The sequence below is a fragment of the Pteronotus mesoamericanus genome, unplaced genomic scaffold, assembly GCF_021234165.1.
Source record: "Pteronotus mesoamericanus isolate MK-2021 breed Mesoamerican mustached bat unplaced genomic scaffold, CSHL_Meso_final scaffold_21, whole genome shotgun sequence".
In the NCBI taxonomy this organism is placed as follows: Eukaryota; Metazoa; Chordata; class Mammalia; order Chiroptera; family Mormoopidae; genus Pteronotus; species Pteronotus mesoamericanus.
Window position 1 is genome coordinate 28,442,746 of NW_026555310.1, and position 60,948 is coordinate 28,503,693.

Consider the following 60,948-nt stretch of genomic DNA (forward strand, 5'->3'; position numbering starts at 1 on the left):
CTCTGTGGCCACATGAGGACAGAATGGAATTCGCCCACAGAGCATTTGTGAAGCAGGAACGTAGCTGTCCTGCTGCGCTGTTTAAACAGCACAGGAGGGCAGCACGAGGCCAGAACTGTCAGCCCTAATCCTGCAATATTCCAAACTGCAAACATATTTATAATCTACTTTTCTAAATGCATATGCAAGAGGTTTAATCCCCACCAAATGTAATGGAATTCCAAATTTGCCTAGATTCTACCTATTAAACATTTCAGGTCATTTCCATACATTACTCACATAATAATCTGAATGTAACATTTGTTTTATCATAGCAGAGTGTTTTTTAACAATGATGTAGTCAAGAAACTGAGGAAGTATAAACAGAGATAGAAGTTGACTTGTCTATGGTCATTCACAAGTAGATGCAAATTCAAGATAACAACCTAAATCTGATCCTTTTCTACTAAACCTAGCTCTTTCAGAAAGATACCCTCCCACACACAAACACACATATTTGCCTTGACTTCAGATATAATCTACAGTCTTTTAACATTTTTTATATCTTCTGATGAGGCCGATTTTAATCCGCTAAACAAAACAAATGCAAACTAGGTAGTGACCATTAAATATTGGCAAATACATACATTCCAGTGAAAATCAGAGAGATAGCTGCTACTGCATTCTTTTGGGTTGGCCAGAAAATTCATTTGGTTTTTTTCCATAAGATGGCTCTAGTAGCGCTTAGTTGTCTTTAATTTCATTTGAAACAATTTTGTTAGATTGTATTGTGACAGGTGTCATCAGCATGCATTTTTTTAAATTTATCAAAATTGGTGAATTTTTGTGTAGCTATTTTAATATTGAAGATGAAAGAAAATATGCAACATTTTGGCATGTTACTCTATATTATTTCAAGAAAAGTAAAAAATGCAACTGAAACACACACACAAAGATTTGTGTAATGTATGGAGAAGGTGCTGTGACTGATCGAATGTGTCAAAAGTGATTTGTGAAGATTCATGCTGGAGTTTTTTCGCTGGGCAATGCTCCACAGTCAGGTAGACCAGTTGAAGTTGATAGTGATCAAATCGAGACATTAACTGAGAAAAATCAATGTTATACCATGCAGGAGGTAGCTGACATACTCAAAATAACCAAATCAATAAAGTTATTGCTGAAAATGAAAAAGGTATCTTTTATTTTTATGGGGAAACACCCAAATGGAATTCTTGGCCAACCCAATATTAGGGGTCTTAGATATGACAGTCACGGAACCCATTAAGTCTATAGCCCCTTTCAAGAGAAAGCAAGTGCCACACCTCCTTACCACAATACATGACATAAGCTCTTGACCAAGAGCTGTGATTTCTGAGGGGCCTGGTACAGAAAGCTCTCCCCAAAAGAAGGAAGATGGTTATTAGCTAATCCAATCTTACAGTCTCACTCAAGAATTAGAACTGGGAAGTACAATAAGAACCAGGGGGTCAGAGTGAAAAGAGGAGAGACAGTGCAGAGAAAAGACAGGTAGGGACCAGCAGAATCACTGTGTGCTGGAATGATAGGTGATGGACTTTCAGGCAAAGGTGTCTAGAACTCCCAACATGAACTTTTGATTCCTATTTATATGTGACCCTTTTAAGGTCCCATAGTTTGGCTTTCCATGGTTTAAGGACTTGGCAGTATGGCTAAGATTCCTGTCACACAGGTGAACACACATATACACACATTTCACACCTTACTAAATTTTACTATCATATTGAACATAATAAGAAAAATCTAGAGGCTATTTTTTTTTTTTAGAAGAAGGCTCTTTGTGAATGATGCTGGAAGCATCCAGAGTCTTCGAAATTTGGCCCCATCTTACATGTCAATACATTTTCTCTACTTAATGTCACACTCCCTAAATCTCACCTTCTGTTACAAATTAAAATCTTCAAATTCATCATTTAAAAACCTGACAAATAGAAACCAACAAAATTGACTAATTGTTAACATCTATGTTTTTATTTAACTCTAAGGAAAAGATCCAGGCTTGGCCAAATCTACCAGTTATTTAAGGTTCTTTTTGAGCACATTTAAATGCATCACTAGAAATTTTTCCATAAAGATACTTTTTAAAAATCAGTTTATCTGCCTTGTTTTCAAATGCATCCACTCATATCTGTAACACAAAGATAAGTTTCAACCTATCTTATCTGAAACTATCTTTGAAGGGAACTTAAAGACGTTTTTAAAAATGTGTTTATTGGCTTGTGCTTTTTCTAGCTATTGCTTCTAGAGTCATCTCTCTTTTTAGTTTCAAAATTTGCATGGCTGCCCTTTTTTTTTTTTTTTTTTTTTTTAACCTGGCTTCAAGAACCAGTCTTAATCAGGCAGGTATTTGCTCAAGGTTGGCTTCAGATTTAGACGTATTTGCATCTTTACCAAAAGAGTCTACGTTTTACCTAAGTCCCTAATTACTGACTCCGCTTTGGGGTTTACTGCTGCTGCTTTTCACGTCTTAGTTATGGTTAGAGTGGTACCATCCTCTTCGTCAAGTTCGTTAGAAAGATCTTGTACGAAAAGGTCTGACATGTCAACAGTTACTGTGTGTTCAGAGTTTTCACAATCGTTCCTATTATCACTGGCTTCAGACTTACATGGAAACAGTCCTGATCTTAACCTCCTGAATGAAAACATGATTTTCACGATGAGTTAAACATCAAAACCGTAAACGCCGGAGCTCGGAAAGCCGGACCGCTCTCCCGAGTTAGTAAACAAACTTCTGCGCAGGCGCGATGGCAGCGGGAGGTTAAACTACTTGGCTGGTAGCCAACCAAGCGGGGATTTTTTTTTTGTAGTGAAAAATACAAAAACAAAATTTTTTGCCCTAAGGTGATAACCTGATTGGCTTTTAATTTTTTTTTAAACATATTTCTGGCTTTTGTCTTCGAAGAACTTGTGCGGCCTCGGGGGCCTCGCAGAGAAGCCCTTCGTAGAATTCCTCGGCCCCAAGAACTGCCGCTAGCGGGTTGGCTCGTTAGAGAAGCTTCATTTGTTCTCGCCGCCGACTCCAGAGCTTTATTTTATTTGACTGCAACACTACCCCATCCCGCGCTCTATTTAAAAACAAAACAACTCTCATAACCCCACAAAAAACATTTCTACTCTCCGGGTCCCCCAAACAACGCGATATCTGTCTACGCGAAAAGCGGATCTCCACCCCTGCCCCGCCCCGCGCCCGCCCGGGCCCGTGTACGTTTGCGCCTGCGCCACACCAATCGTTTTAGCGCGAAAAAATTTCAAAACTTTGTGCTAGGTTATAGCCAACCAAATTTGGCCCTCGAACAAGGTCGGTCACGTTGATCCGATGGATGCAAGTACACAACACTACGTTCCCCGAGATTTGCAGCCGCCGCTCCACAGGGCTGCATGGTCGTCCCTTCTTTCCGTTTTTGTGTATTGGCCATGCACCCTGGATGAGAGCAGGCAGTTACAGCCAATCAAGAAGCGAAGCAGTGGGTTTGGTAGAGCCGATCAAAGTTTTAAAATAAGGATAATGAGTTCTGTGAGTGTTTGGAAAGATAACTGGAAGCGACAAAGGAATAAATTTGAGGAGTCAAGTTTTTTTTTTTTAATTTTATTATTTTACTGGAGGCCAAGAGAGGATGTGAGTGTGAACAAAGGTGTTGCAGTGGGAAGGAGATGGGAAATTGTGAGAGGTAAATTAAGGCAGTAACTATACAGCACAACCAAGAGGTGAGCCTAAGAAGATAAAACTGTTGGCCATAGAGGAAGTTTCCTTAAAACATTGTAAACCTGTGCATGTTTGTAAACAGAAAGGCAGAAATCATTTAGTCTATGATGTGTAAGGTGAAAACTGGGAACTCCCTAACTGTGGAACAAAGGAGCATTCTACAAGCCATTGTCCTCAGCAAACTCTGCGGTTGGGATTAGGAAGAACAGTTACAGTAATTGGAGTCAGAAACTTGGGAACTGTTTTAAGAGAACTAACTAATCTGACCTCTTTCTCAGGATATGTGGGACACCTGTACAAGTGTTGGATTTTGTCCTTCAGCATCTTACAGGTACCACCCAACACCTGAAGCGTTCTCTCCCAATGAAGCCCTTGGTCCCTACCAACTTCCACAAACCCCATACCTCAGCCAGAATCACATGTGGATTTTATGGAATGAAATAGTTGGAATTTAGCTACCACGTTACCTAGATGTATCACTGGCACATTACAAAAATACATACTTCTAGTCTCTAGCCTTCCAGGTCACTAACTAGTAGAGTCCATCTTGATATTGGCAGCATTCTTAGGCAGCTTAGACAGTGTATTTTGATTATTCGTGTACTGTCTGAAGTACAGGGCAGAGAATACTGATGGGGTACATAATTTTACTAGACCAGCAAAGGAACAGCTTGTAAGCAAGCAATAAAACCACAGAATTTCAGCTAGCAGATGCAGAAGGGAAGTGTTATACTTCAATAAAGACCTAGACATGATAGTCCCTTTCCAAGAAATTCTCCCTAGAGCACTTCACTTGATTTTGACAGCCTAAAGTTTACTCTAGCATCGGGGCTATGTGTGTGAAGTACATGGGAAAATGTTGCAGGAAAAAATCTATGGATACAATAGGATGGATTTCAGAATTGAAGCCTGGGTTTCTTGTTTTAGGGAGTGAGATCATCCAGCTGTAAGAAGCATGAAATCTCAATAGGGTGTCACAGAAGGTGTGTGGAATTGAGAATTAGATCTGGGGTTTGACCCTTGCATCTGCCAATCACTCTGTGTGACATCTCTGAAGTCTCAGCTTTTGTCTTTGTATAATAAGGATAACTGTGCCTACCTCACAGGATGAAATGAGGTACTATTGAAAAGACAACATGAGTTAATAGCATAGAACTTCGTATGCAGTATATGATCAACAAATGAAAATGGCATTTATGCATGCCACCTACCCATCAAATTGAATGCTCTGTGTAGCATAGGTCCATCTGTATTTGGAGAGGCTTAAGAGAGGTTCTCTACCTTGCCTGCATATTAGAATTACCTGGAGAGCTTTAAAAAAGTCTAATGCCCAGGCTTCATCCAAGACCAGTTAAAACATAATTTCTGGGAATGGAGCCCAGAATATCAGTATTTTTTTAAAGCTCTTCATTTTGCTATTAAGGTTGAGAACCACTGCTTTAAAAGAAGGAGGAAAAAAATGACACCTGTGGTATGAGACCACCAGATCTGGAGGGCTATAGATCTGAAAAATTTCTGGAGGAACAAAAGCTAGACCGTGATATAGGCAGATGAGTGGCACATAGTGAGCTATATTCAGAAGATAGACTGCTATAGGAGGACTTCTAGTCAAGATGGCATTGTAGGCATACATGGCTCACCTTTTTGCACAACCACATCAAAATTACAACTAACATATAGAACAACCATTACTCAGAACCATCAGAAATCGAGTCAAAAGGAAGTCTGACAACTACAGAATTAAAGAAACCACATCCACCCTGACTGGTAGGAGGGGCACAAATACAGAACAGTCTGGTCCCACATTCACTGTGTCATCGATAAAAATTCAGAAGGGATATCTCAGGAGCAAGGAGTCCTAGCCTCACACTAGGCCCCCCAGCCCAAGATCCCAGTGTCGGGAAGAAGGTCCCCACAACTTCTGTCTGCAAAAACCAGTAGGGATTGAGTCAGCGGAGGAAACTTCTGGAGCTCCAAGCAGTTCCTCTTAAAGAACCTACACATGGACTCACCTACTCAGACTCACTCCCTCTGAGCTCTGGCACCAGGGTAGCAGCCTGAAAGTTACCAGTGGCATAAAGGGAGAAACTGAAGTGTCTGGAATGAAGACAAGCAGAAGCCATTGCCCTTTTTCTGAGTTCTTCACCCACAGAGCCACTGAGCTGGCAAGCTGGTGCCATGTCTTAGACTCCATCACCTGGCTAACACTGACCCATCTTGGAGATATCCAGAGACTCTGCCCCACCCAATTTACAGGCCCATCCAAGCTGCTTTTCCATATGAATGACTGGTCTTGGCTTATGCTGCACAACTCCCTAAATACTCTCAAACAAGCAACAGCTGGCCTCAGTGAATCCCAGGTCCAGCACTAGCAGCAGTCAGCCTAGATTCACAGCGTGGCTTTGCTCGGGAATCTCCAAGCTCAGCACAAGTAGCAGTCATCTCAGATTGCTTTATAGCTCAAGCAGGGTGGCCCCATGCAAAGCATAGGTGAGTACTGACCTTGGCCCGTATCACCTGAGAAACCAGGGCAAGCACACCCAGTGGACAACTACAGACCACATCAGAGAACCACCATCCTGTCCCTACACAGCTGATCCTCCACGGATGGTGGAGGTTGGTGTAAGTGGTAACAACCAATTCTTACAGCTGACTGGCCAGGGTAAATCCTTCTCATTCATTTGCCAACAGCAACCAAAGCTCAACTACAAGAGGAGGGTGTACTCAACTCACATGAAGAGCATACCTCGAGTACCTAGCTTGGATGATAGGGAAGGCTGTGCCACTGGACCCTATAGGACTCCTACTACATTAGGCCATACTATGAATACATGGAGTCAAAGCTCTACCTAATATATGGAAACAAACACAGGGAGGCTGCCAAAATGAGGTGACAAAGAAACATGGCTCAAATGAAAGAACAGATCAAAACTCCAGAAAAAGAACTAAACAAAATGGAGATAAGGAAACTATCAGATGCAGAGCTCAAACCACTGATTATAAGGATGCTCAAGGAACTTAGTGAGGACATCAGTGGCATAAAACAGATCCAGCCAGAAATGAAGGATACACTTCATTGAAATTGAAATGAACAATTTACAGGGAAACAAGAGTAGAATTGATGAAGCCAAGAATCAAGTCAATGATTTGGAACATAAAGAAGTGAAAAACAACCAATCAGAACAAGAAGAAGAAAAAAGAACCCAAAAGAATGAGGAAAGTATAAGCAGCCTCTGGACAACTTCAAGAGGTCCAACATTCACTTCATAGGGATGCCAGAAGGAGAAGAGAAAAAGCAAGATATTGGAAATCTAGCTGAAAAAATAATGAAAGAAAACTTGCCTAATTTGGTGAAGGAAATAGACATGCAAGTCCAGGAAGCACAGAGAGTCCCAAGCAACATGGATGCAAAGACATCCATCCAAGACACATCATAATTAAAATGCTAAAGGTTAAAGATAAAGAGGGTCTTAAAAGCAGCAAGATAAAAGCACTTAGTTACCCACAGGGGAGTTCCCATAAGACTGTCAGCTGATTTCTCAAAAGAAACTTTGCAAACTACAAGGGATTGGCAAAGCAGGGACCTACAGCCAAGACTGCTTTACCCAGAAAAAGCTATCATTTGGTATCAAAGGGAAAATAGCTTCCCAAACAAGAAAAAAAGTGAGGGAGTTCATCATCACCAAACCATTATTATATGAAATGTTAAAGAGACTTACTTAAGAAAAAGATCAAAACTATGAACAATTAAATGGCAAAAATAGATATCTATCAAGAGTTCAATCTAAAAAACAAACTAATCAAACAAGAAGAACACAGACAGAATCATGGATATGGAGAACCTCATGATGGTTGCCTGACGGGAGGGGGAAGTAGGGAAGTGGGTGAGTAGGTGAGGTGATTAAGAGGTACAAATATATAGTTACACAGTAGCCATGAGTATGTAAAGTATGGTGAAGGGAATGGAGTAGCCAAGGGACTTATATGCATGACCCATGGACATAAACAATGGTAGGGGTATTGTCTAAGGGGTGCTGGGTGGAAGGGAGCTAAAGGGGAAAATTGGGACAACTGTAATAGCACAATCAATAAAATATAAGTTTTTAAAAAGAAGATACGCAAATATAATAAGAATGTGGTAAGTACCCAGATTTCGGACAGGTTAGTGACAAAGTCATTAATGTAGGTTCCAGGAATATATAGGATTTGCTGTAGAAATGAGGAATTTGAGCCTCTCAGGCTGATCCTTTGATCTAGCACAGGCAACAAAATGATGGTGTCTTTATTGCTTTACCACATTGTGACTCTTGGGCTATTGGCAGGCCTAAAGGTAGTAGAGGGGTGGGGTGAACTTCTGCAACGTGCTCCATTGGTTGGGGAGGAGCATCAAGGCATCACTGAAGTGTATGCATGTGGATATTCTTCTCCAGTGGGATAGTGTCCATGGGAAAGCATGTGCAGCAGGCCATTGATGATGAAGCCTCTTCTCATAACCAGTCAGGGTTGATGTAGCTGCTCCAACTACCCAAGTGACGTTTTGGTACTAGTAGATGAGAAAGGTGAAGTTAAAGCCTGTTTTTGTAGGCTTTCACTTGGAATAGGAGGGATGGCATGGAACCTGAGCTTCTAAGGAAAAGGTTCTTTCTGGTAGGTCAACTCTGGTTTCTAGGAATGTAAGTAATTCAGAAGTTGAAATCACTTCAGCCATTGGATGTCAAGACCCGAATGAGGTGGTAATGGCCAGGAAATCTTCTGCCACATAGGGTAACCTGTCTTTAATGGGGTCCCTTCTCTTGAGAAGCACATTAGTTTGTTTGCAAGTGAATTGGTGAAATAATTAAACATTGTCTCCTGGGTAAGGAGACAAGGGATTTAGAGACTATGCAGAGATCAATAATTAGAAGTTATGAAGTCAGTGAATGGCAGATTATGCAGAAATACAGAGTGGAGTTGGGTAGAAGGATAAGAGACTCGGGGTGAGGAGGGAAAAATGTTACGAGTTAGAAATAGAAAAATCCCAAGTGGTGATGTTTTAGTTAAGCTGTTTAAAAGCATGTTAAAATAGGAGTGCTGCCTGAGATCCTATGACAAGAAATATCAGAGACAGACCACTCTGTAGGACTTGTGCAAAAGGTAAGAGAGTGAGAACTGACTAGACTACTCTTAAACTCTCACGCATATCAAAGGCATAAAAGGTCAAGATGATGACTAGGAAAGGGGTTTTGAAGAGGATATGTGAATGGAGTTACTGCAGGTTAAACAAACAAGTCAGGGGAAGAGAGGAGTGATCACATTCTTTCCCTAAATTAAGCTTTCTATCTACAACAGGCACAGATTGGGAAGAGGGAGAAAAACCTTATCTTTAAATCAGCTGGCAGATTTTGACTACTCTATAGGACCAAATATTTTAGTTACTAACATCTTTTAACTTAAAGTGGCCAGAAACAGGAATGGGACTGCCCACATTTTCATTCAGGATCAGGAGTAGAACAAACCCCTGGAGAGGGCGTTCACAGGGACAGTGGAAAATAAAAATTCAGTTGTTTTAAGTTGGTCCCAAGGCATGTGTGTTCAAGGTGCTGGAATAGTATTGTTGAGCACCTACTTTGTTTTTTAGATCTTAGAGGTATAAAGGTGAATTGGATGACATTCCTCCCTACAAGAATCTATGAACACATACAATATGATATTTTCAGTAACAGAAGTCATATGTGAGAAAATTAAAGAAGCGCTACAATAAAAGAGATGTAACTTATTTTGGAGAGAGTAGGGGTAAGGGACACAGAACTGTAGAGTAGGCGAAACCCAGGCGGCTTTGAGAGAGGAACAGATGTTCCCAAGGTGGACGAGGCAGAAGAAACTGTGTGTCAAATCTAAGCTGTGGAGGCATGAAACAGCACAGTGAATATGTGGGAAAACTACAGTGGAAAGGGCCTGCATATTCAGGTGGGTGATTAAAATGGAGGTGAAATGGAGGCCACAGGTATTGTGGGGGTTCCTGTGGGTCTTTTGGCAGTCTCATCGGGGGAGAGTTAATGGAATTTTAAACGCACGGACACCCCCCCGCCAAGATACCAATCATTTCCTCTATCAACCATTTCTTTCCACTCCCCGCCCTTCCCCTTTGTAAAATTTGCCAGTTTGTTAGGGAGTGTTGAGAGGGTAGTACATGAATTCTTTTCCAACTCAGTGCCCACGGCTTATTGGATCCAGCTCTGTATCTGACTGAAGCCGAGTCAAACAGACTGCCTCCTAAGAATTTAGATCAGAACATTGAGAGACTGGGTCATATTTTCTCCCCATCTTTATTGAAGAATGATTGACAAACAAAAATTGTATATATTTAAGATGTACAAAGTTATGTTTTAATATACATATACATTGTGAAATTATTACCATAATTAACTAATTAACATGCCCATATCACATAGTTATAATTTTCCTGTGTGTTGTGGTGAGAACACTTAAAATCTACTTTCTTAGCAAACTCAAATATACAACGCGTTGTTATTAACTATAGTCACTTTGTTGTACATTAGGTCTCCAGAACTTATTCAATCTATAACTGAAAGTTTGTGTCCTTTGACTAGTATCTCCCAATTTCTCCTAAGCCCCCAGCCCCTGAACCTCCATTCTACTTGCTGTTACTATGGACTTGACTTTTACAGATTGCACACATACGTGATATTGTGCAGTATTTGTTTTCCTGCGTCTATTTTACTTCACTTAGTATAATGCCCTTCAGGTTCATCCATGTTGTCACAAATGGAAGGATTTCCTTCTTTTTCAAGGCTGAATAATATTCCATTGTGTGTGCGCATCACATTTTCTTTATCCCTCTATCTGTCGACAGATATGTTTCCATATCTTGCTACTGTGAATGATGCTGCAACGAACATGGGAATGAAACATCTCTTTGAGATAGATTTCAATTCCTTTGGATATAGACCCAGAAGTGGGATTGTTGGGTCATATGGTAGTTCTATATTGAATCGAGACTGGCTCATTTAGATAGGAGTGTGGAACTTACAAGATCATACAAATTTCAGAGCCAAAGTTGCCATGTGAGGGCATCTATTTGGGAGCCAGTAATGCAATGTAAAGCAGAACAACCTAGTCTCTAAGAGAAGCAGATGAATGCAGTCAATGAAGAGAAAGAGAGAATAGAAGACCATAGGCCTTGAAATCCCAAAGAGAAAGAGAGGGAGTCAGCGGCTGCCTTGGCTCTGACTGCTTTGCGATCCCTTATTTCAGCCCAGTATTAGGTCTAGTTACCACTTCTGTTCTTGAGTTCCCGGCAGTTCTTCTGAGTCTTTATAATAAATCCACATCTACCTAAGTGGCTTTCTTTCTTTCTTTGTCCTTGACAGCACTGTAATGTGCCTAATTCTGTTCTCTCCTTCCTAATATTCTCAGCCTAACAAAACCACGTGCCTTCCACATCAGGAACACACGCATGTGTAGCAGAGATGCTTATTTAACACACTACAGAAATAGACCCAGAAAAAGTAGGTTTCTTATTTTTTTTAGAGTTTCACCTGTGTATTAGCTATCTTTACTGCATAACAAAATACCCCAAAATGTAATCACTTAAAACAATAATAAAAGTTATCTCCTAATTTCTGTGGGTCAAGAATTTGGGAGCAGCTGAGCAGGGTAGTTCTAGGTCCCTAGTCAGTCACTGGACTGGGTCTGGAAGATCTGCTGTCTAGGTCACATTGCTTCACATTAGGCATAAAATTTCAGCTCATCCTACTATTAGTGATGTTAAATTTTGTCAATTGGTTAACACCCACACCCCAGACTCACCATTGAAAAAAGGTGAATTTCCCCTTTGTAAATAACCTACAAACAACCTGTTCCCAACAACTCGTGATCTGATGGTTTGAACACCCTTGTAGTCTTTGCCTGAATTATTTATTTCACTGTGGGCTGCAAAAATGGCATTCTAATTATTCTATTCTGCATTTATTAGCTGACACACATCTGTAAAGGAGAACTTTCTTCTAAAAAAACAATTTTAATGAATCTTTCAGTGAACCATTGGGCAGTGGTTTGCTTCTAGTTTTGTTTAATTCAATTGGAAAGATCCTGACTTCTTAAAGGATTTGTTACCAATTATTGGAGCTATTCACCAGTATCTCAATAGCATCCCCAATATTTTCAGTTGTTTCTTTGCTTGGTTCCCAGGAGCTTTTTAAATCCAGGTAACGCACCATTGTAGGATTTGAGGTAAGGGTGGGCTAGAGGTTCACCATTGTATGGCAGAATGGAAGAAAAAGTACTAGGTGGAAATCAAGAAGCAGCACAACACCTTGACCACACCAGTCCTCAGGAAGATCAGTTTTGGAAAGCATCCTTGTGGAAGTTGAGGATCGAGAAATTAGTTCCCATAAAACTTGCCTGTGTGCTCTGGGACCCCTTAGAAAGTTTTGTCTACCCAGTCTGAAGACCTGCTGTGCAGGACCAAACACACTGAACAACCTTTGGTTAATGACAAGGGAGGCAGAAATAAGAGAATGTCAAGAATGGCTTTCAAAACATAACCTGAATTTGAAGCTTTGTTGTCTTGATGCACACTCTTATTTTGAATTTCAGAAGCTGGATAGATACTCTTTCTTTCCCTTCCTTTTGTAAGTGTTAAATGGTACCATACTTCCTATCCCTAGGGCAAATTCATTCTGTAGGCAAGAAATTCATTCTTATTAATCATTTTCAAAATATTTCTCTAGCTACACAAGTATTGCAGGGTTTTATGGGTTTGAATGGAAGACAACTGTCTCTTTGTCTTCTCCCAAATGGTTAGGGATAAGTTTTGTGATTACAAACTTAGTATTTTTTTAAACAGGATTAGTACTTATATAACATGCTTTATAGCAATTCTTACATTCTGATTCCTTGTGAAGTTATTTTATCACTAAGGCCATGATGTACACATGCAATCCTCCTAAAAGGAATGACTAATTTGGCCTTTTTTTGGGTCTCAATAATTTAAAGCAATTTTTTTCAATTTCTTCTGTAAAAGCACCATAGCAATGAATCAAATCACATTAAATTGGAAAGTTATTTTAGCCTAGTTGATGATTCATGATAGAATAGTATAGTATAGTGTGCCTACCCTGGAGTCAAGATTAGTTGCAAATCCTAGCTCTCACACAAACTAGCTGTGCAGTTTGGGGCATATTACTTACCTCTCGAAGCCTTAGTGTACTCATCTGCAAAACAGGTATGTTAATAATACCACCTGCCTTGTGGTTTGATAGAAGGATTGAATGATATCATGTACTAAAAACCTGGCACATGATAAATGTGAGCTGTTTTGTCTTTGGTGTTGTTATTGACTAAGAGGAGAGATGATAGATATCATCTATCTATCTATCACCAGCCTTCTGGTTTTCTGACAGTTTCTTCAAACACATATCAGCTTTCCTGACAAAGGAATTTTCTGTAAGTGGCAAGTATTGGAATTAACAGAGTTGCATTTCTCTGTGAGTCTTATATAGAGAAACTAGAACTAACGTGACTCTTCTCCTAAAATAAAAGGAATAATATGTCTTAAGCTGTGGATGTTGAGCCAGGAAGGAACTTCAATTTCTGGAAACATTCCAGCTCCCCTGCTACCTCTTTTCTTATGGTTTACATTTCTGCACATTGCAAGTGTGAATTTCTCCCCTGAAACATAAATATTCAAAATTGCCGTAGTTAGGATTCTGAGTTAAAAAGCATTACTTATATACCAGTCTTATGAGACAAATTTATACCTGGTTTAAATTTCATTTGGCATAGTCCAAATGTTATCCAAGGAATTAACCTTATTAATCAAATTTATTTTATTGAAAATTATTTTGTAATTCACATTAAAAAATATTTTTCCTTTATCCTGTAAAAGTGTAAAACATTTAAAAATTGTTCTTAGTGTCACTATCAGGTGTGGATCTAAAACATTTCCCAGTGAAGGCTGTAGGGCTTTGATGAATAGCTTCACAAAAGTCAGAAGTCCCAGCCTGAGCAGACATCCGTTTCTCGCGTTCTTCCCACTGCTCCGTGAAGGAACTCCACAGACATTCTATGAAGCTGTCATTTTCATTCAGTTGCACCTAAACAGACTCTTAAGAAGCTGTGGAGGATGGAGGGAGTTACCATCGCAGTATCCATACTAATTCCTAGAATCCTTTCAAGACTTAGGGTCGGCCACAATTCAGTAAGGAAAGGGCCCGTTAAGTCAATTTGGCTCTGAAAATGCTAATTCAAAGTCCTCCTCAGCAATTCAGCCCTTTTCCCTCTGCCTTTCTGTAGCCAGCTGGGTCCCATGGTGACCGGTTCTGAAAGAAATCATCCCCTTCAGCAGTTACCTAGCACCATGGCAACCGAGACGTCAGCAAAGCAGGATGGACCCCGGAACAAAACAGCTCCTACCAGGCTCCCTCCCGGCCACTCTATTGCTACCCTGCCTGAGGCCTAGGGATGGGGCTAAAGACGTGCAGACATACACACGCTAGAAATCCTGTGTGTTCCCATGGTTCTTCCCCTGAGCACAGATACATGGGCATATAATAAGTTATGTTATGAGAAACACAGCATATTTAAAGAGTGGGGATGGGTGCTGGGGTGAGGACAGGGAGGTAGGTACAGGATGGCGTTTGGGTTTAATGATATATAAAAATTACATTTGTATTTAGAAGGTAACAAACAATAAATTGACAGAGAGGGAAACTGGGCCCCTAAATATATGGCTGGCCTGATTTCTATTTAGACAGAAGACCTTAGGGAAATATTTTTATCTACCTGAGAGTTAAATTGACCAAGGGGGAATAAAAGGCTTTAGTGAACACGAAGTGGGTGTAATGCTGTCCGTGGTGCTGAACACTCTGTGAGTCCGCGGTGCCCGGGGGGCTTCGGAGGCTGGTTAGCGAACACCTTGCCAAGTGAGTGCACTGATAAGAAAGAAAGGGGCTGAGGATAAAGAGTCCTTTCTCTCCCTACTAAGCAACTCTGAATGCCCAGGGTAAAGCGTGCAGATGAAAAATAAAACAGCAGATAGAGCGGATAAGGCTGGAGGTTTCGATGGTTGAATCTTCCCTTTTCATGCGGAGATTTTTGGTCAGAGCCAATCGGATCTGAGATTTCTGCTGCTTTGCTCCTGAAAGGAACAGTGGGGGAAGGGAGAGAGAAAATGGCCACATTCTCCCCTGGAGCCACATGATCCATTCCCCATGTGACACATTCCAGAGCCTTGGAAAGGAGAAGGGAGGGGCACCAAGAGAGTGGGGCTGGGGGTGGGAAGATGGTTTAACAGTCTACCCTGCACAGCGTCATCTTGTCTCCTTACCAGGAAGCGGGCTGTGAGCCAAGGGAAAGGCAGAAGACAGATATGACTGTGTTCCCAAGATTTCCTGGTGGTTTATGGCATTCTCCAAACTCCTATGCAAGGGCTATTCCTGACCAAGAAGACCCAAGGAGACTGGCTCTAAAATCAAGTCCTGATGGAGGTATGTGCTAGTGGCCCCGCAGTATTGTGGTTGAAATTTGTCTCAGAGGACACAATACCTTCTTTTTTTCCAGGCAACTTGCAGATTTTTGTCTTGGTTTATTTGCTGCTTAGGGACTTTAGATTTGTGATAGGTCCAGAAAAGATGCATAGGTAGTTCTGCAAAATGAATAATTCACCAGAGGAAGTGCCAGTTGAAGAAAAATTAAATGGAAATTCTGTATAGTGATAATTAATAAAACAATTAATTGATGAAAATGATTTTTTTTCTTTGAGTCCTGGAAAGAGGAAAAAATATTACTGAAACCAACTAGATTTCATTGTCACTTCAATAAAACCCTGTTTCATCCCTTTTCAGCTGCTTATTCTGTGCTCCTGTTCCCAGAGGTTATTGGCAGTGGCTTAGGGAGCGGGAGTGGGCAGGCGTGCTGTTTCTTTGTGCTGTGCCATCGTCTTCATTCTGATGTTCCTGATACCAGGAGTGCTTGTGATTGTTTCCAGCTCTGGTTTTGGACAGTAGGCAGCCACCAGATTTCAAATCTTATAGAATAGCTACCAAGAGGGCCCCCAGCAAGTTCTCAAAGGACTCTTCCAAAGTTACAGGCTAAAATAATCTGCCATGCCCTCAAATCTTGGAATCTTCACCCATTCCTACCCAGCATAGAGGAAGAAGCTAGCAAATTTAAATTTTTTGCCTTTATTTTACAATACTTAAACAAAGTTCTTGCTCCACAGGGTCCAGCAGAAGTAAGGCCTGCTTGAGTGCAGTTGGCAGGGTAATAATATGGATGTAATAATTTATAGTTTTAATTTGAACATTTCACCTAACATGTCCCATGGTATGTGTGAGTGTGATATTGTTATGTTACAGAATTCCATGCTTATGATCTTGTAATAAAAAAGGGGCATTATTTGTGCCAGACCCTGTATGTAAGGCATGTGTAAGCACAAATAATCAGTCATTTAATCCTTATAATAACCCTCTGAAGGAGGTGCTATGAGTGCCCACATTTTGGTAATGAAGATACTAAGGCACAGAGAGGTTAGGGACCTCTCCCAAGGTCACAGAGATAGTAAATATTAGAAACAGGATTTGGATCCAAGAAACTTGACCCTAGAGTTCATGATCTTAACCACTGAACTATGCTGCTTCTCCATTTGTGTTATTTCAAATGATTTCAGCAGTTCATTTCATTACAAATTTTGTTCAGCTGATGCTACTACAAGATTGAGTGAGCTTGCCTGGCTAAAACAGAACCCCAGTGAAATCTATATTTAATCTTGAATTATCCCAGTAGTCACATTCTGTACCCCCAAATAATCCAGTAAGTACTTGCCTGTTCTATTCCTCTTATACTGTATAGATATGTAGTAGTAAGACACTGTGTTACTATGGTGACCAAATGGTGTCTAAAGGAAAAAGAGAAATCTACAATTACATCATGCTTGATTTTTTAATAATCAAACCTAGAAATTCTTTCAGCCTTAAAACCTAGTAATAAGACCAGTCTACACATGTTCTCTTTAAAAGCACGTCCCTATTTTATCTTTAAAATAAAAGAAATAGATTAAAAACTTCTAAAATTTTTTATATAAACTATGATAGCAAAATTACTATATTTATTGCTTTAAAATATTATTATCATACTTTAAAACAAGGGAATGGATCTCTTTGCAAATTATTTTAGGTTTTTAATGGAGAAAGAGGAAGTCTTTTTTAAACTTCTGGAAATTCCTGAGACATAAAGATTGTCTTCCATTGGTCTGTGTGGTTTCCCTTCTGGCCCTAGACAACACAAGCTGACTGATCTCATTCTTACATGCTGTAGGAAAACTAAGAATTTACTAGGTCAAAGATACAAAGAGGAAGATTAAGGATAGGCATCTAAAATTTGTGAAATTTTTCACTAAATGAGGTGAAGAATTTCACTTCAGTGAATCCCTTCAGGGTTTCATTGAAGGACACTTTGAAGAGTAATCATGCCCCTTGCAGTATTGAGCTTTAGTTAGTCCTTCAGATTGAGCCTTTCATCCCTGCTGAAATCTACATTTCCCTGGGGCAAGTAATATTTTCACACTAATATAATCATCTGAAGGGAGCTTCTGGTACCCTCCCATCTTCAGATTGCTAGCTCTTAGCTCCAGGCCTGGTTTATGGTAAGCTCTCAGTAAATACTGGCAGATGAAGAATGGGAAGACTCAGGACTGACAGCATTCTGCTGGAGGCAGTTTGGGGGTCCACACCTGTTTTGTGTTGCATGTGTTTATAGGGAGGAGAGTGAGGGATAAATGTGCAGCAGGATAAAACTTGGCAACAGTCAAATTTATGCCTAAATTATATGTATACTAGTCAGACTGACCCTGGAACATGGCAAGAGGTAGCCATAAATTCTTGCCTGGGGATTGCCAATATCCCTGGCATTTTATTTATATTTAGAATGAAGGTCTTTTGACATTTTATTTTTGAAATTAAATCTATTGGGGTGACATTGGTTAATAAGATTATATAGGTTTCAAGTGTAGCTTTCTATGACACGTGATTTGTATATTGCATTGTGTGCCTGCCACCCAGTCAGATCATCTGTCACCAGACACTTGGCCCCCTTCGCCCTTTACTACTCCCCAGTGCCCTTTCCCTCTGGTAACCACCAAGCTGTTGCCTGTGTCTATGTCTTTTGATATTTTTGTTTACATCTAGATGGAGGCACGACTAGCAATCTCATTTTGCTCTGATGTTTTGTCTGGCACCATTTCCCAACATTGAAATAGTTAACTTTGGGTTGAAAAGTAATGTCTTGAGAAGGTCAATTTCTTCCCCAGGCCTTCCTCTCCTAACTGTGGACCCCAGTGCCCAGAACATTGCACCAAGAGCTCACAGAACTTCAGGATTTCTCCCAAGAGAACCCTGGGATTTTCAGTGTCAGAGTGGGTTAGAGCCAGACTGCCTATCCCAAACTGTTTGCAGCTAGGACCTGAGCCTAAACCATTGTCTCCATGCATTTGAAAGGTTGCTTAGGATTTGAATTCAAGTTAACAGACTAATTAGAGTTAAAAAAGTCACACTTCTTGATAATGTATGCACATATAATTTTTTCTATTATTTCTCTATCTAATTAAGTTGTTAAGGAAAGAAAGAGTGGGGCTTGTGAATAAGGTACATGTCCTTGAATCCTATTCACTTATCCCCCCTACCTCCAGCATTTGTTACCTGCAGAGTGAGCTGTGCAAAAGCAACAGCCCCGCTGGAAGCACTGGAGCTGCAGGCCCACTGCACCGAGGCAGGACTTCCCAGATAAGCAGGTAGGCTCGTGCTCACAAGAGGCGTCCATCTGGAAGCCTAGCTGGGCTTCATAGTCATCCCTCTCAAATTTAAAAAGGGCCATCTACTCAACCAGCTGAACAAGAGAAGACAGGAGAGAGAGAGAAAAAGTGGAGAGGCCACCCTTGAGGGGAGGCTTTGCCAAGTAGGCTTTCAATTTGGAGGCAGCAAGTGAAAAAGGAAATAAGAAGAGGGACAATGCACATGGGTAAAGGGTATGAGAAGATCATGCCTCTGTCCTGCCTTGTGGTCACAGTAACCTGCCCACTGCTAGTAAATCTGCCAAATGAATCATGCCCCGCCTGCAGAATTATCAAATTATTTCCTAGGATATATACATAGGGAGGAGGAAGGACCAGAGTGGATGCAATTTCCCCTCTATGAACCAAAGCAAAAAAATGAGAAGTGATGAGAGGTGGCCAATCCAAGAGGACAGTTTAAAAAGCAAAGGGGATTTACCATCATGAATATATTTCCCTGTTTGAGGAGTCACTTTTCCTTGGCTAAACTTTTAAAGCATTCATCAGCATACCTTCTTAGGCCCTGGGTGTCTGTCATGTTTAATCCTGATGGAAACTTTATGATATGCATTATGAGCCCCAATTTCTGACCAGGAAACTTAAGCTCAGAAAGATTAGCTAGTCTAAAAATATATGGCACAAAAATATATATGTATTAACCATGCTAAACATATGCAAATATACATTTAATCATATTTTCAGTGATATATATATATATATAGGTGCATAATTTGTCTATAAAAATATACATTAATGCAAATTCAGATCTAACTTTTGCTCCATGAACTTGAAGGTCGCTTTCTTGGAAAACCCTGATGTGGACCATGGTGCAGATCAAAATTTGCCCGGAGTTGATGTGAATTTGATGTGAATTTGATGTGATGCAAATGTAAATGCTTCTGAAAAAGAAGAGTTCTTAGTAACTCCCCAGCCAGTGCTTATACTTGGTTCTTAACGAGTCTTTCACCTTTTTGAATAGTTTTAAATCGCATTTCTTATACAGCTCTTTGCTTTGAGTGTAAGGAGTCTGCTCTTTGCCTCCTTACCTCTTTCCTACTTAAGTCACACTACTAGAGATGTTGATACTGAAACCAGAGCTTGGAAATGAAACCGAACATTTACCTCCAAAACAACTGTTTTCCTCTAACTCTGTGAGCACACAGCAGGTAGTCAAAAAAATTTTTGTTGTAATGAGTTAAATTGAGTGTGGCAAGGTATAAATTCCTTGGCCTGACAGTTTTCTTCAGAATTCAGAGAACCTCATATTGGGAAGAGAGGCAGAGAATTGGTGGAGGACAATCGGTGTTCTAGTATTTCTCCCCGTGGAAAACATAGGAGGTGCATAGAATGGAAAGCAAACACAGGTGGCAAGTCTTTGACCAGACCACTTCTTGCAAGGAATCGTCACTAAAGTATTGTTGGCACACCCAGGATAATTATTGAGGAGGGATTGGCTGCCCCCCTAGGTAAAATTTGGTCCCTAGGACTCTTTTGGAGATACATCCTACTCTTCTTGGATGTCAAAGGCTCACAGTGCTGGTCTCCAGCAGCCCCAAACCACTTTCCTCTCTTCATCAAAATGCATTCTCAGTATGAGCTCTCTGCTAGGTGAAGGTGGTAGGTTATAAGTTAAATGAATGTGTGTTGTTATCACAATGTCTACCTATCAACTTTAGTTCCTAGAGTTAAAATGACCTTAGAAATCATCCAGACCAACTCATTCATATTGTAGACACGGAAACAAAGATTCAGAGAGATTGATTTACTTAAGGTCCTTACACTGATTAAAAAAAAAAAAAAGGACCTAGGTCTCTTGACTTGCTGTTTATTGCATATAATCAGAACCAGAACCAAATTTTCTTTGCCCCCAGTTCATCATTTAAGGTGAGGGAGAAAACATCATCCTCTTTAAGCCTTTTAGGATTTTTAATATTCTAGATGTTGGTGGGGTAGTGGAAAGTGATAGGATGGTTGGTATAAATTTTAGTCTTCACACTCAACTATATAAGAAATGCTATATTGAATTAGTTTCTATTGCTGCTATAACAAACTATCACAAAGTTAGTGGCTTAAGATAATGCTTATTATGTCACAGTTCTGCAGGTCCGAAATCTGGGTGTGCTTGACTAGTTTCTCTGCATAGTCTCACAGGCTGAAATCGAGGAACTGGCAGGTCTGTGTTTTTTTGTAGAAGCTCCAGGGATGATTCCTTTCCCAAGCTCCTTTGGATGGTTGGCAGAATGCAGCACCTTGTGGTCGTAGCCATAAGGGCACATTTCCTTGATGGCTGTCAGTTGGGGGCCCCCCATAACTCCTACAAGCCTTTCTTTGGTTCTTGCATGTTGGTCTTGCATCGGAGAGCCAGCAACAGCCTGCAGTTCCTTCTCATGCTTGGAAACTTTCTGACTTCTGCTCATCTGTCTGCTACCAACCAGAGAAAAGAATTTATTGGTTTGGGCCCATCTGGATAATCCAGGATCATCATCTCATTTTAATTTCCATAACAAACTACATTTGTGGAGTCACTTTTGCTATATAACATAACATATTGACAGGTTCCAGGGATAAGGGTGTGGACATCCTTCAGGGGCCATTCTGCCTACTACTCACATTATTTCCTTTAAATAATGGCAGGGTTCCATATAGTTAATAATATTGTAATCACTGTGTATGATGCTAAATGTGTACTAGACTTCTCAGGGGGATCACTTCGTAAGGTATATAAATGTCTAATCATTATGTTATACACATAAAACTAGTATACTATTGTATGCCAACTGTAATTGAAAAAGAAATTTAAAAAAGAAAAGATAAACTGCCCAAAAAAGGTGGGGGCAAGTCTTCATCCTACCAGACTAATGGGAAACTCAGTGACAAACGTTGCTGGGACTCTCTTCTTCTTTCTGGGACCTGGGGATCTTCTAGAGAACAAAATGCATGGGATGGTCCCTCTGGCCTTGGATCCCCTCTGATTATAGCAGACAAGTAATTATGGTTTGATTTGGTGTGGGTCCTTGAGGGCTGGTGGAGCTTGGGGCTGAGGACTCTTCCCAGCTGGGGAGCACTATGCCTTGGGCCCACCTCTCTAGCCGCACTCTTGCATTACCACCTGTCACTTAGCTGGAGCATAGTGAGGAACTGAGGCAAGGGTCCCAGAACTACCTTAAAAAATTGCTTTATTGAGTCATTTACATACCATAGAAATACAGGTTGCCATGTATGGGATATTGCATGGGATATACATACGCAAAAAATTACTTATTTATTTGAAATTCACATTTGACTGAGCATCCTATATTTTATCTGGTGACCTTATCTGGGGGCACATTGTGACAACGTCTTACCCTGTCTGGTTTTCCTGTTCCCTCGCTACAGTCATGTGGTGGCTACCTGGGCCTTAATGTGGTTCTATAAAGCACTTAGCTCTGTGTCCACAACAGAGCCATAGCTCAGGGCCAGAGCCATAGCTCAGGAAGCTTCCAAAGAGCCTATGTGGCCTTGTTAGCCATTTAGCATAAATTCAGGGATGTGTGTAAGTTCAGGGCATCGAGATAGTTTGCCCAGTAAACACTGCACTACTGGAAGGGATAGGCTGGGAAATGTTTAACTGCCTCTGCAGGAGGAAAACCTGACTCATAGTGCTTGTCAATTTCTGTGGTGTGACTATTCGTACCTCAGCTGATTGATGATACCAATGTGGCCTCACTGAACTTGGAGTTGGGAAGATACGTGCCCGCCTGCCTCTGGGGAGCCCATGCAAGCCAGCCCTAGCCCACCAACGCTCCGGGTGGTCCTCATTTTAATATATATGCACATTAAGCTTACATGACAATGAAATGTTTAAGAGAAAATATCTTACCACTATTGTATTTTCTATAATAAAACTATTTAAATTTGAAAAAACAGACAATTTCCTACTTGGGGTAATACCATTGATAAAACTTTTCCCCTCACTTCAAATCAGACCGAAGGGTAAGTTCCGCTTTCATTCTGCATTTAAAAGGCACCAGTTCATCACCTTCCATAATGAATTTCAGAAATTCTCATATTTTTTATTCTGAAGAAAGGCTGCATTTCCAGACCACCATATTTACTGCACTTTTGATGCTAAGCCTCCATCCAGTATATGGTGACGGCGAGTTTTTTCTCCAAATGTTCACTATTTCACATATTTCTGAGCTAGCATGTTGAACAGATGTATCTGTGGGTAGTTAAGAGTTTGTGGGGGAATAACTGTATGTTCCTATGTGTGGCTGAGGAGTTAAGAAAGACCCATCCACGGATAGCTAATTCCACCTTCTGAATTCAGATCCAGCCCTTTGAGGTCTCCCTGGGCGTGAAGCCCCGGTGGTGGTAGGAGTATGGGCTTTGGAGTGAGGCAATCCAAGGTGACCCCTTTCCAACTGTCTGTCCTTTGGGAAGAGCTTCGGTTTTTTTTCACTTGTAAAACAGGGCCAATCATATTTCCTACCTCTAAGGACTACACGTATAAATATCTGACACATAGTAAGCACAAAGTAAGCATCAGCTCTTGGTAGTATTGATATTGCAACGGCTGACATTGTACTTGGCCTTACTGCTCATTAATAAACAGCCTTACGTAAATGTGCAGGTCCAGTGGATACTTCCTATTCTACAGAAAATGTCCTCTCCCCTGCCCCCCGCAACCAAATCATATGAAAATTCATTATACAAATTCTGGTTTGACATTAAATTTTTGAACAAATCTCAGAAATAAAAATGGTCTGCCTACATTGTGGGAATGTCCGTAAATCTTTATCATTTTAAGAGGGGTAAAAAATCATTCATTAGGACTTTTTGAGTCTGAAAGAAACCTAACCAACAGTTGATGAGCTCAGCCAGGAATAGCCCCAGGCAGAACGGCCAGGTGACCAGCTTGTCATCTGTGCCCCTTTAGTTCTCAATGCAGTCCTCTCATTAGTCACAATCATCCATCCATTCATCTACCCATCAAAGATGATTTTCAAAAAGTTAAAGTCATGATTCTCCCACAAATACAGCATGAACATGTCAAAGATTTATTAACTCATTACCGAAGGAACTGATGAGATAAGGTTGATTCCAATAGCATTTGAAGAAACAAGTATTTATAGGGCTTTGTGCTTTTGTTTTTTTAAAAGGATGTCAGCATGAGATTTCTAGGTAGTCACAAAACTAGTTAATGTCCTACAGGGCAATAAATCTATAACCTTTAGTGTTATTTTTCTGCTAGACAGAAATCTGCATGTTAACATGTAACTTCACAATGTCTGGGCTCCAGTCCCATAGTAAATAGCAAAACCAAGCACAGATACATTCTCCCAGAGAATTAATTCTTGGAGAAGCCCATCTAACAATGTCCTGGCATGACTTGAAAAAGATTTGTTATACTCTCACTTACTTATTTTCAAGCATTGTATCATTTTTAGTAACACATCTATCCATTTGTTTGTGCAATAAACTTTTATTAATATCGATTTTCTCCAGGCATATACAGATAAAGATGCAGTCTATGTCCTCAAGGAATTTATAGCGATATAAAGTGAGAGTCATATCCCCCGCCCAGGCTCCCAGGATCTCATCGTTACCAGGGTCCACCCACTCCCTGGTTCTATACCATGTCAGCCTATCCACCATTTCCCCCAGGTATATATTAACACACAGCTCTTAGAGATGGGTAGATGAATTATTCCTCTCTCAGCTAATTTATAGAAATATATTTTTACCCAGGGGAGTGTGTCATATGGCAGCATCAGGCCTGGTTGGGAAGAGAGAGGTTGAGCAGAAAAGAGGTGAAGAAGTCATTCCCGTCGCTCCTAAAATTACTGCACACAGATGACTTGGAAATAATTACTAATTAAGCAGTCCTTATTTTTCCAAAACACTCCTTTGAAGATGTATTTATTTCCAAATTAATGGAGCAAGGGAGACCTTTCTGAAGTTTGACTTTGGGACCCTAGTCTTTGGTTATAACATGGCAGGCTATTTTTTCCAGGAGGGGGATTTGGGAGTCTGTTTGAGGACACCTAAACTACCTTCCCTCTCCCTCAAATGAGAATTCTGTTACATGCTGACCTGGGTGACTTCAATTTCACCGGCCCTGCTCTTAGGTGTCCCCCTATCTCCATGGTCACCAATGTGTCAGCTGCAGGAGAATACACAATGATGGGCTCTGAGTGCTTGTAATTCCCTGCACAGAGCCCCGTAGAGTAGGAGCCCTGTATTTCAGTTCTCTGTCCTTGGGGACTTGACTGAGTAAATATTTAATAAGCAATTACTAGAGTAAAGAACGTCAATGGAGGCTGTAGAGCCTGGGAGAAGTTCAATGTATGGTTCCTTCTGAGAGCCACAGTGTAGTGAGCGAAGACAGAAACATGGAAGTACTTGTCAAGGAGTGATCCTTAATCCTGGCTGCACATTAGGATCACCTGGGGAACTTTGAAACATCCCGATGAGCAGGCAGCCCTCCAGACCAATTAGAGTTCTGGGGTAGGGCCCAGGCATCAGTATTTTTATAAAGCTCCCTGGGAAAGACCAGTGTGTTGCTAAGCTAGAGAACCATGGGTCTAAAGCAAAAGAAGTGGAAAATGCTGCAGTAAAGGACTAACAAAGTGCTGTTAGAACAAGGATACCACAACCATTCTGGATATGCTAATACTGCTATCTGCTGTCTGACCACATTGCAGCCCACGAATGCAGAAAATATAGCCTCTCATTGTAACCATGGGAAAAATTTAGGTCAGTTTGATTGTAGGACATGTAGAAACTATATACTCTGGGAGGTACAGTCTGCAGGAAACTATGTCTCTAAAGGAGAAAAGGGCCCAAAAAAGATCAACCCAGAAAGACGACCCCCAAATTCATTCCACATGCGCTCGCTCTCCCTCTCTCTCTTTCCCTTAGAGTTTTCCTTTCATTTCTTTTCCTTTTTTTTTTTTACTCCCTTTTCTTCCTGAAAGACTCCCATACCTTCTCTAAAGCCCCACTTCAAACCTCACCTCCTTTGTGAAACCTTCCTTTTTCTTCCCTTCTCCCAAGCAAAATTGGGGCCCTATTTTTCTCTGGCACTTAGCTCCTCATCTGGTTTTAGCAGTTAATTATAATTATCATAAAATTTAGTTATAAAATGGCAGACAGTTTGTTTATACATTTACCCCTTCACGGGCCTAACTTATCTTTGTTTCCTTAGTACCCAACAAAGTTTCTTGGTTTGTTCACCAAACGAGTAGAGCTGTAGCAACTTTGGGTCGAGTCAGAAAGTCAGGCCATCATCAGGGGAGATTTAGGCTTAGGAATACCCCAGGCTCCCTTGTCCCATTTCTGAGCATCAGGATCCTCTGCTTCCAAGTGGTGGGACCGGAGGAATCAGCAGACACGCTTACTGGTGTGAAGTCGCTGAAGGAAATACGGAAGAAGGCCTCATAGGACTTGAGTTGTAGGGGTGATCTAGTTCCATCTTTCAGAGCAGAGTTTTGCCTCGAGGGAAACAAAAGGAAGTTCACAGGTTTTTAAGTGTTACTGACTGTGGAAAAGGGCCTCTGCCGCTGACTCCTGTTTTATTTAGGCCACAGGATCCCCGGACAGTTAGCAACAGGTTTTTCTGTCTGAAAAAAGTGTTCATCTGCTTTATTTTTAAACTTTAAATATTTTTTAAAAATTGTTTTGCTTCTCTTTTTGACATCTTACATGCTTTACACATGAAGGTGAAAAGATTATTTGCATTTCATAAGAATGAGGGTCATGCATTCTAGATTTTCTAGGACAGTGCTAATTTTAGAGTTTATGTTCTGTTTTTAAACTGTGTCCTGATTTTTTAATACGGAAAGTATGCTTGCTATTCTTACAACTGACTGTGAACTGGCCAACCATGCTTAAAGATCTTTTAGTTGTCAAAATGTCTAATTATCTTACATTTCTCTTTGAGGAATTAAGTAGGGCTGCCTCCTGAACAACAACAACAACAAAAAAAAAGGCCTGAAAGTAACACGGAACTGGCACTTAGTATACATTGCTCTGAGCTCCAGACTTTCGTTGAATGTGGTTTCTTGGTGAAGACAATATATGTTAACACTTCTCTCCCTACCACAAATTAGTGCAAAAACCTTCAAGGAAAAATGGGTCATTAAGAACTGTTCTTTAATCCCACTTCTAAACCTTCAGAAACATTTCTCTGTGAGGCGCAGTCCCCGGAGCCCACCGAAGGGGCACTAGGCCTTCTGAGATCCTGGTGCCGGACCTCCACACCCCCCCCCGCCCTGCCCCCAGTCCTGTGCCGCCGGCCCTGACGTAATTGCTCTGGTTATTATGGATTCAATTGCTTTCTCTTTTGTTTAATAGATTCAGACCAACTTAAACATTAACAATCCCACTGTGATCAAAGTCACCTCAATTTTAATCAAATGGCCCACAATTATGCAATCTTTTCACCTATTAAAAAGTGTAATATCTTTCCCTCACTGAATAGTGCAGAAAGATAAATGCTAAACTTTATAATATTCTTTTATATCTAAGGATCATAAACTCTTAAAAAAAGTGGCTAAGGAACAGTTATATCTGGTTGTTTTTAATCATCTGAATGCCATAAGGTGTCTAGTAACCTGATTACATTCTTTAGAAGACCTCTCATACGTTCTTCAGTCAACATGTCATCTTAAGAAACAATAATTAGCAAACAGCATTAACCAATGTCATTGATTGGTGGCAAGCTTTAGTACATGAGCCGCATGATCTTTTGGAAAAAGCAGGCTATTTTCAGATGTCCTTACATTAGGAGCTACTTCCGGCTCATGCAGCGGTTTATAGATGGTTGCTCCATGTGCTTCCATAATGCTTCTGTAACGGACATTCTGCAATAAGCCAGGGAGGGCCCTTTCCAGTAGCCCACCAACCTGTATTCATAGATTCCTATGAGCTGTTTCCATAACTGACATCTGAGTGTTTGTCTCGGCCTGAGTTTTCCTCTCTTGCAGCCTCACCACTTTAGTGTTAAAACATTCAGGAACTTCTCACTTGCACAGAATTCCAACAGCTATTCAGTCTATTCAGTTGGGGGTAACACTCTTACTGTGAGCTCTCCAACGCGCTGCTCTTCCCAGTGAATGAAGGGAACAAGGGTATGTTCAGGAGTGGGGTTTGGTATGAGTTCTACCACATTTGACTAAGGGTTCAGAGGGTGAGGCCAAAGGGAGCCTGCGCTGGGATCTGATAAAACAGCTCCTGAAAGGAAAGGGAAATGGAGCCAGAGTTTTTTTCTGAATAATAGTCATGTTTTCCTGCCAGCACACAAGTCCTACTCATTGACAAATGACAACCAATCTAAGTTCAAATAAGATAGGAAATCACTCTCTATAACACCGTTTTAACAGGAGGCTTCATTCTTCTTTTCTTATCCAGAACTAAGAGGGACAAAATGAATATGGTTTTTGCTCACAGAATGGATAACAGCAAGCCGCCTTTGGTTAGTCCGACACTGCTGGCGCCCTTCCAAAACCACAGCCTCCCTGAAACAGCCACGCCGCTGCCAAGCCACGACCTCACGGAATTACATGAGGAGCACGGCTGGATGAGCAACAGAACAGGCCTGCAGTATGCACTGAAGCCTGGGGAAGTGGCCACAGCCAGCATTTTCTTTGGGACCCTGTGGTTGTTGTCTGTCTTCGGCAATTCCCTGGTGTGTTTGGTCATCCACAGGAGTAGGAGGACTCAGTCCACCACCAACTACTTTGTGGTCTCCCTGGCGTGCGCCGATCTTCTCATCAGCGTGGCCAGCTCACCTTTCGTCCTGCTTCAGTTCACCACCGGGAGGTGGACCCTCGGCAGTGCCATGTGCAAGGTTGTGCGGTATTTTCAGTATCTCACCCCCGGCGTCCAGATCTATGTTCTCCTCTCCATCTGCATAGACCGGTTCTATACCATTGTCTATCCTCTGAGCTTCAAGGTGTCCAGAGAAAAAGCCAAAAAAATGATTGCAGCATCGTGGATCTTCGACGCAGCCTTTGTGGCCCCTGTGTTCTTTTTCTATGGGTCCAGCTGGGACAATCATTGTAACTATTTCCTACCTTCCTCTTGGGAGGGAACAGCCTATACTGTCATCCATTTCTTGGTGGGCTTTGTGATTCCATCTGTCCTCATAATCTTATTTTACCAGAAGGTCATAAAGTATATTTGGAGGATAGGCACTGACGGCCGGACTGTGAGGAGGACAATGAACATTGTCCCAAGGACAAAAGTGAAAACTGTCAAGATGTTCCTCATTTTAAACCTATTGTTTTTGCTTTCCTGGCTGCCTTTTCATGTAGCTCAGCTGTGGCACCCCCATGAACGAGACTATAAGAAAAGTTCCCTTGTCTTCACAGCGATCACATGGATATCCTTTAGTTCTTCAGCCTCTAAACCTACTCTGTATTCAATCTATAATGCCAGTTTTAGGAGAGGAATGAAAGAGACTTTTTGCATGTCCTCGATGAAATGTTACCGAAGCAATGCCTATACGATCACAACCAGTTCAAGGATGGCCAAAAAAAACTATGTTGGCATTTCAGAAATCCCTCCTGTGGCCAAGACTATCACCAAAGACTCAATCTATGATTCATTTGACAGAGAAGCCAAGGAAAAAAAGCTTGCTTGGCCCATCAACTCAAACCCACCAAACACTTTTGTTTAGTATCTCAGAATTCTTTCAGTTGTTGTTATGCACCAGAAATTAAAAAGCTTTGACTATAAAAACAGAAGCTATTTATATATTTTTTCAATCAACTTTCTGAGAGAAGTGTTTTCTTTTGTAAAATGCACTCACTTATCGATTATAGTTTTTATGATTTTAATTTTAGTTACTTTTTGTTTTAGGGAAAGCATTCACCTTGAGCTCCTTTTATTGTATTAGTTACATGCACAAAAAGAGAATACGTTCCTACTTTTTATTTACCATTAGGTTCAAAATGGATAAACCATACACAGTCTTTGATTGATGAATCAACCAAATTTTATTGTTTCCGTTTTCTCCTCCCTCCTGAAATGCTATAACTGTGGGCTTCTGTTTTAAATGAAATCCACTCTGTCACACATTTCAGAGACTATGTCTTTTACTAAGGAACATTAAGAAGTGTTAATATTGTATATGTTTTTATATTACCTTCCTCTAAGTAATCATTGTCCAGAAAGCACTCCATATGCAGTATTGAAAATACACTGGAACTGCTGGACAGCCTTCTGTGATTGAATTTTGATCAGGATTCTTAGGGAAAGACAACTTACAAAAGTTGGAGAGAATAAGAAATAAGAAAATTATTCCAGCCTCCTTACTTGGTACCCAGCGATGTGCACCGTGAATCTGGATTCATGTGTCTTCCAAACAGGAATTCAAGAAAGGTGGCAATGGAGGGTGGGGTAGGGTTCAGAGTAGAGGCAGTTCTGTCTGGCTCCAGGTTCCCATAGACTCAGAGGAAGGGATAGGGATGCATCCTTTGAAGCGGAATTCAAATTTCTCCTTTTCTTCTAACCTTCAGTGAGAGCATTAGTGTAACCAGCCTGCCCATCCTCTTCAGAGGTGCTTCCCTGTGGACCTTCTGTCCTAGGTTTACCCTGGATGCCTGGAGCCACCTTCCTGGGCCCGAGTCCTTGCTCAGGAAGGACAATACTACCCACCAAACATTGGGGGCAGTCATTTGCTAGATAAGTTTGGAAGTTTTGCCTCTCCTGGTGGATACTGTCCTTCACTTTACCTCTCTAGCATTGCTGCTACCTGCTCAGACACGGTTTCAAAGCAACACGACCAAGATCTTTTGGAGTTGCTTGACTAGGGTCAGTTTTGAGGCTCTCACTCTCTGTAAAAACCACATGTAAAAGAAACAAAGAAATAGAGGTTTTTAGAGTAGAAGGTATGTTGGGAGACCCTAGCACAAGCCCCTCATTGTTTAGAAGAGGAAATTAAGACCGAGAGGTCAAATTAAGGGTGAACTAAAGTGCCTTCTACTACCAGTCCAATATCCTTTCGCCATTCTCCTTGCCACAACATGAATCATTTATTGAAGGAAAAAAATCCTCACTGTGTGCTGAAGAATATGAAGAGAATAATTCCTCACTGTTGGTTAACACACTAATTTACCTGGAACAGAGACGACTTCACGGTGCCTTAATTAGTGGAAATGCAAACCAACTTTGTCAAGTTGTTTTGCAGAATGACCACTTGATGGCACTGTGGCTAGTAGGCAGAGCCCACCACTTCACTGTGCCTGTCACAATGGCGATTTCAGAGAAACCCTGTCTCGTAGCAACAAGACAGTGAAAATTGCTGAGCACCCAGAAGCAGCTGTAGATTAACTCAATCAATCAGTGTCTTCAAAACACAAAGCATCTAAACATTGGAGGAAATTCCAAAATAATTAATACCTTTTAGAGATGTGAAATCTCTAGTCAAAATATTATTTTAAACCCATTTTACAAATGATATCATTTAAAAAAAAAAACCCATCAGACCACCAAACTGGCAGTAGTTTCACCCACACGTAGAAGGGCCTCTCTCTTTTCCGCTCCTGTTATCATTTGACTCTGAGAATTCATGGGCCTTTTCATCGTGTAATCGAGACTTTCCCTAAAAGTGAATGTTCCTATGGTCCTGGCAAGTAGACATTTAAATTTACTTTCAGTCCATTTAATTTCCCCAGACTCTCTAATTTTTCCAGCCTCTACTTTGGGCCATTCTGAACTTTTTGCTCAACTGAACACTTCTGTCCAAAAGCTCTGTATTCTTTCTCAAAGGACGTCTCTTTAAAAGTATGTGTGGCTTTAAAAACTCTATCAGCCCTGTACAATTCGGGTTTGGCTCTAATTTGTAGAATGTGTGATTTTTGTTCAGGAAAATAACACTCAGCAAGTGCTGGGCTCTGCAGTGACGAGCATATGTATCTGGTTTCAGGATTATGATGCAGGTCTGGAAGCTTGAAAACACAACCTGGTTTCAGTAGGCAGACAATCAATAAAGCAATTCCAGCTGTTTGCCCACAACAGCTGCGTATAGGAGATTAAACCACCTTTAAGGGATTTCAAGTGGATCTTCTCTATTCTGCTACCCTGCTATATTATCCAAAGAATGATCTATTTAAGAAGACCATATTCTGCCTTGGCCCGGTGGCTCTGTTGGTTGGAGCGTTGTCCCATACACCAAAATGTTATGGGCTTGATCCACAGTCGGGGTGCATATGGGAAGCAACTGATCCATATTTCTCTCTCACATCGATTTTTTCCCCTCTTTCCCTCTCCTTCTCCCTTCCTCTCTCTACAAAAGCAATAAGAAATGTCCTCAGGTGAGGATTAAAACAAATTTAAAAAGACTATATTCTGTTACATATGACCATAGCACAGATTCTTTGATAACATAAAAGCAGCCATGAAGAGTTATGTGGCAGGGAGGGCAGGCAGCACAAAGGCTGAAAAGAACTGATTTATACTCTGTGCCTTGGTCTAGATTCATTTAAACTTCTGGGCCGTCTCATGGACCTTTTAAAAATGAGTAAAAATTAGCACAAAACTCCAGTGATCTATCCAGCCAGCAAAGTTTTTCTTTGTCTCAAGTAGTATGATATGGTCACTTTTAAGGGCTCTGGAACCAACATAGGTGTTGAAGTTTAGGATCTGCTTACCAACTGTGTAAGCCAGCGAAGTATTCTCAAACCTCAACCCCTTTATTTCTAAAACAGGGAAAATAACAGTTCCCACCTGTAGTAGGCTTCTCAGCAAAACAGAACTGATAGGACATAGTTAGATGATAGACAGATGATAATATTTTAAGAAATTGGCTCATGTCATTGAGGAAGTTGGTTAGCTTGAAATCTATAGGGCAGCCCAGCAGGAAGGAGTTTGTCTTTGGGAAACCTCATTTTTGCTCCTAAGACCTTCATTGATTTGGGTATTATGAAAAATAATTAAGTCAAGGTGTTAAAAAAAAAACCCAACTACTTGGTAATTGGAGTGGAAGGGGAAAGAAACACAATGAAAACTCAAAGACTCAAACTATGAACACAAATATTGTAAGGAACTTTTACATTTGTTTTGAAGAAATAAATAAACTAATAGAATGGTTTATGGCTTTTTTTTTTAAGAAAAAAGGACATATGAGTACACTGTTTGAAAAACAAAAAGAGAAAGTACTACTTATATTTAGAAATCATTGGTTTTGTGGTTTAAAAAGCCTGCAACTGAAAAAGCCCACACATTAAAACTCAATATAATTTAATGGACTATGTCAAGATCTAGAATAACACCTATCTCAGTTTTCTTTTTCCCTTTTTCTGTTTTTTTAAAAAAATTTTTTGTTTGTTTAAGAGAGAGCTAGCATTGTTTGTTTGTTTGTTTTTAAATTATTGATTGATTTTAGACAGAGAGGAAGGAGAAGGGAGAGAGACGAGGGAGAGAGAAACATTAATCTGTTGTTCTACTCATTTATGCATTCATTGTATGTGCCCTGACCAGGGATCAAACCCACAACCTTGGCCTATCAGGACAATGCTCTAACCAACTGAGCTACCTGGCCAGGGTTCCATTTTCTTTTGTTTGTTTATATAAGCTATTACAGCTTGTGAAGGTGAAAGTGAGACCCTGTCCAATGGCAAGTATGATTACCAGCAGGATGGATGGATAGGCATTCATCACTCACCCTCAGGTGTACAACATTGTAATGTGATATCTGCATACTCTATTATGTGCTCACCGCCCAAAGTTTAGTTTCCTTCTATTACCATAGATTTGAGCCCTTTTAACCAGTTTGTTCTCTCCCTATTCCCCTTTCTCTGGTAACCATCATTCTATTGTACCTATGAATTTGTTTTTGTTTTGTTAGTTACTTTTTTATTTTATATTCCACATATGAATGAAATCATATGATTTTTGTCCTTTTCTGTCTCACTTATTTCACTTAGGATAATACCCTCAAGAACCATCCATGCTGTTGCAAATGCCAATACTTCATCTTTTTTATGGCTGTTTTCTATTAGGTAAGACAAGACTGTTAGTCTGACTATAGGAAATAACAATGTTTGAAAAAATACCATAACAAAACTTTAAATGATATGATAAAATAGAAAAATACCTGCTTCCTAATGACAAAGGGCTAATTTTCTTAAATAATTGGAGCATTGTATCTTATAGGCAAAAGCGATTGGTTTAGGGAGAGGAACATGACCCAAGTCAAGGCCAATCAGAATCAAGGAGACTCAGTTCTGCAACCATGGTGAGCTCCCTGGGAAGCAAATTTGCTCTTTCCTGCTGGACTTAACAGGCAAAGCTGCGCCGACGCTGCTGTTCCCATTGCTTCTACTAAAGTTAGCCAGTGTGAGGCAGAGCACGGAGAAAGAGCCATCTCTCTCATGTTCGAGTCTCAAATCCAGTTTTGCATGAAGCTCTGCTTCATGATTCTTAGCTATAGGAGCCAGTTCATTCCTTTTTTTTTTTTTTCTTGAGCCAGTTTGGGTTTCTCACTTAAGATCAAATGTGACCTGATATTACAATTCACTACTAAAACAGGAAAAGGGCATGAAAAAAGAATTGATTTTGTATATAAAAAGGTTATCCAACCTCATTTATAAGTAAAGAAATGCACCTAGATTAAAACAATAAGATACCTTATACCTATCTGGTGAACATCAAGTTAGTAAAGGTTGACTTGCTAGATAGAGGGTAACAGTTACGTGTATATGTTATATGAATCCAGCTGCCATACTGGAGATGTGACATTTTGAAAGGTAATTTGAATAACATCTATCAAAATACAAATGTACATACACTTTGATCCAGCAACTCCACTTTTACAGATTTAGCCATCATATATTAGCCCTTGTATACAAAGATGTGTATAGGATGTTTAGTGCAGCATTATCTGTAAGAACAAAAGACTGGAAACAAATGGCCACTAATAAGGGACTCATTAAATTATTGTACATTCTTATAAAGAAATACTATGCAGTTGTTAAAAAGAGTATTGTGTGGCTATTATAAAAAAGATAAGAAATAACAAGTGTTGGAGAGAATGTGGAGAAAGGGGATCCCTTGAACACCGTTGGTGGGATTGTAAATTGGTGCAGCCACTATGGAAAAGAATATGGATGTTACTTAAAAAAAAATTGAGAATGAAACAACCATATGATCTCACAATTCCTCTTCTAGGTATTTATCTGAAGAATATGAAAACGCTAATTCATAAAGATAGACAAGGTTTGTCCAGAAAGTATCCATCCACGTACTATGAAAACTAGAGCTATTTAATGAGAAAATATAAGAAACATTGTTCTTGGACAAAGATGCCACAGTCCCCTTCAAAGTAGATGCCTTGGGACCTCACAAAGTTCTCTCAAGCATCTCTTCTACTGTTCAAAACACTCTGTAAAATTCTTTGTTAGAATCACCATCAGCTTTCCTGTCGCCATTTTCTTAAATCTCATTTGATGGTCTGAAATCTTTTCCCTTTCAAAGGTGATTTTAGTTTTGGGAAAAGCCAGAAGTTGCAGGATGCCAAATATAGGCTGTAGGGGGGCTGAGTCACCTGAGTGATTTGATGTTTCACCAAAACCTCTGCATCAGATGTGATGCAATGAGTGGGTTCATTGTTGAGGTGAAGCTGCCAATCACTAGGGGCCCATAGCTGTGGCTGTTTTCATCATATTGCAGCTCTTAATTGATGAAAAACATTGAGGTAGTACTCCTTATTAATTGTTAGGCCTGGACAGGCATACTTGTGATGACACCTTCCCAATCAAAAAGCACAGTTAACATTGGTCTTGATCTTGCTGCGACTTTGCCGCACCTTCCTCCGGCATGGAGGACCAGGTGACTTCCATTGGAACGACGGGGCCTTCATTTCTGGATCATAGCCATAGACCCATGATTCATCTCTGGTTATGACCTTCTCGAGGAAATCTGGTTCATTGGTAGTGGTTTGAATCAAGTCCCTAGCAACTGCAACACGATGCTCCTTCTGCTCTGGTAGCAGGAGCTGCAGAACAAATTTTGCCATGGCACATTTCATGCCAAGATCCTGTGTCAAAATCTTGGACACAGTGGTTTTTGGAATCCCCAGACCAGCTTTTAGTTCTCACACTGTCAGTCGCCAGCCTGTATTAATTGTAGCCTGTACATGTTCAACATTCTCAGGTGTTTTGGTTGTAGGCTTTCCAGAACGTGGATCACTTTCAACAGATTCTCAACCGTCTTTGAAGTGTTTGTGCCACACTTTTATTTGCATTGCACTCATTGCATCATGCCGAAAGCCTTCTGAACCATCTGAATAGTTTCCGCAGAAGAATGTTCAAGCTTCGCGCAAAATTTGATGCAGATTCATTGCTCTACTTGCTCAGCCATTTTAAATGCGAGGGCCACATAGTACACATGCTCACTCAAAAGTGTCTATTGCCCTCACTGACTAGTTCAGTGAAGGCACCATTGTTCACACATGAGCATTCCAGTCCACTCTCCTTGGCTGCCAGGTTTCACGGATGTCGAGTACACTGTTCTTGTTATACTAACAAAGGCTGGCCTTTTTCTGGACAGACCACATCTTCTTTATCCAGTCATCCATTGATGGAAACTTAAGTTGTTTCCATATCTTGACTACTGTAAATAATACTGCAAATGAACAGCTACAGGGGTGCATATGTATTGTTGGAGGCTCTTTTTAGCAATACAGTAATCCCCCCTCACCTGTGTTTTTACTCTGAGTTTTTGGTTATCCTTGGTCAACCACAGTCTGAAAATATCAAATGGAAAATTGCAGAAATAAACAATTCATAAATTTTCAATTGCCTGCCAGTCTTGAGTAGCTTGAGGATATGCACGTCACTGCTCCATCCCACCTGTTAATCACTTAGTGAATTGTCCCTTTATCAGCGTGTCTATGCTCCCCACCTGTTAGTCACATTAGTATCCATCTAAGTTATCAGGTAGACTGTTGCAGTAGCACTTGTGTTCAAGTAATCCTTCAAGTAGCACAAGTAATCCTTATTTTACTTAATATTTACCTCAAAGCATGGGAGCAGTAATGCTGTCAATTCAGATATGCCAAAGAGAAGCTGTCAAGTGCCTCTGTTAAGGGTGAGATCAAAGTTCTCGACTTGATAAGGAAAGAAAAAAAAGTCTGTATGTTGAGTAAAAAACAAATTTTCGATCCATGCAATTGTGAAAGAGGAAAAAAAAAATATCATGCTAGTTTTGCTGTCGCACCTCATCAAAAGTTATGGCCATGATGCATGGTTAAGTGCTCAGCGAAGATGAAAAAAAGCATTCAAATTTGTGGGTGGAAGATAGGAACAGGAAAGGCGTTCTGATGGACAGAAACGCGTTGTATCAGAAATTGAGCCTAAACAAAGACTTCAGCAAGGGATCCCTGAAACAAGTGAGCCCATTCACATAACTTTTTATCATAGTATATTGTTGTAACTGTTCTATTTTATTAGATATTGTTTTTAATTTCTTACTCTGCCTAATTTATACGTTAAAATTTATCGTATTTATTATAGGAAAAAACAGACTAGATAGTGTTCATGATTTCACTGTCATGATTTCAGACATCCACGGGGGCTCTTGGAATGTCTCCCTCTCAGATCAGGGGGGACTACTGTACAGCCATAGTAATGGAAGGACTTAGGTATTAGTTGTCAATCTTAAACATGAAGTAACAAGGTCCTTAGCTAGCCCAAATGAGTCTATTATGGAATGCCAGAAGAATTTCAATTTGGGACAAATAAATTAAAGCAAACCATAGGCAAGCCTGAGGAGACAAAGGGATTCTGGTCAGCTTTTATTAGGTTTTAGGAGGAAATGGGGAAGGGCTGTGGTAGCACTTTATTGGCTGCAAATGGTAGGCAGCTTGTTGCTGGGTCAGGAGGAAATGCTCTTTCCTCCCGCTGGCTTCAGCAGGCTGCAGTGAGTGATATGCTCCTGACGCCTCTCCTTCATGTCTTCCCAACTCCATTTTGATCTAGGTTTCCTCTGTTCATTTCACATGGTATAGGAATAGACAGATCAATGAAACAAAATAGAGTCCACAAATAGTTTTAAACACACTTAGAAATTTAACCTATGATTTAAGGATGCATTTTAAGCCAGTGAAGAAAAAAAAAATGTATCTTAGAAACTGCTGTTGGGACAACTGGCTGGCCTTATGGAAAGGATCATTTCTCCCATTAAAACAAAAAAGCCCAAGTCTTTCCTTTGACAAAATTCTGGATGAGCAAAGAATTTAAACATTCTACAAAGAAACTTTGAAACACGAAAAGAAAATCTAGAAAGTTAAATATATCAGAATGCGGCCCTGACTGGTGTGGTTCAGTTGTTTGGGTGTCATCTTAGAGAGCAAGAGGTCGCCAGACCTGATAGAGTCAGGGCACATGCCTGGGAGGGGGTTTGGTCCCGGTCTGGGCAATGCTAGAGGTAACTGATCCATGTTTCTCTCCCTCTCATTCTCCCTCCCTTTTCCTCTCTCTAAAAACAAATAAATAAAATCTTTAAATATTTATTTTATATTATATATATATTTATATAAACATATAAATATTATGTTTATATAAATATATATATATATGAGGTCCATCCAGAAAAAGTCCAAATCATTGTTAATATAATGAGGATGGTTTGCATGACATCCATGTAACCTGGCAACCAAGGAGAGTAGACTGGAATGCTCATGAGTGAACAATGATGACTTCACTATATCAGTCAATGGGGGTGGTAGATGCCACCAGAGTGGCATCTGTACTGTGTAGCTGTCCCATTCAACATGACTGAGTGAACAGAACAATGAATCTGTGTCAAATTTTGTGTTAAGCTTGATCATCCCTTCCCAGATACTGTTCAGATGGTTCAGAAGGCTGCGGCTATGGGGCAACTGGTGGTTGGCAACTTCATCATGACAACGCGCCTGCTCATGCATCACATCTCATGCAGAGTATTTGGGCCAAACATCCTATCACCCAGGTGACTCAGCCTCCCCACAGCCCAGATTTGGGGCCCCACGACTTCTGGCTTTTCCCAAAACTAAAATCATTTTTGCAAGGGAAGAGATTTCAGACCATCGATAAGACTCAGGAAAATGTTACAGGGCAGCTGATGGCAACTGGGAGAATAGTTTGAGGTCCCCAGATGCCTACTTTGAAGAGGGGACTGAGGCATCATTGTCCTATGTACAATGTTTCTTGAATCTTGTATCTTCTTCATTAATGTTCTATTTTTCACATTACATGGCTGGACACCTTCTGGGTAGATGTCATATATCATTTTAGAGGTAAACATGGTATAGCTAAAAAGACTTTGGAAATATGATACCTACAAGAGAACATATTTAGATTCTAGTTCATTAAATAAATGCTTATTTTTAGTGACTTAAAGTCTAACAGTCAAACCCAGGCCTATGTGAATATTTTAATGTATTTCTTTACTATGTAAGAAGCAATTTCTCAGAACTCCAATTACTTACTCTATGAAAGTTACCCTCCCCCTTTATTTTACAGATGAGGAAACAGGCTGATAGATTAAATAATTCAAGGTGACTTAGAAAATGGATCGAAGACCAGTTTTCTGCCTAAATCTCACACTCTTTTCACTACTACATTCTTATAACTATTTTAGTAATGTGAAACAGACAATTTGAGATAGCTCTGGTGAAGATATTTTATTTTTCATAAAAATATAATTGTACAATGCTCTTCAGAGAAAGAAAAATTCTTTCAATGCCCCAAAATACCATGTGGTTTAACAGTAATCTTCCTCTCACTTAAAACTATATATATAATTGATAACAAGCAACTGATTTCTTGGGAAATGTAGCATTTATGTTTCCCTTTATTTTAACTAAAGGCAAGTCCAGTTTAAGCCTCTACTTTTTGTAATAAGCCAAATCAAATCTATTATAATTCAAAGATGATAAAAGAAAATGCTAAATGGTAAAGCTGATAAATACTGCCAATTAGCTGGTAAACTGTGATACGAATTTGCTGCAATAAGATAGATTCAGATTTAAATATAGTAGAAAGATTTTAGATAAAATAGAAAAAAAATGTGAGAACTTTAACCATATCCTAAAACTTGACCTGGTCAAACTTATTCCATATTATATTCAGTTGCTCTACCATATGGCAGGTCTGTGCTAAATTAATGGCAGATTATGACTGGGCTAAATATACAAACATATTTTCCCCCTTACTTTCCTTTCTTCGTGTTAAAAAGAAAAAGAAAACATTACTCTATTATTCAGAGAGCAAGGAGAACAGCACTGATCCAGTGAGATCGAGCTCACTTATTCTCTTCTATCCTCTCTCAGCATGTCAGTACAGGTAAGTGAAAGATGCTAGGACTTCAGTCCTAGGAGCACGCTTAGGACTGCTCCTTACTGCAATGGGGAAGAAACTGGCTGTTTTAATCAGTGACATTTATTAACATGCTTCAAGTGGCCAAAGCGTGCAGTGAGCACAATATTCAAAGCAATCAAGATGTTCTTTTTTAAAACCAAGAAACTTTCTCTCAGTTTTGATCTACTCCAAAGTACCAAATAGATAGGTTTAGGAATAAACGCAAATAAACTGTAATTTACCTTCACCCAAAATTACACATCTTCTATCTGACCTGAGGACAAAGTCACTGCTCTTGTAAAGATGCTGGGGGTAGGGGGTATAGCTCAGATAAGTGACCCTGTAACTTAAAATCACAACCAGAGAAGAAATACTTCAAGCACAATGGAGACATTCCATTGAAGAGCCACATTCATTTTGGAATGTTTGCTTTGAAAACAACTGTTGAGGGGAATTCAAAAGGTACTGAACATAGTAACATAGAGTACATCTTGGGTTGTTTTGCAAAATAAAAAATATACATTTGAGTAGACCAGAAGGCAAAACAGACCCATTACAATCTGAACACTACATTTAAAACACTTAAATTCTGAAGCCCTGAATATCAACAATCCTTTATCTATATTTGTCATCCTAAAAAGACATTAAATACTCTTAACCGCCCCCCCCACCCCCATTCACGAAAACACAGAGAGACCCAGCAGTCTGGGCTAGTGGTATATCAGTAGTCACGCAGGACTGGACTAGAGATCTGAGTTTGCAACCTAAGCACAGGAGGCACTTTATCCAAATGCGTAGCCTAAAAGAAGGGGGCGGGGGGAAGTACCTTGTAATCTGAAACTGCGTGGTCCATCTCATGTTCCACCTCACAGACAATGTATTATATGACGCCTCCTCTTAAACTACCATTTCATAACAAAACATATTTTGTTTGGAAGCCAAATATTTGCTTCATTAGAGCCAAGGACAATTATAATTTAGCAGCAACAGGGAACACAACTCCTGATTTAACTATGGGAACGAAAAGAGAAAAGGTCTCAATGGGGAAATCAAAAGATTCCTGGGGTCTATTTTAGTGTATCATACTATGAGCTGGATTCCTCAACCACCATTCCATTTGGAGGTCAGGAAGACAGTAAACGTAGCTGCAAGGAAAACTGGGAAGGACTGCTCTGCCCTCTGCACCCCCTAGCTGTGGTGCTGTGCACAACTCTAGCTCCAGTGTTTCACTCCAGAGTGGAGGCATCGCCAGGGCTGAACCAGATGCAAACCTACAGTGTGTTTCTTTCTGGCTCAGAACACATTCATAAGGAAGCTCATGTCAGGGAAGAAGCTAAGTGTTCTGTCATGGCTACAGACATTAGATCTACCAGCAATTTGCTCCTCATTTTATCCCAGATCTCTTGAGGCAGAAACTCAATCTCAGCAGCTAAATTTATTCTATTTTCTTTAGAAAAATTTTCCACATTAGCTGACTACACAAGGAAATGTGTGTGAACATTCATTCCTGTCCTCCCCACATTCACATATAGACATACAATTCAAACACATACATACATATACACTTGAGGCTGTCAAGATGATTTACGCTGCTGAAATGCCTAACAGGTTATTTCTTGCTTAAAAATAAAATTTGACTGATTATTCTCCAGGTATGGATTGGGCCCTAACAAATTTTCATAAATAAAGTTTGAGAAGACAGCAACAAAAGTTTCAAATACAGACTGTCTTGAGGGCTTTCCTGGTAGATGCTGTTAACATGTACATTATTTAAAATGGGCATATCATTATGGATTATAAAAATAGAAATGTATCCATTTGTTAATACATATTCACAGCTTATGCTGGAATGGCTAACAGGAAAAATCATGGTTCATGCAGAAAATAGACATTACTCAAGTAAATATAAAGAAATAAGATTAGGTCCATAAAGGCCAAGAACTTAGTCAGTAATCAGCCCATTTGGTTTCTCTTTGTAGGGCAATCAAAAACATGACAGGAGGTGACACTTAAACACACATATACATACAATTACATGGAAAGAATATAAATTAACCAATAAAGCAATGTGGAGTTAAGGTGCAAAAATACAATCTTCACCCATTTTTCTCTACTCCTGTGTTTTCAAGCATTGCAACATGTTAAATGCCATGGGTGGCAAAACCAACCAGGACAGGTCTTGAATGTTGGTAAATTTTCTAAGTGTTAAAAGTTAAAGCAAAATCCTTTGAGATCTATGATCGCACATTTGGTAGAAATTGCAGATTTACAGAGATGTCTATGGAGCAGTAGGTAGTAAATGGAGCCAAGAAGTATAATCTTGTCTATTCATCCTTCATAGGAATCAGGATATTGACTTCTTTCACTGGCTGATCATTTTATATGATCTTCACCCTGAAAAAAAAATCAAAGTTACCAATGTAAGAATGCTTTTCGGATCAATGAAATTTAGTTAATGTGTTTTAAAATGCAGCTGACTGGCCTGGGTAAATTCCTCCCATTGACCTGTCAATAGCAATCAAGGCTCAACTACAAGAGGACGGTGTACTCAGCTCCCATGGAGGGCGCACCTCGAGTACCCAGCTTGTGTGATAGGGGAGGCTGTGCCACTGGATCCTACAGGACACCTACTACATTAGGCGATGCTACCAAAACAGGGAGTCACAGCAGTTCTACCTAATATATGGAAACAAACACAAGAAGGCTGCCTAAGTGAGGAGACAAAGAAACATGGCCCAAATGAAAGAACAGATCAAAACTCCAGAAAAAGGACTAACAAAATGGAGATAAGCAATCTATTAGATGCAGAGTTCAAAACACTGGTTTTAAGGATGCTCAAGGAACTTAGTGAGGACTTCAGCAGAATAAAACAGATGCAGTCAGAAATGAAGGATACACTAATTGAAATAAAGAACAATTTACAGGGAAACAACAGTAGAGTGGATGAAGCCAAGAATCAAATCAATGATTTGGAACATAAGGAAGCAAAACACAACCATTCAGAACAACAAGGAGAAAAAAGAATCCAAAAAAGTGAGCATAGTGTAAGCAGCCTCTGGGACAACTTCATGTGTTCCAACATTCACATCATAGGAACGCAAGAAGGAAAAGAGAAAGAGCAAGACAGTGGAAATCTACCTGAGAAAAACAGTAAAATAAAACCTCCCTAATTTGGTGAAGGAAACAGACATGCAAGTCCAGGAAGCACAGAGTCCCAAATATGATGGGTGCAAAGAGACTCACTCCAAGACACATCATAATTAAAATGCTAAACGTTAAAAGAGAGAATCTTAAAACCAGCAAGAGAAATGAAGTTAGTTACTTACAGGGGAGTTCCCATAAGACTGTCAGCTGATTTCTCAAAAGACACTCTGCAAGTTACAAGGCAAGGAATATTCAAAGTCATGCAAAGCACGGACCTATAACCAAGACTGCTCTACCCAGCAGAGATATCATTTAGAAGCGAAGGGCAGATACAGAGCTTCCCAGGCAAGAAAAAACTAAAGCAGTTCGTCATCACCAAACCATTATTATATGAAATGCTTAAGGGACTTAATTAAGAAAAAGAAGACCAAAACTATGAACAATAAAATGACAAAAATACATATCTATCAAGAGTTCAATCTAAAAAACAAACTAAGCAAACAAGAGGAACAGAGATGGAATCATGGATATGGACAGCTTTTTGATGGTTGCCAGATGGGAAGGATGTATGTGGGAACGGGTGAGTAGGTGAGGTGATGAAGAAGTACAAATAGGTAGTTACAGAATAGCCATCGGGATGTAAAGTACAGTATAGGAAATGGAGTAACCAAAGAACTCATGCGCATGACCCATGGACATGAACAATGGTGTGGGGATAACCTGAGGGAGGGGGAGAGCGGGGCAAAGGGGGAAAAAAATTGGGACTGTAATAGCATAATCAATAAAATAGAAATAAAAAATAAAGTTTGGTATCTACCAGAAGGCTATTTTTAAATATAGACCAAAAAAAACACCCCTGAGCTGATTTGCCTTTTTTCCCTTTTAATTTAGATTAAGCAAATTTATCTCATCCTTCAATTTCATAAAATTTTTTTAAAAGATAAAAGTTTATAACATTTCCTCATAACGAATTCAAGTTCTCCCAAATCAATCACAATGATGAAGAAATGAATGATGTGACATTTTCATTCTAAAGTCTCCTTAACAAATAATGTTGGGACAACTGGATATTCACATGCAGAAGAATTTGGACCCCTACCTCATGCTATATAGAAAAATTAACTCAGAATGGATCAATGACCTAAATATAAGAGCTAAAACTAAAATCTGTTAGAAAAAACAAAAGGGTAAATCTTCATGACCTTGGATTTGGCAATGGATTGTTAGACATGACACACAAGGCATGAACAACAACAAAAACAGACAGCCCTGACCAGGTTGCTCAGTTGGTTGGAGCGTCATCCCATACGCCAAAGGGTCAAGGATTCGATTCTTGGTCAGGGTGCATACCTAGGTTGCAGCTTCGATCCCTGACCAGGGCATGTGCAGGAGGCAACTGATCGATGTTTCTCCTGATCAGTGTTTCTCTCCAACATCTATGTTTTCTCTCTCTCTCTCTCCCCCACTTACTCACTCTCTAAAATCAATAAATTTATCCTCAGATGAGGATTAAAAGAAAAAGAAAGAAAAATAGATAAACTGGACTTCCTTAAAATTAAAATCTTTTGTTCACCAAAGGACACTATCAAAAAAAACAGGAAAGACAACATACAGAACGGGAGAAATATCTGAAAACCATATATTTGATAAAGGTCTAGAATCATATATAAAGAACCTTACAACTCAACAAAATGAAAAATAACTCAATTAAAACATGAGCAAGGGACTTTAAAGAGACGTTTCTTCAAAGAAGATATACACATGACCAACAAGCACACATATGAAAAGATGCTCAATACCATTAGTCATTAGGGAAATGCAAATTAAGAACCACCACCAACCCTAGCCAGATAGTTCAGTTGGCTAGAGGACTGTCCTGATGCAACAAAGGTTGTGGGTTTGATCCCCAGTCAGGGCACATACAGGAATCAATCAATGAAGGCATAAATAAGTGGAACAACAAATTGATGTTTCTCTTTCTCTTTCTCTCTCTAAAAATCAGTCAATACAATTTTTTTTGGTTAAAAACCACAATCAGACACCACTTCACATCTACTAGGAAAGCTATAGTTTTTAAAAACAGAAAATAAAGTGTTGACAAGATGTAGAGAAATAGGAAGCTTCATATTTTTCTGGTGAGAATGTAAACTATTTCAGCCACTGTGGAAAAGAATTTGTGGTTTCCATAAAAGTTAAATATAGAATTACCATATGACCCAGCAATTTCACTTCTAGGTATATACCCCAAAGAATTGAAAACAGTTACTCAAACACATACATGTACATGCATATTCATAGCAGCACTATTCACAATAGCCAAAAGGTAGAAACAAAAATCCATGAATGAATGAATGAATACACAAGTTGTAGTATTCATATACAATGGAATGTTAGGCAGCCATAAAATGGAATAAAGTACTGATACATGCTACAATGTGGTTAAACCTTGAAAATACTATGCTGAGCGAAAGAAGCCAGACACCAAAAGTCACATACTGCATGATCTATTTATGTGAAATATCTGTATGAGGTAATCCATAGAGACACAAAGCTGATTCATAGTTGCCAGGGGCTGGGAGGGGTGGTAATAGTAAGTAACTACTTAATGAGTTTGGGGTTTCTTTTGCAGTGACAAAATGTTTTTCAACTAGAGAGAGGTGGTGATTTACAACATTTTAAATGGAAGGAATGTCTCTGAATTGTTACTTTAAAATGGTTACTTTGATGTTATGTGAATTTCACCTCAATAAAAAAATTATTTAGTAAAAGGTAAAAGATTCACACGATCTGAAGAGAAACCAGAGTATTAATAAAAAAAATTCTTTACAGCAATGGGGTACTATGCAAGATAGAGCCTGGACTTGGGGAGGACCTTGCACATTTTACCTACCCTGCTGTTATTTGTCTATTAAAAAAAAGTAAAATTCCTTACCACAATTATTGGAGGAAATACTTAAGATACTTAAGTGAAAATACTTTGTAAATTGTAAATCAAAATACAAATAAAAGGTATTATTAATAATTAGACTGGTACACTCCCCTTTATGGACTAGCTCAACTTAATTAAAAATTTTTCCATAAATTTATCAGTTGCTCTTCATTGGCCTCATGTACAATGCATTTCAATATTTAGAATCTAACCATGTCACTGGCTTATTAGTGTACTACAAACAACATCAGCATTTTATTTATTGAAAGACATACAGAGGAAGAAAAGTCATACAGAGGAAAGTGGTCAGTAGAAATCCTACTATAAGATACTCCTCTACATGTATATAAACTGTCCGCGTATTGTACTCACAGGAATTGCTATTAGCGTCTGTTTTCCCAGCTTTCATGTGCCTGTTTAAGTTCTGCTGAGATTTGCTCTGCTCTTCTCCAGTGAGTAGGGCCTTTATTTCAGAAGGGATTTTTCCTTGGTCCATTGCCATACACCACTGCTTGTACTGAAATAGGTAAAATATATTTAAATAATATTTTACCGGTCAGAGTTCAGAAACCGCTGGTAGAAATGCTAGACAGAAGAACTCCCATTCCCAGAGGTCAAACTGGATGCTGGAAATCCCATGCTCCATTGTCTTTCCTATTGCTAACCTAGGACATGGATGAGGTCTGCCGTCTTCCACAAGAGGGTGAAAACTGTTGCTCTGTCTTCTTGTGATATACTGCAGTATTGCTCAGATTGAAAAGGTCCCTCTGGTTATAGGAAGTCTCTCCATACTGTGCCACTAATTAGAATTCATCTCTTCTGGCTAATGGTAACATTATTATTTCTATTCCTAAAATAAGTATTTTTGTAATTCCTTTCTCCCCTTCATAAACATTCACTAAACATCTACTTTCTACCACAGTTGTGTACTATGGAACCAAAGGTATGCAAAGATTAATTGGTTAAAAGATTATGTCCTCAACTGCAGAAGGTGAGAAATAATTCATATTGCGTTGGCCAAAAAGTTCATTTGGGTTTTTTTTTCCATAGGATGGCTCTAGTAGCCCTTATTTGTTTTTAACTTCATTTGAAACAATTTTGTTAGATTGCATTGTGATAGCTGTCATATCAGTGAGCATTTAAAAAAAAAACTTATCAAAACTGGTGAATTTTTATGTAGCCATTTTAATATTGAAGATGGGAGAAAATACGCAACATTTTTGGCATATTATGCTTTATTATTTCAAGAAAGGTAAAAACGCAACTGAAATGCAAAAACAGATTTGTACAGTATATATGGAGAAACTGCTCTGATTGACTGAATGTGTCAAAAGTGGTTTGTGAAGTTTCATGCTGGAGATTCCTTGCTTGATGATGTTCCACAGTTGGGTAGACCAGATGAAGCTGGCGGCGATCAAATCAAGACATTAACTGAGAACAATCAACGTTATACCACACGGGAGATAGCTGATATATTCAAAGTATCCAAATCAACAAAGTCATTGGTGAAGATGAAGAATGTGCATTTTACAAAAAAAAGAACTAAATGGATTTTTTGGCCAACTCAATTGCATAAGTCAAATTTAATATACTAACAAAAAAACTAGTGAAATCTAGTGAATAGTGTATATCTGAACCCTCTTTACGTCCGAACCTTATTTTCTTACCTTCTAAAAAGTGGCTGTAGCTTGTCCTAGCTTTGTCATGGTCATAGTAGTATTATCTCTCTCTTCTCTAACCTGTCCCCTTCTCCCCTGAGCTCACAATAATGAGGCTTCAATTCTCTTTTACATTTCTATAGTCACGACCCAAAATCTGAATAAATAAATGAAAGAACGAAACATCCCAAACAAATAAATATTTAAACACAACTGGTATAATACTATTCATATTGTTTTATATTGTTATATTGCTTTTTCTACTTAGCAATATATTATAAATGTTTTTCTACATCCATAAATATATAGGTGCACTGTGATTTTTACTGGGTATAAAGTAGTCCAATACATGAATGTAGTATAATATATGTAACCAATCCCCTATTGTTGTACATGTGAGTTATTTTCCACTTCTTTTCTATCATAAACAATACCTCAGTGAAATAGTCATGTACATTCCACTCCTACCAGCAGTGTATGAAAATGCCTACATTTTGGGTGACCAATTGACCAATGAATATTCTTTCCCATGTTTATCAACTGGAAAGGTAAAAACTGGTTTCTTCAAGTTTTAATATATATCTCTTTGATTGTGAAGCATAGGTTGATTTTTTTCATGCATTTATTGATAGACTTTCTTACCATTTCCAGTTCCTCTCTGAGGGCACATATGGCTCTTTCCCGACTGGATACCAACTCTTCCAAATACTGGTATCTCAGTTTCTTTCTGGCCCGGCATTCTCTTGCACTCTGCCGGCTCCGCTCAAGTTTGGCCTTCAAGTCAATTTTGGCTGGCTTCCGACCACGTTTGCCGGGCTTCTTCACTTTGCCTCCAACCACCTTCAACAAGAGAGAGAAGACATAACTTTTTTCTCCTAGTTCTGTGTCTAGGAAGGTGACTGCACATTAGCAAGGAAAACATTTACAAATAATAAATTAATAAAGCCAGTGGAACTCAAAAAGCACAATCCCATCAAATGCCCTGTGAGGCTTTGGTTCATAATTTTTTCTGGTACTTTTGATACCAGGAATGTGAGAGAAGAAATAAAGTGTTCAATAATAAAATCTGAATAGTCCAACAGTAAACTTTTATAAATGATATGTAGCTGGATAACGAAAAACTAAAAGATTACCAAATTTTTATTGAATTGAGAAAATAATAAGTAAAAAAAAAAATCAATATTCAAAATTGTAAGTTCAGTATAATCTCAATGTTATAAAACAACACAGTGGGAGGTGGGGGCAGGGGAAAGTGGTGGTGGGAAAATGGAGACAAATGTATTTGAAAATAAAAAAAGGTTTTTTTTAAAATAAATAAAACAACACAAAGAAGGATGTTTACAAAATTTCAGTGAGGACTTCTTTGATATGTGTGATTATATGTAGCTTTTTCTCCCTTATATTTGTTAGGATTTTTAAATGTTTACAATTAGAAAAATATAAAACTTGTATGTAAAATTATGTATACATAAAAATAAATGTGTCCTAAGCAATATGGCTATAAATTCCCTCTTTAAATTTGCTGAGCTCAAAGGAACACGCAGGAAGTCTCTGAAATTTTCAGGATAATTCTCTCCTGCTTTAGAAGCCTATAATTATAACCCTAGACTGTTTTAGAGATTTCTACCTGTTATTCATTTACCTGCATAGGCACAAATTTTTGGTGACTGGCAATGTAATTTAATCTTCTTCATTGTTTAGCTTTGGAGCCTCCCCAAGTTATACAAGATGTAACTATGAGATAAAGATGATGAATTTTTACATACATAAACCAGAACTTACACATCAAATACATTTTCTTTAAAGCAGCCACCATTAAGCGGGGCAGGGGGAGGGGGAGGCAGTACATTTATTCCAATGAACAAGCTCTTTTGAAAGTGCTTCAGAAGCCAATTTCTTACAAGCCACAAAACAATATACCTTTAGGGGCTACATTTTAGAGCAATACATTTTTCTTTAAATTTCCAAACAACTGGATTATCCACTTTGTTTATCTGACGAGGTTCTGAATGATATCCAGTTCTTTCTGAAAATTACCCTTAAAGAATAAAAATGTCGGTGTGCTGAAAGGAATATTGCTTTGGCTTTAAAGGATGTTCTAAGAGAGAAGCAGCAAAACTCAAACACGGGCAAATTATTAAAATAAATACAGAAACTTTCCCAGGTAACAAAATTCAAAGGACCTATATTCATTTGGATATAAAAACTTTGATTTGTTGATTTGTTTGTTTGAAATCACTATTAATATCATACACTTACAATGCCCAGTACCCTATAAAAATCGGATCATTACTAAGTATAATGGTTAGGTCAAGAAAACCACATTTTAAATGTGGATCAGCCACATTTACCAGACCCTGTATCATAACATGATGGCTAACCACTGCATCTAGCATTTTACAGGATGGCTCTGAAATGAAATTGAATACTGCAAGGGAAAAAAAAAATCTTTCCTTTCCACCACCATCTTAAAAGCTAGCTGCTTCAGACCTACTCCTAGTTTCAACTTTTCAAAAACTGGTCTTTCAAAGCTTTTGTATTCTGCATCACCATGTCTTTGTCCCAATATAATAAAATACATCTCAGGAAATTTTCCTTCAATGTCAATATTTGATTAACAATTCCAGGATGGCTAATTAATCCAAATATTAATTATGGGCTGAATTTTAAATTATGCTTATATCATATCAATTGCACAATTTTAATAAAATATTCTGAAATCACCCTACATTAAAACAAACTGTATTTACTTTGCTACAGTTTTTAAATAGCAATGTATTTACAGCATAAACTCATGTCTATAGAGAAATAAATGGTAATCATATCTATTCTTTATGTAGTAAAATGAATCATCACACAACACTATAATCCAATACCTCAAAGATTGCTGTTTTTAATTAATGCACGAGTGGCTACTTTTGAGAAGCACAATCATAAAAATCAAACAAAAGTTATAATCCTTTGTTTAGTTTTCATGGCAGCAAAATATTTAAATTGGAACTACTTTATTCCTTTGTATTAGAAAGGCATGTAAATGAATTCAGGGCTCCTGTATTTTATGTCATCTCCTGTAAAATTATATTTAAAGCCACATAACTACCACATCTTGAGCTTGACTTTTGCTCAGGAATAACCAAATTTTTGGCTTTTGGTGCCAGCTAACATCTGATTAGTGTACCAGTTTCAAGAGTCAAGCACATCACAGGATTATTTTAAATTTTAAGTAGAATAATGTGCGACTACACTTTGTAAAAAAAAAAAAAAAAAAAAGGTAATATAAATGTAGGTTATCATACTAGCTGCTAACTATAGTAGTTAACTGAACTTCATATATTTCATAAGTCATAAAGTTTGAGGGACAGATAGAGGAAATAAATTAGAAACTGGGAACCAGAAACTAAAACTGAAATCAACCCCACAGATTCCTTAAATATCTCTGGGCCAAAAATCATTCTTGCCTGTTTCATAAAACTTTCACACTCAGTGATAATCACATTGTCCCCTTGCCCTCTCCTATCTTTTCTGAGAGGAAGCTTTTTTCTCACCTGTATTTTTTATGATTTCTAAGTGGTTTCTAATTTACATGATTAAAAAGGCTGGAAATTAACATGTAACTACTGGATTTGGCCAAGAGAGAGTTCCTGACAGTTCCAAATTTAAGCATTACAGTGAAAGAATAATCTGCAAAGGCCTGAGTGTGGAGAGCACAGGCTTCCTGGGCAACAGGTTTAACCTGTGCAGGAAGAGGCAAGCTGGTAGCTGCATGCTCTCTAGGGGCTCATTAAAATGAGGATGCTTTCAGGGTCCAGATTAAATACTACTCCAAAGCTTCTTGAATCATTTTAGTTCTAGCTTTTTAGGAACAAAATAACGACAATTTAAATTCAGGGCTCAATCAAGGTGCGCAAGATGTACAAGGCCTTGAGTTAGGCTCTCTACATGTTCTCTCGTATTATTTCACACCACTGCAGGTGACAGAAACTCTATTATCCTCATCTTTTTCTTAGGTAAGTGGGGAAAATTAATTCCTTTATTCAACAATCATTTACTGAACACCCATTACGCCCCAAACACTGTAAAACTCTTGGAATATAAATATAGGACAGGGTCCTTACTTTTAATGTATTTAGACTCATGCAACATAGCAGACATGAAAGAAACAATAGCATTATAAAGGGTAGGATAGTTGTATAAACAGAAGTGCTGGTAGTAGACACACACACACACACACACACACACACACACACACACACACGTAGTGATCTCTTTATTTTATAGATGACAAAATATTAGTCCAGAGATTTTCAATGTCAGAGAAGGGTCTCCTGATTTGCACTATAGCAACTTGTCACAAGGTAACTATCATCAAGCATGACTATTCCCCTCCAGGTTCTCAGGCAACATTTATTCACTTGAACATATAATTCCCTGAAAAGGCTCTATCTACAACTGATAGGTGTTTTATATGCACTGCTATATTAATGCTATATATATAGTCATTCATTTATTCCAACTCATTGCAGCACTAGGCACCTGTTGGAAGGCAATGGTGAGGTTAAGTAACAAACTTCATTTTGTGCTTCCTTGAAATTTTCATCTACTGTTCTGACTCTCCATGCCCACTCACTGAAGTCATGTCAACTTATTCCTTTATAAAATCTCTGATTTAGCTCCTCCTCTCTATTCCTACTACCTACATTAGTCAGGGTCCTTCTCACGGAGTGTTATAACAAGTTCCCAATGGGTCTCCCTATCACCTCCCCTTTTCTATCCCCACTTCCCTAGTAAATCCATCTTGCAAAGAGCTGCCAAATGAGTCTTTCTTTTCACCTTCTTATGACTGTATTTTTACTTCAGGCTATTTTTCTTCATTGTGAAAAGTAATAACTGATCACTATAGAAAGGATAAACCTCAATGGCCCTTTGGCCTCGTCACTCTCCAGCTCAAGAGAAGTCCTTGGCTAAGCGCTGCTTCCCAGGTCACCATAACCAGTATATTAGTTTCCTGTGGCTGCTGTAACAATTACCACAGGGTGGCTAGAACAACAGCCATTTACGCTTTCCCTTCTGTGGGCAGAAGGCTGGCAAGGCTGCAGTCCCGCGGGAGGCCCTGGGGGAGAATCCATCCCTCGCTTTTTCCAGGTTCTGGGGCTGTCAGCATTCCTTGCTATGTGGCTGCATTAATCCAATCTCTTCCTCTGTGGTCATGCTGCCTCCGCATCAGTCTGTCAAACCTCCCTCTGCCTCACGCTTAAGAAGACACTTGTCACTGGATTGAGGGCACACTCGAATAATGCAGGATAAATTCTTCCTCTCATAGCCCTTGACTTAATCACAGTACTTTGCCAGACGAAGTAATAGTCACTTTTACCATATAGTGGTATTCACAGGTTCCAGGGATGAAGATGTGGATATATGGTTTTAGGGGCCACCATTCAGCCCACAACATCCAGGTTCCCTCTCACCAAGCCACTCTTCTCTTATTCCCAACAGGCGGCTTCCATGTGAGTCAGGTCAGTATCCCGAGGGACCCCATCCTGCCCATTCCTACCTATTTCTCAACATTTCTCTAACTCTTCCTTCTCTATCCGCCCACCACTCAAAACGGTAAATACTAGGCCTTCTTTGGTTAGGGTCAGCTCTAGTCATCTTTCTTTCAAGCTGTGCTCTGCCCCTTTTTTCCCCCCTAAATTTTTGGAACATATAGTTAATATCATACTGAGTTTCTATGTTTTATTGGGTTTTTTTTTTACTGGACTCACAGATTTCATTTCTAGCTCTTCCCATAGTGGGAGTTCCTCAGGCACAGAAGCTGTGTTTTCTGCTACTTCTGCAACCCTCATTGTATCTAGCCCAGAAGCAGGCATTTATTAAAAGACTGATAATTAAATGAATAAATATAAAGAAAAATTAGCAATATTTTAAAATTGATTTGTTGACATCACTATCAACAACTTATAGAAATAGTTTTTTTAAAAAATCTCCCTAAAAGGGATACAAATCTGAAAAACCAATTAAGGACTCTTATTTAACCACTCTGTTTGTACTTATTGACATCTGAATGCTCTAATTCTTAAGACAACTCATACGAGTTTCAATTTGTTAATTCTAAGAGAATTAGAGCACTTACATGAAACAGTAGCATCCGCTGCACCTAAAAAGGAAAACAGCAGGAAGGCTTGTTTCACTTTTCTTTTAAAAACATAAAGTGGAAAGTTATGTCCAGCTGATTAAAGAAAAATAAGGTAGATGTGCATGAGCCCCAGACACTGCTTTTACCACTTGAAAGAAAAAAAACAAGTAGCTGCATTTTCATTTGGTGTCAGGGCTCCTGTAACTTCCTTCCCAGCTGTGGGTTAGACTTTTTCTCCTCTTTATCAGATCTTCAGAAAGAAAGGAAGTCTAACCATGTCTTCCTGCTGCTAACCTTTCTGCCAGCTTTTCTAGTCAACAGGAGAAAGATGAAGTAGACAGCTCTTAAGTGAGAGTTAACTCCTGCCTCTCCCAATATGTCTCTTCCCCATCTAGCTATTACTGTTTGAAGCTAAGTGTAATACTACATGTATATTTAGCATTGCCTGAAACTCTTAAGAACTGTGTAAGAATTGTCTGTACTTAACTGTCTTTGCTTCTTTCCCAGGCATCTCTTTCTCAGCTGCTACATTTTTTACTTCTGCCCTAGTACTCCACTGAAGGTTTCCTTGCTAGGTTCATAAACAATCTATTTTCCAAGTCCAATGGATACTTTTTCAAGTCTTAGTTTACTTGAATTTTTTGTAGCGTCTCATATTATAGATTAAGTCCCCTCTTTAAAATTCTCTTCTCCCTTAGGTGGCATAATAGCCTCTTTTTTTCTGGTTCTTCTACTAATCTTTCTTTTTCAGTTTATTTTGCTGAGTCCTGTCCCTCAGTCTCTTGTGATGATCTTAAATTTTCCAGGATTCTCTCTCTTTAGCTACCTTCTGTCCACATTCTTCACCCTTGAAGGATTTATGCATGCTGCATTAACCACAGCCTATATGATAATAGGCTTTAAAATGGTCTTCTGTTCAGGTCTTTCTTCTGAGCAATCTAACCAAAGCTAGTGAGGAATCAGAAAGGACTAGTAGTATTTACTGAGAACCCATTATGTACTAAAAGTTCTTTTGATATGGGCTCACATATATAGTACATTTAATTTTCACAATAATCCAATAAGGTTTTATTAATACACCCAATTTATAGGTGAAGAAATTCAGTTCTAAAGAAATGAAATAATCTTGAGATTATTTCCAAATATCATAATACTTTGAAAGTGGTAGAAATGAGATCTGAACTTTAGTTATATGCCAAAATCAATGTTCTTTTCTAATTAGACCATCTGCTGCTTCTAGTCTTGACCCATTTCCTACATCTTTACCCTCCTTAACCCATTCTCCATATACCCGTTAGTAATTTTATATGAAAATGCAAATCTGATCATGTCACCTCTGCTTTAAAAATCCTTCAATGGCTCCCCAATATCTATGGCCTTTGTTTTCAAACTTCAGTAAGCATATGAGCCACTCATCCAGGAAGCCTATTAAAATTAAAGTTCCCAGGCCTCATTCCCAAAGGGTCTGATTCAACAGGTGTCTTCTTTATTTGATACACTGAAAAATACCAACCCAAATTTCTTAGCTTAATTTGCCAGGCCCTGATTATCTTTCCATTTGTATCTCTGCTCACACTTCTACTTGAGCCTTATGCTCTAGCTCAGGAGTCAGGGAACTACAGCCCTGCTGGCAAGCCAAAGCCATTCTATTGCTTGTTTTGGTAAATAAAGTTTTATTGAAACACAACCACACCCATTCATTACATTCTGACTGCGGTTGCTTACGTGCTACAACCGCAGAACTGAGTAACTGTAACAAAGATCCCATGGTCAACAAATATTTACTATCTGGACTTTTGCAGAAAATGTGCGAATTCCTGTTCTAGCTGGTACCAGATACTTACTTGCAGTGCAGTATGCTTTAGTACAGGACATCCCTCCTTCCCCATTTCCTGGGGGACTCCTAGTCTTCCTTATACAGATTCATTCCTACTGGGTGAGCCCACGTCTGATACACCCAGACAGTCAGGTATCCATGCTAGTGCTCCCCCAAACCACTGTGCCTCTATTGCCCTCATTTCTTATCTCGCTATATTGTAATTATTTTTCTATGTATCTGCCTAGACCACTGAAATGTAAGCTCCTGAGAACAGTTATAAACTTGTATGGATCTTTGAATCTCTGATGTCTAGCACAATGCCTGCTACATATTAGGTGCCCAACAAATGGCTGATGAATTAATGAATAAATAAGCTTTTCTGAAAACAAAGAGCAAACATTATTTAAACTTGAATTTTAATTGGTTTGTGTAGTATTAAAATTGCCCCTTAGGGTTAAACTATCTGTAAAGGCACCCTAGTTGAAATGTGCATGTAGCCTAGGTAGGAAAGGAAGGCACATTAAAACATTAATAGTTACTGTCAGACATTTATTTACTAGATGCCCTGGATCTAAGGCCTTAGTCTTGTGGAAAATACTGATAAGTACAGAAAAAGGCAGACAATGTCTGGGCTTTGTGGTAATGCTAAAGAGGGTAGCTCCAAATGCAGCAAAGGATGGCTAAGGAGCCATTAGGAGAGACTTCAGAAGCCAAAGGACAGGTCTGGGAATGTCAAAAAGATTTTTTTGGCCAACTTAAAATTTTTGTGAGAACCAGCACTACTCAGAACAAACGAATAGAACATAAGAATTGGTCTTCTTACCTAGGGAAGGTATAAGAAACCTCATTTTCAGATAACCATGTGTCACACAGGTGGAAAGGAAGTATGGAAGAGAACAGCAGCCCATATTAACATATTCTGACCAGCAGCTGGCCCACTCTCTCACCAGTCTCTCAGTTGGAACTTGATGCCTCAGCTATCAGGCTGGGCAATAAAGTATGGTGGTCTTTTAACAGCTCATAGTCTCCAGCAGGAACACATCTGGTCTAGGTTATTTCAATTTATTTATTCATTCATTCAATAAACATAAAAGTCAAATACTAAATAAGAACTTTCTGTCTATGATTAAAAAAAAACTTCTGAAAGTAACACATTTCAATTTTCTTTGTAACTGAATGCAGGAGGCCATGGAGAAAAGGCCTCCCTAAGAACGAGCACTTTTTCCTAGAGGTGGACATGTAGATGGGCTCACGAAACTACCTTTCTCACATAATCTGACAGTTCAGGCCACAGCTTAAGTTCATTTCATGTCCCATCCCACTTCCCTGTCCCATTTGGGGGCATAGTTAGGAGCAAAGGGTAGTACTGTAGAAATAAACAGAATTGTAAATGTTATGCAACAGTACACACTTAAGAATTATTAAAATGAGCATGTTAGATGACTACTACACTGTGTGAAGGACCAAGGAAGTCACTGCTAGGTAATATAAAAATGATAACATTTTTGAGTGCCTACTATCTGTTAAGACCCTGTACATGATATAATATCGCTAATCCTCCACAAAGCCTGTGAAAAAGGTACTAACCTCTTAACAGATAGGATGGAAGATCAGGAAGGTTAAATAACTTAGCCAAGACTTGTTCCTTCCCAACTAACCTAGTAGAGATCTACTCAGTATTTGAACCCTGCTACTTAGCACTTTCCCAAGAACTCACTAATTTAGATATCCAGTGTAGCTCTTGCTTTATTTTTCCCATTTGGTGTCATCTGTACATTCTGGCTGGCTGGCTCAATGAAGCACATTGATTAGTAAAGCCCGGGTATTCAGAGCATTCTCCATAATGTCACTTTGTTCCAATTCAATTCAATCACTACTAACAACTAGCACTCTATGCCGTTATCAGGCACAATCTTACACACTTGGGAGGCAAAGCTGCAGTCATATCAAACCTTGCCTGTCCTTACTCCAGGAAGCTGGACCGCAGAATGTGGGGAGCCCTTGGCAAACTCACTCACTGCCACTGATGAAAACAATTCAGGGTACAGAATCTTTATAAAGGGTGGTCCTCACATTATCGTCATCTGTTTTTTGACCTGCTCCTTCAAATACTGCCTCTCCTCTGTCATTGCTGCTCCTGCTTACTTCCTGTTCTTCCTGTTGCCCTGGCCTCGCTGTCCCTTGTCATCCTTTGTGTTCTCACCAGCACACAAAGCAGCTCACCTTTCCTTATACAGGGGAAAATGGAACCTGAGACTCCATCACCCATACATAATGGGAGGGAGAAGTGTGTTTTATGTGTGAATATGTATGTATGTACTAGGAGGACAATACAATTTTGCAGGACTCTAGCAACAGAGCACAGAGAAAGGCAGGACTGGGAGCTGTCAAAGTCTCATTTAAGGGCTGTTTCACAACACCTGGCTGCTGAAAGCAGTCCAGTCTTTCTGTACATGGCATTTAAATATTACTCACCCAAAACTATGACAGGTAGACAAGGTGAAAGTAGTGTATTCACAGAGGCACTATTCACCCATAGACATTTGAAATGAAATTTGTTCTCCATAATTATTAAAGATTTAAGAAACTGGTGATTTCTAAATTCTTTCATAAAACAAAGAATCAATGAAGAATGAACCTGAATTTATTTTGCATACCTGTGGACCCTTTAGGAAGTAAGTTATGAATAGTCTATCCCCCAAATTTAACTTCACTCTTTTAGGCAAAACAATAAAATTTTATTACAATTCCCCCCCCCCCCAGAGTTTGTTAGTTTTAGAAATAACTGCTATGTGATTTTAGGGGTAAGTAAAATAACTCAAAAACTTACTTATTTTTCTTGGACTTACTTGAAATTATTGAAGACTTTCTGAAAATTAAATATCTTAAAGATGTGAAAAGTAAACAACTTAAAATTATTTAGAATGTTCTGAGTCTCAAGTTAAGAACAATAAAAAACTGTTATTCTGGCATTCTTAAACAGCCATAACATTATTTTCTGGGAAAGATAACAGATATAGTATGCAGATTTAATTTCAAAATTAACACTGAAAGATCAAGCTAGTAAAGCCTTTTTCAAAGAGTTATTTTCTGATTTTCCTGGAAAATTTTCAGAACTCCCCCTTTTTGTCTTGGAAACACCACTTCCTATCAGGAAGGGTTTGCAACTTCACAAGCAGTTTCTTTGGGTGAGCCTCGATTCCAGAGTACCATGTGGGGCTTTCCCTTCTAGCACTTTTCTCAGAACCTCCTGCCGATCAGGAAGAGAAGATAACATAGAATGACATAAGCAATACAAAAACTGAAAATCTTTTCAATCTTGCTGATGATGGGTGAAACAAAACTTGACAGCAGCAGAATGTTACTGGTTACCTGGAGGGGGAAACGGGCACCCAAATAAAGAACAAAGCTATCTCCGGCAGCATGCGAAAGACTGTGGAAAGTAAAACCTCTGGATAGCATAGAGAAGGAGCAATTTCCACTTCAAAAATTGGCAAATTCTGGAATTCTGATGGTCAGTAAGCTTACCATCCCAATCTTCATGAAATAAAGCTAAACACTAATGTGGCTAGACATACATATGAATTAAACAGTGAACGTTTGTCTGCTACCTTATAATCACAGGGACAAGTGATTTAAATAGAGAAAGGGGGTGGTGATGGGTCATTAAGGCTGATTAACAAGAAAGAATTCACTACTTTTCTTAGAGAAGGCTTTCCAGAGGATGTTAGGTTCCAGTCTCTGGACGAATAGCAACAGGAGCTTAGCAGAGTGTTCCAACCAACCACAGGAAAATAGTTCAGAGGGGGAGTGAACTGATTATATGAATGGGGCATTGAGTAAGGAAGCAGGAGAGAAGAAAGGGGAACAGTTAAGGGAAACAGGGCTGGTTCAGGGTGCCCTAGTTAAGGTCACCAAACTAGAGAAAGGCCGGGAGGGGGCGGGGGGGGGGTCGCAAAAAGGAAAAGCAAAGTAATTTCTTCACTTATCTCGGTAGGCAAGTCAAGGACTAGGGTTTTCACTTCCTGGAAAAGCTGACACACAGGCTTGAAAATTTCCCAGGGGAGAGGGCCCTTTTGGAACAACGCAGTCCGCTGTTCCCTGGATTCCTGGCTAGGTACCCTGGGGTAATAAGTGAGGGCGTGGGGATGTCTAAGGCAGGTGTTTCCTGGGTGTCGGCATGGACTACAGAGCTGAGGCTCAGCGGCGGGACCAGCACTTAGCGACAAGCAGGCGGCGGCGGCAGCTGCGCGTGCCAACCACAGGACTTACCTTACTGTCATCCATCTCGGCAGACAGGCCAGCCTGGCCAGGCGCTCCCTCCCCCTGCCCGCCCCGGCTCTGCCGGCCCGGCCGGGCCCGGCCCCCGCCCCGGGGGAAGAAGGGGATATGGTTCTGACTGCCTCCTCCTCTCGCCTAACAGTTCGCTTCCCTGATGCCACAGTCACGGGGACGAGGGACCAGTTCAGGAATGGCAGAACAGACCCTGGAGGCGGCCCAAAACGCCTCCCTTCCGCGCCACCGCCCCCTCCTCCCCCTCCATGACAGTCCGGGTGTGTTTACAGACGCCCCGGAGAGCAGCGGGGAGGGGCGGGTGGGCGGGACTGTAGCACGCGAAATGGCCCCTTCAGTTGCCGTAGCACCGCGGTCTTCTGGGGATTGTAGTTTACCTTACCGCAGACTGTATGCGGCTGACTAGAAGAAAAACTACAATGTCCACAGAGCCTCAGCCCGGCGTCTGTTTTCCTCTTGCAGCCAGCGCTGCGGAGGCGGGAGGAGGCTGGAGGCCAAGACTACGTTTCCCACAGTGCGCTCCCTTGAAGGTTTTGGCCCTTGGGTTCCAGCGGCGTGGGCACCAGGAGGTGGGAGTTTGGGGTCACGCGTAGGTAACCCTGAGGTAGGGGTCCTGGGAGCAGGCCCTCTTCCAGGACAGCGCGGAAACCTGGCGGTTCCTCCTGATATGAGATAGAGTTAGCCATATGGCCAATAATTTCACGAGAATATGTCCACGTGGAAATTTTCACAAGAAGGTTCTGTCCTAGAAGCTTTATTAATAATAGAAAGTAGAAACAATCCAAATGGCCATCAGTATTTTAATGATTAGGCCAATTGAGGTATTAGGACTATTATTAGACCATGAAAAGGACATGCTACAGTGTGGATAAGCCTGTAAAACATGCTAAATGAAAGAAGCCATACAGGAAAGCCACATATTGTAGATTCCATTTATAAAGAATTGTCCAGAATAGGTAAGTTTAATGAAAAAGTTGATGAGTGGTTGGCAGAGCAAAGGGTTGGGGAACAACAGGGGGGGGAGGTGGGAATGGGAATGGGTAATAGGTCTTGCGTTTCTTTTTAAGGTGATGAAATGTTCTCTGATTTGGTGATGACTGC

The 60,948-nt window shown here is 39.6% G+C and overlaps 2 protein-coding genes across 2 annotated transcripts; one reads left to right on the top strand and one right to left on the bottom strand.

Moving 5' to 3' along the window:
- Positions 1-15,102: 15,102 nt before the first annotated feature.
- GPR19 (G protein-coupled receptor 19) lies at positions 15,103-29,208 on the top strand. The gene is made up of 2 exons (XM_054590923.1): positions 15,103-15,207; positions 27,939-29,208. Exon 2 carries the CDS (start codon positions 27,955-27,957, stop codon positions 29,206-29,208), a length of 1,254 nt encoding a protein of 417 aa, XP_054446898.1. The 5' UTR covers positions 15,103-15,207; positions 27,939-27,954.
- A 9,979-nt stretch (positions 29,209-39,187) lies between these two features.
- On the bottom strand, positions 39,188-60,112 carry CREBL2 (cAMP responsive element binding protein like 2). Its single transcript, XM_054591414.1, has 4 exons — positions 59,827-60,112; positions 48,245-48,442; positions 46,317-46,461; positions 39,188-42,265 (listed from the first exon to the last, which is right to left on the bottom strand). The coding sequence occupies exons 1-4, from the start codon at positions 59,839-59,841 to the stop codon at positions 42,261-42,263; spliced, it is 363 nt and encodes a 120-aa protein (XP_054447389.1). The 5' UTR covers positions 59,842-60,112; the 3' UTR covers positions 39,188-42,260.
- Positions 60,113-60,948: the final 836 nt, after the last annotated feature.

Bases quoted from the DNA above. Each gene is read 5' to 3' on its own strand.
- GPR19 (XM_054590923.1), top strand. From the start codon at position 27,955: ATGAATATGGTTTTTGCTCACAGAATGGATAACAGCAAGCCGCCTTTG.
- CREBL2 (XM_054591414.1), bottom strand. The intron at 46,462-48,244 runs GTAAGAAAGTCT...TACCTATTTCAG, and splicing joins TCAGAGAGGAACTGGAAATG to TACAAGCAGTGGTGTATGGC.